The 72,089-nt window shown below is 36.5% G+C and overlaps 3 protein-coding genes across 3 annotated transcripts; 1 reads left to right on the top strand and 2 right to left on the bottom strand.

Annotated features, from left to right (window-relative positions):
• Nucleotides 1–14,133: 14,133 nt before the first annotated feature.
• On the top strand, nucleotides 14,134–15,153 carry LOC122467889 (olfactory receptor 4K15-like). Its single transcript, XM_043554465.1, is given in 1 exon segment — nucleotides 14,134–15,153. A coding segment is annotated over 1 exon segment (975 nt). The 5' UTR covers nucleotides 14,134–14,178.
• A 9,789-nt stretch (nucleotides 15,154–24,942) lies between these two features.
• LOC122468054 (olfactory receptor 11H6-like) lies at nucleotides 24,943–31,098 on the bottom strand. The gene is given in 3 exon segments (XM_043554535.1): nucleotides 24,943–25,079; nucleotides 25,082–25,694; nucleotides 31,045–31,098. Coding segments are annotated over 3 exon segments (804 nt in total).
• A 25,336-nt stretch (nucleotides 31,099–56,434) lies between these two features.
• Nucleotides 56,435–58,628, bottom strand: LOC122468053 (olfactory receptor 11H6-like). The gene is made up of 2 exons (XM_043554534.1): nucleotides 58,580–58,628; nucleotides 56,435–57,414 (listed from the first exon to the last, which is right to left on the bottom strand). The coding sequence occupies exons 1-2, from the start codon at nucleotides 58,626–58,628 to the stop codon at nucleotides 56,435–56,437; spliced, it is 1,029 nt and encodes a 342-aa protein (XP_043410469.1).
• Between the last annotated feature and the right edge of the window lie 13,461 nt (nucleotides 58,629–72,089).

Below are 72,089 nucleotides of genomic sequence, written 5' to 3'. Positions count from 1 at the left end.
GAAAGCTTCCCTAATCTGGGGAAGGAAACAGACATCCAATTCCAGAAGGCACAGAGAACTTTATTAAAAATCAACTAAAGCAGGTCAACACCAAGACATACTGTAATTAAATTTGCAAAATATAGTGATAGCAAAAAAAATTTGAAAAGCAGCAAGAAAAAAGAAGTCCCTAAGTCACAAGGGAAGACCCATAAGGCTAGAGATTTTTCAACAGAAACTTGGCAAGCCAGAGGGAGTGGCATGACATATTCAAAGTAGTGAATGGGAAAAATCTGCAGCCAAGAATAGTCTATCTAACAAGGTTATCATTCAGATAAAACGAGAGATAGTTTCCCAAACAAAAACTAAAGGAGTTCATGACCACTAAACCAGCCCTACAAGAAATATTAAAGGCAACTCTCTGAGTGGAAGGAAGAGACCAAAAGTAGCAAAGACCAGAAAACAAACAAACAAACCCAACAAAACAAAAAACAGAGAACATCTTCAGAAACAATGGCAGAACAGGTAATAAAATGGCACTAAATACATATCTTTCAATAATTTCTCTGAATATAAATGGACTAAATTATTTCAAGAAAATACACAAGGCGTCAGAGTGGATATAAAAACAACACCCATCTATATGCTGCCTATAAAAGCCTCATTTTAGACCTAAAGATACCTGAAGATTGAAAGTGAGGGGATGGAGAAACATTTATCATGCAAAATAAAGCCAGAGAAACAATACTTATATCAGAGAAACTAGACTTCTTTAAAAAGTTTTTTGAATGTTTATTTATTTTTGAAGGAGAGAAAGACAGAACATGAGCAGGGGAGGAGCAGAGAGAAAGAGAGACACAGAATCCAAAGTGGGCTCCAGGTTCAGAGCTCTCAGCACAGAGCCTGAGGCAGGGCTTGAACTCACAAACCATGAAATTATGACCTGAGCCAAAGTTGGACACTTACCCAACTGAACCACCCAGGCACCCCCAGATTTTTTTTAAGTTTATTTATTTATTTTGAGAGAGAGAGAGAGAGAGAGAGAGAGAGAGAGCGAGGGAGCGCACAAGTGTGGGAGGGGCAGAGATGGAGAGAGAGAATGCCAAGCAGGATCTGTGCTGTTAGCACAGTACCCGATGTGGGGTTTGATCCCACAAACCATAATAACATGACTTGAGCTAAGTTCAAGAGTCATACTTTTAACTGACTGAAACACCAAAATATATAAAACAATTAATAACAAACATAAAGGAACTCAGTGATAATAATACAATAATAGTAGGGAATTTTAACATCACAGTTCCATCAATTGAAAGATCATGTAAGCAGATAATCAACAAGGAAACAATGGATTTGAATGACTCACTGGACCAGATGGACTTAATGGACATATTCAGAAGATTCTATCCTAAAGCCACAGAATACACATTCTTTTAAGTGCATATGGGACACTCTCCACCATAGTACAAATACTAGTTCACAAATCAAATCTGAATTAGTACAAAAAGCCTGAGATCATACCATGCATATTTTCAGTCCATAATGCTATGAAACTTGAATTCAACCATAAGAAAAAAATTGGAAAGACCACAAATACATGGGGGTTAAAAAACATGTTACTAAACAGTGAATGGTTCAACAAGGAAATCAAAGAAATTAAAAAAACAAACAAACATGAACACAACTGAAAATGAAAACACAATGGTCCAAAACCTTTAGCATGCAGCAAAAGGGGTCCTAAGAATGAATTATTTAACAACACAAACCTACCTCAGAAAGCAAGAAAATTCCAAAAAACAGCCTAATCTTACACCTAAAAGAGGTAGAAATAGAACAAATGAAGCCTAAAGCTAGCAGAAGGAGGGAAATAATAAAGATTACAGCAGAAATAAATTACATAGAAACTAAAAAAAAACAATCAGACCAATGAAATCAGGAGATGGTTCTTTGAAAAGAAATTATTAAAAGTGATAAACACCTGGTCAGATTTGTCAAAAAAAGAAAGGACCCAAATCAATAAAATCACAAATGAAAGATGAGAAATCACAACCAACACCACAGAAATACAAACAACTATAAGAAAATATGATGGAAAGCTATATGCCAACAAATTGGACAACCTGGAAGAAATGGCATGGCTACTCTGCCTTTCTTTTCTTTTTTAATTTTTTTCAACATTTATTTATTTTTGAGAGAAAGAGACAGAGTAGGAGTAGGAAGGGAGCAGAGAGAGGGAGGCACAGAATCCAAAGTAGGTTCCAGGCTCCAAGCTGTCAACACAGAGCCCGACGTGGGGCTCGAACCCACAAACCATGAGATCATGACCTGAGCCAAAGTCAGACATTTAACCGACTGAGCCACCCAGGCGCCCTTACTCTGCCTTTCTTTTGAGGTCCATTACCATGACAGAGTTTCTCTATCCTGTCACTTTCTATATGTGGATGTATTTAGGTTTAAAGTGAGTCTCCTGTAGGCATCATATAGATGGGTCTTGGGTTTTTTTATCCATTCTGATACCCATTGTCTTTTGATTAGATGTTTAGTCCATTTGCATTCAGGGTGATTACTGGAAAATATATTAGTGCCATTGTGTTACCTGTAGAGTTGGTGTGTCTGGTGATGTTCTCTAGTCCTTTCTAGTCTTTGCTGCTTTGGGTCTTTTTTTTCCCTCACCACTCAAAGGGTCCCCCTTAATATTTCTTGCAGGGCTGGTTTAATAGTCATGAATTCTTTTAGTTTTTGTTTGTCTGGGAAACTCTTTATCTCTCCTTCTATTCTGAATGACAGCCTTGCTGCATAAAGAATTCTTGGCTGCATATTCCTCCCATTCAGCATGTTGAATATATCTTGCCACTACTGGCCTGCCAAGTTTCTGTGGACAGACCTGCTGTGAACCTGATCTGTCTTCCTGTGTATGTTAAGGACTTTTTTCCTTTACTGCTTTCAGGATTTGTTCCTTGTCTGTGTATTTTGTGAATTTGACTATGATATGTGTTGATGATGGCCAGCTTTTGTTGAATTTAATGGGAGTTCTATGTGCTTGTTGGATTTTGATGTCTGTGTCCTTCCTCAGATTAGGGGAATTTTTAGCTATAGTTTGTTCACATAAACCTGCCCCTTCTCTCTCTTCATCTTCTGGTATTCCTATAAGAATGTTATTTTTTTTTCATATGTTGCTGAGTTCCTTAAACCTACCTTAATTTTCAGTTATCTTTATCTTCTTTTCAGCTTATTTTCAATAATTTTATCTTCTAGGTCACTGATTTTTCTCCTCTGCTTCATCATTCCTTTTTTTTTTTTAATGGCATCCATTTGGGTTTGCATCTTGGTTACAACATTTATAATTTCAGCCTGACTAGATTTTAGGTCTTTTATCTCTGCAATAAAGGATTCTCTAGTGTCTTCTTTTTTGTTTTTTTAAAACCCAGATAGAATTCTTATAATTGCTATTTTAAAATCTGGTTCAGACATCTTATTTATAAACGTATTGATTAAAACCCTGGCCATCATTTTTTTTTCTTTCTCTTCCTTCCTTTGGGATGAATTCCTCATTTTTGTCATTTTGGAGGAGAAAATAACAAAATAAAAATTAAAAATAAAAAAAATCAAATAAGGAAGCTGGATCCTAGTTGTGTTTTGGTCTGCTTAAGAGAAATAAAAGAGAAAAGAAATTTAATAAAAAAAAAAAAATAAGGGTGCCTGGGCAGCTTAGCTGATTAAGTATCTGAGTCTTGATCTTGGCTCAGGTCATGATCTCACAGTTCATGGGATCAAGCTCTGTGTCAGCCTCTGCTCCAATAGCATGGAGCCTACTTGGGATTCTCTCTCACTGTATCGCTGCCCCTCCCCCACTTGCACTCTCTTAGTGTCTCAAAATAAATAAACTTTTTAAAAATTTTAAAAATAGAAAAAATTTTGCTCTGTATCCACAAAACCCCAACAAAAGAGCAAAATAGCAGCAACAAACAAACAAATGAAGAAAGAAAGTAAAAACCCAAATGAAGCTAGATTCTATTTCCCCTAGACCTGGAGTTTTGTAGCACTCTATGATCATTTGCCTTAGTGCATGGAGGGAATTTTTGATGGTCTTTTGGGGGAGGAGCATGCAGCTCTGATTCTCAGGCTTACTTGCCCTAGTGGAGATGTGCCTGAAGGGCACAGGGGGCTGGGCTTGTTTTAATGGCTCAGTTCTTCACTTGGTGGTACTGTTTAGCTCACTGGGGTCAACAGTGTTGATCGCCTAATGGTTAAAATGGCTTCACCTTCCTCTCTAGTCTCTAATGCAGGAAGTTCTTGCCCTCACAGATGCACATACACTTCTTGTATCTCTGGCTTATGTCAGCCACCACCCCCTCACCCACCACCTCCCCCTGCCCCGCCCCATATGTGCCTGAGCTGTCTGTCTGCTAGGGTGTTATCTCAGGCATGGCTGTGTTTCAAAACCAAATACTTCAGAGACCTCCCATGGCTCAGATCTATGTTGATCCTCTGGAGGAGGGTCTCCCTGCATTGTGGCCAGTACTGGCTTGTCCCAGTAAATGTTTGCACAATCTCACAGTGGCAGCACCTCAGTTTATGGTAAATTGCAATACATAGCTGGCACCAGCATTTGCTGCCCTCAGTCAGCATCTTTGTTCCTAAACCAGTGACTGGAGCAGCTATATGTTGTCTGCCAGTTTTTGGCTAACTAGAGGCCAAATCACCTCCACTGAATGTACTCTAAGCAGGGGAACTGCTTCTTCTCAGGAGATCCAGGGGATCCTCAGACCACACTGCCCACTCCTAGGGCTCTGCCCTTTTTCCTTCCCAGAGCACTGCCAGGCACTGAGCTTGGAAACTTTAGACTGTGCTCTGTTTATAAAAAACTGTTGATATTGAAACCCTCTACTTTTTTTGCCACCAATGGTTTTGGAGAATAGTTTTCTTGTGCAGTCCCCTGAGTGTGCTTTCACTCTTCCTCTTTTTTTTTTCCTCTTTAGTCATTTTCAGTGGGAATGTTTTTCTTGCATGAACACAAGGCACTGCTCAATGTCCCTGCTCTCTTTCTCCTCTCCATGAAAAGGGCTCCTATCCCTCGCTGGCACCACGGCTCTTCTGTCCCCAATTCACCTCTTTTCACTGTGTGTCTGCCACGTTCTCTCCCTCAAATTATGTAGATTGTTCTGTTAATCCTCACTCAGATCAATTTCTTAGGTGTTCAAAATGGTTTGATATAGATCTAGTTGTGTTTGAGGGATGAAACAAGCCCAGGGTCCCTTACTACTCTGTCATCTTAACTCCAAAAGTAAATTTGGTTAAGAAAATTTATTTTAGTTATTTTCTAAAAAATGATACAACACTTAACAAATATTTTGAATAAAAAGTTTAAATATAAAAAGGAATACTATTAATATTGTCAAATGTTACAATATAGATTAATAAAATGGAAAATAAAGGTTATAGAATAATTTTAAAAAATAAAATAAAATGAAGAATGGAAATGAAATGAGATACTGTGGGAAAAAACCCAACAGAGAGCAGGAAAAGTGGGAAAAGGAGCAAAAATAGGTAAAATAGAAAAAACAATAGCAAGATGGTAGATGTAGAACAATTTAAATTATTAAGTTACCTGTAAGTGATCTAAGGACTCTACTAAAAGTCCGATATTGGCAGAATGAAGCAGGAGGAAGACCCGACTTTTTGCAGTCTACAAGGAATCAACTTTAAAGACATAGACAGCTTCAAAGTAAACAAATGTATGAAAGATAATGCAAACGGTAATTAATAAGTGAACTGAGGCAGTTATTACATCAATATTTGATTCTAAAGACTTTGGGTCAATGAATATTACCAAGACTACAGATATTAGGACAGACAGATATGTCCTAATGTTAAAGAGCTCAATACATCAAGAAGATGTAACAATCCTAATCTATTTGTGCCAATATCCGAGCTTTATTAATTTATGGAGGCAAACATTTCTTGTTACCAAGTTAGATTTCCCAACTGATTGAAAAACTATACACACATAAACCTGCACGTGAATGTTTCCAGAAATGTAAATATTATTCATCATCACCAAAACACACAAAAAATAAAATGCCTTCTAATAGATAAATGGAAAAATGAGCTGAGACACATACATACAATGGAATACTATACCATAATATAAAAGAATGATTTTCTAATGCATTCAACAAAATAGACAAATCTTAAATGCATATCACTAAATGAAAGAAGATAGTTGAAAAGGCTACATACTGTATACACTAAACATATGATGCTCTGGAAAAGGAACATTTATAGACCCAGAGAACATGTTAATGGTTGCTAGGGGTTTTTGGAAGGGGTATGTGATCAAATACCAGGGGACCTTCTTGTGGTGATGAACTGTATAGTTCATCTGGAGTTTTGGGTATTAATTGAGACTCATAAGCATTCAAAGTCTTGATTCCAGTATTTTTACCTTCAAGAACTTGTCCTGAGAGGCAATTAGGATTTTTCAAGATGACTTTTATATAAGTTATATTAAATCACACTTCCATTTGGGTCATCTGGGTGGCTCAGTCGGTTGAGTGTTCAACTCTTGGTTTCAGCTCAAGTCATGATCTTGTAGTTCATGAGTTCAAGTCCTGTGTTGGGCTCTGCACCAGCAGTGTAGAGCCTGCTTGAGATTCTCTCTCATTCCCTCTCTTTCGGCCCCTCTCCTGCCTGCATGTGCTCTTTCTCTCTCTCACAAAATGAATAAACTTTAAATCCATGAATCAATCAATCACACTTATTGTCAACTGGGAAAAAATACTTTATATTTTCTACAATGTAGGAATAATTATTTTATTTATAAATTGGAACATAATGCAACCATTTAAAATCAAGTTTACCAGTTCTATATAACAACGAGCTAAAATGTTCATGATTCATGTTCAGAGAAAATAAGCATTAAAAAAAAACTATATAAACAGTATGATCCCATATACAATAAATTTTGGAATTAAATATAGGAATATGAAAGAAGTAGACATCATCTATCATATTGATGATTTAAGCCTCATATTTCAGAATATAATGATCACATAAGCAGAGTTGGAATTTATTGTGAAAGAAAACAAGTTAATTTTGCAGATATTAAATTTGTGGTACATACTAAATCTTAGAATTAGAGGTGGTTTACTCTTAGGCTTTTTCTTATAAAGATGTAAAGTTATTTCAATGTATTAAATCTCCCAGCAGGACATCCTAAGGAGAAAAGAAAATCCAAAAAACAGATTTTTAGAGGTTATATACATGAAAAGAGTAGTGGAAAGAACAGGTATCCAGGAAGGGTACTGGAAGTACTGGTCAAAGAGACATTTAGGAGTACTCTAAATTCATGTATATGGGAAGAGATGAACCTTCAGCTTGGCTCTAATCATAAATTTAAAATGTTCCAACCTGTGGAAAATGAATCAAGGTAGAGCAGGAGAGGTGTTAGACAAAGTATTAGAAGATATGTCTCCAAACTGGGCAGTACAATCTCAGTCATATAACTAACTCCTCAAGAATTCATTCAACCCATCTAGCTCATTTCTAGTGTTCATGTTAGCATCAAGACTCTATGTGAGAGTAAGAAGAAAACTCTTTCTTTATTCTTTTATATTGTCCTTGAATATAAACTAACTTCATGGAAAGAGAAAATCAGAGCTTAACTCAACAGCATTTTTTTTCTAAAAATTTCAACTAAAAAAATTCAAATTTTTGTGAGATTACTTTAATCTCACAAGGGGATTTAAGTCCCTTCACTTACTTCTTCCTAATCTGTAGGATGTAGTGTTTATACTGTAAAACAGCTCTCGGTGCTCTACCCTAGAATGCTTGCTCTGGAAACCAAGCATGTGGCTCTTCTAGAACTAATAAAATACCAAGACCTTGCACTGCTATGTACCATGCAAAGGCACAAATATCTTTTCATCAATTTTTGAGACTCCTGGAAGCCCTTGTTCTAAAGTTCTCCTGAAGCAGAAAGGAATAACCAATAAAATTATACATTGCTTTTCTTTCCACCATGTTACATTTTCTCCAGCAGGACAAAGTATTTCCAGCAGTCCTGCAACTTTCTCCATTTCTCCATTTGCAGAATTCTCAAGGTGATGCAGTGTAACTCTTGTGTGCAAACAAACTCTCTTATGTAATTAGTCCTAATGAAGGTGATTTCTATTATTACATCTCTCTTCTGGGTCTCTTGATCACTGCAATCCAGTGACATTAAATTGCTAGTTAGCTTCTAACTATTTTGATGGCTTTTCTTATATCTATGTGCTGAGGATACTTCAAAGTATAAATGATAGAGATTAAAGTATGGAAAGACATGGGTTCCTTACATTCACACCCCATCCAGTGGATCCTGAAGAATGTTGTTTTCCCAGTCGGTGCAATATAAGGATAAGAAGAGCACTGTTGTTCGGTAGCCTCCTAATTCCAGTCACAACAGAGAACAGAGAAAACTAGCCCTCACCCTTTCAATTAATCTTTGAATATTCTATGTCCACTTTGTCTATTAACTGGCCACATATCCTAACTCTGAGTAGTGACTGATGGCCATATCACTTTCCTGAAACCAGAATGAGTTTACCCTTTTAATTTAACATACTTTTATTTCAACCAACCGTTTGTAATTTTATCATTGAATTAGCTTTTGGAGGGGTGCCATGCTTTCAAAACCCAGAGAATTAGAGAATATAAGAATTATGAGGGAGATTTTTTCCCTCCTTTTTTGAAGAGAAATGGAGCACCATGAAGGGTGGGTGATTTGCCTCAAGTCGTGAAGTTACTCATTGAGAGTTAAAATTTGAACACTTTCTATAACTCAGGTTAATATTTCTCTTATAGTCTACAGTATCTTTGGACATAATCTATTAATTTGGACTTAGGCTATTTGAAATATTATAATTTAGAATGTTCTTTGTTAATTCATGACTAGAACATACAAATATAAGTAACATGAAAATTAAAATATCCTGCTTGATATATATCCTACTTGTGAAAAAAAAGGAGGAGAGCCCATATGTGATTGCTATCTTTTAAAACATTATTAATACTATGGTAAATCCATTATATTGCTATTATACAAAATGTTTGATTCAATTACTTCATGATCATTTATAACACATCCCTGAGAAACAGGGAAAAAACTTATCTACACTTTGAATGAAGGAGAATTAAGACAAAGGGAAGAAAAAGCCTAAATATTCCCTAAACATGGTTTTGATAAAATGATGCAATATTTCCACTACCTCTGTTTACAGACCCCAAATCATATAATAAATACTGTATCGTAAGTGATATTTTGTAAAAATATTCTTGCTGATATTTAAAAGAAAACTTAAATGAAATGTTGTAGATTAAGTTGTTGAAACTTCCATTCATGAACAATGTTTAAATCTCTGAAGAATTTCATCCATACTTATGGACCTGATGAGCTTAAGTTGAAAAAAAAAAGCATTTTCCTAATATATGTGGGTAAATATTCTATACTTGAGGTGCAATGGAGACTAAGAAATAATACTTTTCATGTGATTTTTAGTTACATATAATTGGTATTGATTTCTACAGGTCTCTATTTGTAATCATCTAGTGTACTGTACTGAAAATATAAGCAAGATAGCTAAAGTTAGGTTAAATTATTTGCAAAACTATGAACCAGAAGATTTTGTTTTAGCCTTTCTTCCTTTTTGTCTACTTCTTTGCCTCTTAGATTCCTGACTGCTCCAAGTACTCTTCCAGCTACTCTGGACATAAATTCAAATACTACTGCATCTAGCCCTCTCTCACTTCTATGAAGACAGTCTATCCTGGCTACGGACATCCTGAGTCTATTTCCTTCTTATTTAAAATGAAACTTTATGATTCATTTCTTCAGAGCCAGGTATACTTTCTTAGGATATGTGGAAGTAACAATTAAATTCTTACCAACCATTACTGACTATAAATTACAGGCTATATCCACACTTCCCATTTCATCTTAGGTAAGTGAAAGCACTTTGTCAGTATCTTTACAAACACCACGCACCAGCATTTGTCTCCACAGTGACTGTTATATCTCTGATCTAGATTTAGAGAGGGAGGGGAAAGGGAGTAGTAATGCTGGAGAGCTTGTGAAAGATGTATTTTTATCCGAGAAAACTTGCTGGCCTCTGTAAACAATACTCCTACTTACTTCACTTAATCCACCAGTCATATTATCCAAGATGGAAGTAGTAGGAAAAGATTTATTTGACAGAATTTCAGAAAGGAGGGACCTGAGTGTCACCCAGTACAACCTAGCACACCTAGTACAACTTTGTATGCATGTATTAATTTACGTTCAAATAGTACAAGAAATGAAAGATTGGTCTTTACAGTAACACATCTACTAATTAGAAACTCAATCTTGGATGAATCAATCTTGGATGAATGCTATCTTTGAGTATGTAAAATTATCAGAAAATACTTAGTCTGATCTGAAACAATACATTATTAAGAATATTTACGTATTTTTAGTCATTACAATTGATTAAAGATTTCTCCATACACTTGTCCAGAGTATTTTTAAATTGAGAAATTGATAAAAACTACTCTTGCAAACATTTGATAGCCACATGAAGTTGTAATTTCTTAAGATTGTTGAACATTCTCAGAAGAGCCATCCAATAAAATGGAAAAGCTCAATTAGATGTTGTCAACTATATCTGCAACTGATAAAAAAAATTTACACACTTACGCTCATATATAATTGGTATTTATGACACAGTCCATTGATTACTTTACTGTGAATATTTATTGAACACAAAGTATATGGCAAGCGTTGTGATAACTTTTGAGGAAGAAATAGGCACCTTTCTCAAAAAATTGAGTTTGATGTTAATTCTTGCTCATAAGTTTCTATTTCAGTAGGAAAAAGTCCTACTTCGTATTTTAAGCAACTATTTGAAAGTTAAAAAACTTTTCACATAATGCCCTTGGTTGTCACCTTGTGCACTTAAACCAAGTCGATCCATTTTTAAGAGCATATTTATTGCTTTACAAAATACCTTTGCTGGTGTAAGGTGTACCTACCTGCTTTTTTACCAGCTGGATTTTCTGCTCCCTTCCACTACAATATCAATTCTATGAAATCAGAAATGTTTGTTGTGCATGTCAATATATTTTAATGCTTAAACACTGCATGGTGCATACACGATGTGGGGCCATGTAGCAAATGCTCAAGAAAGAATTCTTTAGACTTTTTTGGTGCAAAAGGTGTTTTTATTAAAGGACAGACAGGACCAGTGGGCAGAAAGAGCTTCACGGTGATTGTGAGGAGCAATTAATTATATATTTTTAAGTTGGGGGAAAGAGAAAAAAAAGAAAAAAAAGATTTATCATTTGTGTAATTAAGAAACATTTTCAGTGTCTCTTTAGAATAATAATGTTCCCATATTTAATATTTGAGGATAATGAGCCCTGAAAGGCTAAATAATCTGCTCAGTTATACAGCTTTAAATTTAAGTTTTTTTTAAATAGCTTTACATTTTCACCACATGACAGCCATTTTATTTGGTGGAAAAGACAGTCCATTTCATCTAAAAAGAAATGTGTAGTGAGTGAAGGAAAATGAGGACTCACCAACTTCTCTAAATAAACAAGGGATAAATATTGGTAAATGATCTCAGAAGAGGCACCTTACAAACCTAACTGCTCTATCACTAGTGCAAAGCACAGTGCCCTGAGCAAAGGGGCATTTACATACTTACATAGCAAATGAACTAAAAAAGAATTCACTTTCTTTGTATTTTGTTAAAGTTTATTTTGAGACAGAGAGAGACAGCAGGGGAGGGGCAGAGAGGAGGGAGAGAGAGAGAATCCCAAGCAGGCTGTGCACTGTCAGCACAGAGCCCAAAGTAGGGCTGGAACTTACAAAATCATGAGATCAAGACCTGAGCTGAAACCAAGAGTCAGACACTTCACTGAGCACCCAGGTGCCCCTAGAATGCATTTATAACAGAAGAATTTATGTTGAAAGTACATTTATTCAGAGTTTTTGCTGCTCATCATTTTGTTTTTTTTTATATTAAGAAACCCAGTTCTTGACTGAATCAATTTGCCTAGTATTTTCCTCCATGGAAAACAGGGTCTTTTCTTTTTCTGGGCCCCTAAGAAGCCATTGCTGATGAAACAACAGTGCTTTGCTGAAGATTTATCGGTATGATTCCTGTGATTTTCTCACATAAATGGATTATGTGTTTTATTCCTAAGGAACTAGAAAGTCTTCTCTGCTACCTGTTTCTGCTGTATCTCTAGAAGGTCTCCCTGGGAGAATCATTTCCTGTGCTTAATTTGAGGCTTTGTTGCTCCTGACAGGACACATATGAACCCCTAATTAGTTGGTCTTGTTGGATATCATTTCCTGTCCTTCTTCTAGGCATTCAATACAGTATTTGGGTCAAGAAATCTGTGGGTCAGGGTGTTTCCCAGGGACAACAAGCCATGGTGTGTGCCTGAAGTTAAGTTAAAAACAGGCTACCAAGAAATGATGAGGAAGGGAGAAATGTACTGAGGAGAATGTAGTGGCTTCTCAAAGACAAACTTATTCCATTGTATAATTTTACTTAAAGCTTGCTCTGACTTCAGACTGCTGTTAATCTCTTCTGAAATTCTTAAAGTTGTAGTCTTATATAATCAGTGATGATACGTGACTTAATTACTTGGGGGAATTTTCTAGAAAACTGGAGATTTGAAATATAGCAGTGAGTCCCTGAATGTGGTTTTTGGGAGTTAAAATTATTCATCACAGTCTCTGTCCTTAAGTGTAAATCCTCCATGAAACTCAAGGAAACACTAGGCAATTTGCAAATTAGGTCTAAGAAGATATTAATATCAAAAATGCAGATAATTAGAAATCAATAAAATAAAAGACACTTTCTTCCAAAGGCCTGATTTAGGTGTAGAGGGAGATACTTCTTTAAATTTCACCTTTTATTTTTCTTATTCACTATATAATGTTTCCAAGTTCTAGGTAGTTTGCTTTCAGGTAGGTAGTTCGCTTTCAGGTAGGTAGTTCCAAGTTTGCTTTTCTTATAAAAGCAAAAATAAAAAGTAAAAAAAGAGCAATAGGGAAAAGTGCTGATAAAACAAAGTAGATTAACTGAGTGGAAAAGAAGAAACTTTTTTTTCATGGTCTAAATTTCTTACTATGAATACTATTATGCAATATAACTGTAATCTTTAAAAGCCTCACCAAATCAAATGAAATGTCAACCATAATTCAAAAATATGCCTATAGTCATTAACAGCAATATCTGAGCTTAGTGAAATAATATCAGGGAATAATTGAGAACAAATGTACTAGTTTCCTTCATATAAGAGAACTCCAGGAAGAGCTAAGTCACAGCTCTAGACCTTTGGATTTTAACTAGGTTTTGTACTGTCATGTAATTTGTAAATGAATAGAGGAGGGAGTAAGATCTAGTCACTCAAGGCAATGGGTCTGCCTATTGAGCTCTTACACAAATGTAATGGTGTCTCTTTATCTCCTGGTTTATTTTTTATTAATAAAATAAGCACAAAAGTACACCAAAGAGAATTTTATATCTTGTAAGTTTTCACAAAGCAAACATTTTCACCTCAAGACAGAACATTACCAGCACTTCAGAAGCCCTTCCCGTCATCTTCCTGTCCCTATTCCCTTCCAGGATAATGACCACAGGAGCTTTTTTAATACCATAGATAAGTTTAGCCTATTTTTTAACTTTATTTAAATAGGTTCATACAGTACACGGGCTTTGTGTCTAACTTTTGGGGTCAACATTGTGAAATTATCTCCCTCTGTGTCAGTCATTTAAAAAATGGTTATATCATTTATTGTAGGAAAAAAAAGATTCAGATTTTGTTTCTGTAGTTTCCTAGATTGGATTTCTATAATATCAAGAAAAACATTTCAGATTTCCAATTTCATTTGTAAAGTAAACTACATTCCTCAAATTCATGTAACTGAATATACCAATGTCAAACATCCCCTCAATGACTCTCTCCTCCATCCCTCTTTAGTATTGCTGTTATGCTATCTATATAATTTTTAATTATGAAATGATACATGAAAATTCAGATATATAAACATAAGTAGAAATTTGAATCCCTAAGGAAGGGAGCAGAACTGGGAAATGCAACCCACTGATTGATCTCTGTCTCTCTTCTATTCAGGTAGCAAGATAAGTTCCTGCCAAGTCAATGAATGAGACAAATCATTCCCGGGTGACAGAGTTTGTGTTGCTGGGACTCTCTAATTCCCAGGAGCTCCAACCTTTCTTGTTTGTCATATTTTCACTACTTTACCTAGCAATACTGCTGGGAAACTTTCTTATCATCCTCACTGTAACCTCAGATTCTCACCTTCACACCCCCATGTACTTCCTGCTTGCAAACCTCTCTTTTGTAGATATATGTGTTGCCTCTTTTGCTACACCCAAAATGATTGCAGACTTTCTGGTTGAGCAGAAGACCATTTCTTTTGATGCCTGTTTGGCCCAGATTTTCTTTGTTCACCTTTTCACTGGCAGTGAAATGGTGCTCCTTGTATCCATGGCTTATGACCGTTATGTTGCTATATGCAAACCTCTCCACTACATGACAATCATGAGTCGCCGTGTGTGTATTATTCTTGTTCTCATCTCCTGGCTTGTGGGTTTTATCCATACTACTAGCCAGTTGGCATTTACAATTAACTTGCCTTTTTGTGGCCCTAATCAGGTAGATAGTTTTTTCTGTGACCTCCCTTAGGTGACCAAGCTGGCATGCATTGACACTTATGTTGTCAGCCTACTTATAGTTGCAGACAGTGGCTTTCTTTCTATGAGTTCCTTTCTCCTCTTGGTTGTCTCCTACACTGTGATACTTATCACAGTCAGGAAACGCTCCTCTGCTAGCATGGCAAAGGCCCGTTCCACGTTGACTGCCCATATCACTGTGGTCACCCTATTCTTTGGACCATGCATCTTCATCTATGTGTGGCCCTTCAGCAGTTATTCTGTTGACAAAGTCCTTGCTGTGTTCTACACAATCTTTACTCCTATTTTAAACCCAATTATCTACACTCTAAGGAACAAAGAAGTGAAGGCAGCCATGTTAAAACTGAAGAGTCGGTATCTGAAGTCTGGCTAGGTTTCTGCAGCCATAAGAAATGTTCTTATTCTGGAAACAGAGTAAACTTCACAACTGTATCTACTGTAGCCTCCTCTCTCGACAATTACAAACGGAATCCCTATGATGTTCAAGCAGATCATTTTGACCAGGGGAAGGGTTAACTTGAATGAAAGAATAATGATAAGAACAAAAAGCCAGATAATGGACCTTAGTGATACTTAAATTCTCTTCCTTTATTGTGTGATTTTTTGTTTCTATTTCCTAGTTTTTAATCAAAACTTTTTAATTTAATATATAGCCTTCGAATACATTGAGAAATGGCATTTACTCATATAGGATAAATAAGCTGTACTCCCTCTCAAAACAGTACTGCTCAGATGCCAATTTTGGAGTTATACTAGATATATACCTCTGTACAACAGAGATAATAGATTTATTTATTTATTTATTTATTTATTTATTTATTTATTTATGAATAAACCTAGATAAGGATGCATTTCACACAGTACTATGTAAGTAACAGCACAGGAAGACAATTCTATGATTGGTGTTAATGGAACAGTAACATGTAAAACAGCAAGGCTATCCAGCAAAGGCATTTATAGTCAACACTTTCACAAATCTTTCTTCAATGGTGCTGTTTAATATATATTAGTCATAGAAAGCAACTCACTGAATAAATTTATTCATGAGAGTGTTTTGTATTGTGTTAATTTCTGTTTAATAGTGATAAAATATCAGAGATGAGTTAAAATTCTCTACCACTTGTCATCATGATGATAGGAGCCTGAAACTTCATGATTCTTTTTTTCTCAGATAAAGTAGTTTTATATATTAAGAGGTAGGAATAATCATTTTTCTATGTGGACTTAATTAAAATTTTATTTTTATATTGTGTAATTCAGGTCTAGAACATGACAGAACCCTATTTCAAGAACTTCAGGGTAGCCATGAACTTATTCTTCCATGACCACTTATGAAAATAAGATTTTCTATGATTGCTCACTATAGGTTATTTTAGGCTTTTACTCTTATTGCATTGAGGTTTTTCCTATTTTTTCTACTGTGTTCTCACAATCTGTTATAATGTTACCTGTTTTCTAGATTCCAATCCTTAGAATCTCCTAAAGGGATTTTATAATTGCTATTACTGAGAGAAAACCATAAGTTCTAACTTTTGAGTCAGAGGTTATTAATTTATTGTGGACATAAAGGCTTAAAAGCAATTCGAAAAGGGATATTTACAGAGATACAGGGCTATATCTAGAAATAAGAAAAATGACAAATAATCTAACTTTACACCTAAGAGAAGAGAAAAACAACAAACAAAAACCAAAGTTAGGAATGCCTGGGTGGCTCAGTCAGTTAAGCGTCTGACTTCAGCTCAGGTCATGATTTCACAGTTTGCAGATTCGAGCCCCGCATTGGGCTCTGTGCTGGCAGCTAAGAGCCTGGAGCTTGCTTCAAATTCTGTGTCTCCCTCTCTCTCTGCCCCTCCCCCACTCACACTCTGTCTGTCTCAAAAATAAACAAACATTAAAAAAATTTTAAAAAAAGACAAAAGTTAGCAGAATAAAGGAAATAAGAAAGATTAGAATGGAAATAAATGAAAGAGACTAAAAAAATTAGAAAATTTCAATGAAACTAAGAGTTAGTTCTTTGAAAAGAAAAACAAAATTGCTACCTGTATAGCCAGACTCATCAGGAAAAAACACAGGACACATATAAATAAAATCAGAAATAAAGAGTAGTATCAACTGATACTATACAAATCAAAGGATTATATGAGAATACTATCAAAAATCATATGCCAATGAATTGGACAAACTAGAATGAATGGATACATTCCTTTTTTTTTTTATAATTTTTTTTTCAACGTTTATTTATTTTTGGGACAGAGAGAGACAGAGCATGAACGGGGGAGGGGCAGAGAGAGAGGGAGACACAGAATCGGAAACAGGCTCCAGGCTCTGAGCCATCAGCCCTGAGCCTGAGGCGGGGCTCGAACTCACGGACCGCGAGATCGTGACCTGGCTGAAGTCGGACGCTTAACCGACTGCGCCACCCAGGCGCCCCTGGATACATTCCTAAAAACATAATCCAACATCTTAAAAGTATCTTCCAAAACCGAGTCAGGAAGAAATTGAAAACCTGAACATACCAATTACTACTACAAAATGAAATCCACAATCAAAAGATTACCAACAAATAAAAGCCCAGGACTGCATGGATTCACAGGTAAATTCTATCAAATATTCAAAGAATAGTTAATACATAATACGTCATATCAACAAGAAAAAGAATTAAAACCATATGATCATTTCAAGAGATGCAGAAAAAGCACTGGAGAAGTACAACATCCATTCATGATAGAAAAAAACCCTCAACAAAGTAGGTTTAGTGGGAACATACTTCAACATAATAAAGACCATATATGAAAAACCCACAGACCATATATGAAAAACATCATACTCAATGGTGAAAAACTGAGAGCCCTTCCTCTAAGATCAGGAACAAGACAAGAATGCTTGCTTTCACCACTTTTATTCAACACATTACTGAAAGTCCTGGCCACAGCAATCAGACAAGAAAAAGAAAGAAAAGGCACCCAAAGAGGCAAGGAAGAAGGTAAACTGTCACTACTTGACACGACATGACACTATAACAAACCTAAAGACTCCACCAGAATTCTACTAGAACTGATAAATGAACTCAGTAAGGTTGCAGGATACAAAATCAATATGCAGAAATCCATTGCATTTCTATACACTAATAATGAAGTAGCAGAAAAAGGTACCCTCATGTACTGTTGCTGGGAATGCAAATTGGTGCAGGCACTGTAAACAATAATATGCAGGTTTCTCAAAAAATTAAAAATAGAATTACCATATGATCCAATACTACTGGGTATTTATCCAAAGAAAATAAAAACACTAATTCAAAAGAACATATGCACCCCCACCTTTATTGCAGCATTATTTACAATAGACAAATTATAGAACCAACCCAAGTGTCCATCTATCGATAAATGGATAAAGAAGAAGTGGTACGTATATATACACAATGGAATATTATTCAGCTATAAAAAATGAAATCTTGTCATTTGCAGCAACATAGATGGATCTACAGTGTATATATTAAGTGAAATAAGTCAGCCAAAGAAAGACAAATACCATATGATTTCACTCATATGTGGAATTTAGGAAACAAATGATCAAAGAAAAAAAAAAGAGACAAAAAACCCCCCAGACTCTTAAATATAGAAAACGAACCAATGATTACCAGAGGATAGGTGGGGGGAGGGGGCAGTAATTGGTGAAACAGGTGAAGAAGATTAAGAGTACACTAATCACAGAAATGTATAGAACGTTGAATCACTATATTGTAGACCTGAAACGAATATAACACTGTTAATTATACCGGAATTAAAAAATAATAATAAAAAAATAAGAGTTAATACCTATTCTCCTCAAACTATTCCAAAAAAAAACATAAGGAGGAGAGCTTTCAATTACAACACATCCTACAAGGACAAACTACACATAGACACCACAAAAAAAATGAAAACTACAAGCCAAAACCCTCATTAATACAGATACAAAAATCCTCAACAAAATATTAGCAAACCAAATCCAACAATACATTAAAAAAATAATTCACCATTATCAGGCAGGATTTATTCTGGGGATGCAAGAAGAATTTGGATTGTATTATAAATAAATGTAATACACTGTATCATAAAAGGAAGGATATGAATCATATGATCATCTCAATAGAGGCAGAAAAAACATATGACTAAGTAGAACATCCATTCATGATAAAAACACTCAATAAAGTGGATTTAGAGGGAATATACCTCAACATAATAAAGGCCATAATGAAAAACCCATAGCTATTATCATACTCAATACTGAACTGAGAGTTTTCCTCTAAGATCAGGAACAAGACAAGGACATTTTCTTTCACCACTTTTATTCATCATAGTACTGGAAGCCCTATTTCACAGCAAACAGACAAGAAAAAAAAAGAGGCAACCATATTGGTAAGAAAGCTAAACTGTCACTACCTGCAAATGAAAGGATGTTATACATAGAAAACACTAAAGACTACACCAAAAAACTATTAAAAGTATTTAATTCAATAAAGTTTCAGGATACAAAATTATACACAAAATTGGTTGCATTTCTATACAGTAGTAACAAAGTAGCAGAAAATTAAGAAAACAATTCCATTTACAACTGCATTAAAAAGAATAAAATACCTAGAAATAAACTTAACCAAGGAAGTGAAATACCTGTACTCCAAAAACTATAAAACACTGATGAAATAAATGGAAGATGACACAAACAAATGGAAAGACATTCTATGTTCATGGATTTAGAGAATACTGTTAAAATGTCCATACTACCCAAAGCAATCTACAGATTCAATGCAATCCCTATAAGCATTTTTCATAGAAATAGAAAAATACTAAAGTTTTCATGGAACTAAAAAAGACCTTGAATAACCAAAGCAATTTCAAGAAAGAAGATAAAAGCTGGAGGTATCACAACTCCAGATTTCAAGATATACTATAAAGCTTTATTAATCAAACCAGTATGGTATTGGCACATGCACGCACGCGTGCGCACACACACACACACACACACACACACACAAACACACACGACACGTAGATCAAAGAAACAGGGTAGAGAGCTCAGAAATAAATCCATGCTTGTATAGTAAATTAATCTATGACCAAGGAGGCAAGAATATACTGGGGAGAAACAGTCTCTTCAATAAATGGTTCTGGGAAAACTGGACAGCTGCTTGCAAAAGAATGAAATTAGATGCCTTTCTTATACACAAAAATAAACTTCAAATGGATTTAAGACCTACATATGAGACCTAAAACCATAAAAATCCTAGAAGAAAACACTGGCACTAATCTCTCTCCTATTTGCCATAGCAGTATTTTTCTAGATAGATACCCTCAGGCAAAGGAAACGAAAGAAAAAATACACCTAAATAAAAAAGCTTTTCTCAGCAAAGGAAACAATCAACAATGCAAAAATGCAACCTACTAAATGGGAGAAGACATTTGCAAATGATAGAGCTGATAAGGAGTTAATATCCAAAGTATATGAAAATTTATACAACGGACCACCCAAAAAACCCCCAAATAATCCCACTAAAAATGGAGGGCCAGAATACATATTTTTCCAAAGAATATGTACAGATGGTCAACAGAAACATGAAAAGATTCCCACATCACCAATCATCAGGGAAATGCAAATCAAAGCCACAACGAGATATCACCTCAGATCACATTACTGCCAGAACTGCTAGAATCAGAAAGAAAGTAACAAGTGTTGGTGAGGTTGTAGAGAAAAAGGAACCCTTGGGCACTGCTGGTAGGGATGTACGTTGGTGTAGTCAATGTGGAAAAAGTATGGAGTATCCTCAGAAATTAACAAAATAAATACCATAGGATCATAGGATCCAGTAATTGCATTACTGGATATTCACACCCCCTTACTGCCACACCAAAAAACCCTGAAAACACTAATTGAAAAAGATACATGCAACCCTATGTTTATTGCAGCATTATTTATAATAGCCAAGATATGGAAGCAACCTAAGTGTTCATGGCTAGATGGATAAAAAAGGGTGATATACACATGTACAAACACATACATACAGTGGTAATATATATAAAACAGTATAATGGAATATTAAACAGCCATAAAAAATAATGGGATCTTACCATTTGCGGCAACTGAATGGACTAGAGGGTGTTATGCTGAATGACATAAGTTAGATGGAGAAAGTCAAGTACCTATTGTACAGCTGAAACTAATGTAATACTGTGTATCAATTATATGTCAGGAAAAATAAAGATTCTATGAAGTAATGTAGAATAAGAAATTAGCATAATGTCACAGCCTAAAAATGTTAGACATACCCTTTTCAGGATGCTATGTGTGCACAATCTTATTTTCCTTTGTCTTCTTTTTTCAAAAACAGGTTTATTGAGGTATGGCTGTCATACAAAAGTTGATGGGGGGAGCACCCGGGTGGCTCAGTTGGTTGAGTGTCTGACTCTTGATTATGGCTCAAGCCATGATTTGAGGGGCATGAGCTGAAGTTCTGCGTTGGACTCCATGCTGAGTGTGGGCCCTGCTTAAGATTCTCTCTCCCACTCTACCCCTCTCCCCCACTCACGAACTATCTCTAAAATTAAAGAAAAAAAAAGTCTAAGTCTATGCAGTCATTATCTCTTTATCCCAAGGAATGGTGTCTGAGTGAATAGCTGCTTTATTTCCTTCTCTTCAAACAGTAATAAGCATGTGATATTCTGCAAGATGGCCACCATCAAATGCTCCTATTACAACATTTAATTATACCAATATATCACAATTTTAAAAAATCTTTCTAATTCTAATGCTAAAAAATAAAGGATGACAAATTGTATCAAATCATTAGAACATGGTTTTCAAACAGTTATATCTGAAAGTGTGAAAATTACTCATCATATAGCAATGGAAGCAAAAAAATGAAAACTTTTAAAACATCACCAATAGTTTAAACACAATAAGCCTTTTTAAAACCCATCTCTTGTTTTCTTTATATTTAAAGAACAAAATTATTAGTATATCTCACTATAATTATTATAATAATTCTATCAATTCCATCTTTCCTATCATGCTGTATTCCACAATTGGCCTATTTTTCCATTTCTTTTTTTCAGCAATTTATTTCTCATCCTTTACTCTTATCCTGAATCAATGCTTCATATGTCTCTGAGAAGTATTGACAATAAATTATGAAAATAATTTAGTTTTAAAAGATATCAAGATTTTACAAACTGAAAGATATAATCAAATAGGTTTCACTTGAAAATGTGTGATATGACATTATCTATTCAAGAATACCAAGAATGCAAAACAAGGAATAAATGATTATGCAGTGACTTCTATGGCCGTGTAAACTGTGAAACACACCTGAACATGCCAAGAAGTGTCTGGGGAGCTTTTACTTCAAAGTAGTTATTTAGGACTCACATGTGATTTCAGTCTTAACACTTTCCTATTAAAATGTCCAAATAAATTCAAAAGTCATAAAAATAATCTGCACTGAAAAATAATACTATAAATATCCAGAGGAGTAATTTTTGTGACCATAGATTAGACAAAGGTTTCTTATGTTTGAAACCAAAAGCACAAGTGACAGATGAAAAAAGTAGATAAACGGGACTTACTTAAAAGTCAAAACGTCAAAAGACACATTCAAAAAAGTAAAAAAAGACAGCCTACAGATTGGGAGAAATTAATTTTAAATTATATATCTGAATAGGGACTTATATCCAAAATATATTAATACCTTCTACAAATCAAGAATAAAAAGAAAACCCAATTTAAAAATGTTCAGAGGATTTGAATATATATTTCTCTAAAGACAAACAGATGGCCAAAATAAGCACATAAAAAATGACCAATATCAATATCATTAGGGAAAACACTAATTAAAACAAAAAGGTACATACCACTTCACACCTACCAGAATCACTAAAGTCAAAAAGGTAAAAATAACAAATACTGGTGAGAATACATAGAAGGCTAAAATCTACATTACACACATTGCTAGTGTCATATAAAACTGTTGTAGCTGTGGGAGGCCGGACCCCCGTGCCAGGCTGAGACCGGGTGGAGCAACAGCTCCCTGTTGACTCAGCCAATCCGGTGGTTCCCCCTCCCATTCCCCCACTTGCAAAGGCATACGAAAGCCTTGTCAAGGCTGAGAAAGCTAATTCCTGAAGCCTGTGGTCTGTGGGTGTTGGCAGTAATGTTACCCCCCTTTTTCTACCCCGGGTCAAATAGAAACAAACATGGGAACTGTGTTTTGCTAGCCATTTATCAACAAGGTCTTGTTGTGACCCATTTAGAAAGTTCACAAGGTACACAGAACTAAATGTTTTGGCTGGCAGTGATCATGTGAAACCTGTTTATTCTTAGAATGGCCTGATCCATAAGAGTCTTGATATAAAAGATTGTGTATAGCAACAATAAAGCCGTCACTTGGGCCATCAGCCCAGGGGACCCTCCTGTTCCCAAACTGGCTTCTCTTCTTTTTTTCTTACATTCCCCTACCCTCAGGACCCTGATCTCGGTGTTTGTTGCGCCGGTCGCAACATGTAGCCTCTTTGGAAAATAGTCTGACAGTTCCTCAAAATGTTAAATTTAGAGTTAACTTATGACCCCGCAATTCAACCTATGGGGATATACCCTAGGGAAGTGAAAACAGGTTCACATAAAGATCATGACTGTTGGGGCACCTGGGTGGCTCACTCAGTTAAACCTCTGACTTCGGCTCAGGTCATGATCTCACAATTTGTGGGTTTGAGCCCCACGTCAACGCTCTGTGCTGACAGCTCAGAGCCTGGAGCCCGCTTCTGATTCTGTGTCTCCCTCTCTCTCTGCCCTTCCCCCACTCGCACTCTGTCTCTCTCTCAAAAAAGATGACTGTTACAGCAGCATTACTAACAATACCACAAACCAGAAACAATTTAAATGTCCAACTGTTGAATGGACAAAGCAAATATTTTACATCCAAATGATGGAATGCTATTCAGCCCTAAAAAGGAATGAAGTACTGATATTCTCTATAACATAAATGAACCTTGTAAACATCATCCTAAGTGAAAGGAGCCAGACGTATTGTATGATTTTTTAAATTAAATTAATTAATTTATTTTTTGAGAGACAAAGAAAGAAGTGGGGGCTTACCTGAAGCAGGGCTCATGCTCACCCAAAGCAGGACTCATGCTCACTAGATGCAGTGCTGGAACTCACGTGATGTGGGGCTCGAGCTCACCTGATGTGGGACTTGAACTCACTAACCGTGAGATCATGACGTAAGCCAAAGTCAGATGCTTAACCCACTGAGCCACCCATTTATATGATGTCCAGAATAGGTAAATACATAGAAATGGTGTTGCCAGAACTTGAGAGAAGGAAAAGTAGGATACTGGGAGAGTTACTCAGTATAGGCTTTGTGGGATAATGAAAATTCTAGTTGAGAATATGAGATACAGTATTTTTGAGACAGTGAGTAGAGGCAAATCTAAGCACTCCAGCAACTGTATCAGTACCTGACAGTTCCTAGCCATTACACCCTAACCTAGAGAGGGCAAAAATGGCAAATCAAGAAAAGGCAAAGCATGGTTCATCCCAAATAGAGATCTTTTCAAAAACAATTCTTAGAATATATAATGGAAAAAATTAATGGCAGCCATATGGATCTAAATATTAAGAGTATTTTCACTAAAATTTGGTGAGGAAGTAGGAGGAAATACAAATATGATAAATAATGAATCACCTTTCCTAAGAATGTATCTTGCCCTGTTTTTAATATTGACACAAGAATTAACACCTAAATGTTGTCTTCTAAACTTAGCATACATAACTTTAGACTGAGAAAATTTTAGTAATAACTGTAAACTATAGGACCGATTATGAGTATGCATGTGTATATGATATTAGCAGCAAAATTTTAACTAGTATTAAATCAAAATGTCTGAAATATTAGTGATTATTTTTCCCTTATTTTAATTTGAATTTGAAATATTTCACTATTATTAATTTTCCCTAATGAAAATGAAGAGATGGATACAGTTAGCTTTAGAAAAATCTATTACGATGGCTGCTCCTCCTCCCCCCAAAATATTTTTCTAATCCAGTTAATACAATTGAATATCAAACTTTTAACTATTTATTTCACATACATTTCAATTGTGAAAAAAATTCTTCAAAGATTTCTTCCACACCTCTGACTAAATCTCACAATCCTCTAATTTTCTCAGAGCTGCCTTCATCTCCTTACTTCAGAGATGATAGAGCAAGGAATTACTTCAGCTAGATTGTCTGCTGTTGGACTTACATATACAACCATGATAGAGCCATAAAACAGGGATACCACAGCCAGATGGGAGCCACATGTGGAGAAGGGACCCTGAGCACAGTTCTACTCACCAGGACGTAGGAGCTGGCAATAAAAAGAAAGGTGGGGAAAATGAAGACTGAGTTAAAGATGGCACAGATGATCTCAGTGGCAGGAAATGGCATACGGGACAGATTTATGAGGATATCTAGGTCACACAGGAAGTGATCAATCTTACTGGAACAACAAAATGGGAGCTGAGAGATCAGGTAAATAGGCAACAGGAAATACAGGAAGCCACATACCCAGCACTCAGCTCCTGTTCTGATGCAGTGCTGAACTGACATGACAGTGGGGTAATGCAGGGGCCTGAAGATAGCAAGGTACTTGTCAAAGGCCATGGCAGACAAGAAGAAGGTCTCAGTGGTGCCCAGGGAGAAGAAGAAGTAGGATTGGAGGAAGCAGCCAGAGACAGAAATGGTGTTGGCCTCAGAGAGAAAGTTGGCTAGCATATTAGGGACAGTGGAGGTGATAAACCAGATCTCCAGGAAGGAAAAATTAGCCAGCAGGATGTACATTGGAGTTTGTAGTTGATGGTCCCACATCACAGCACAGATAACAGATTTCCAGTTAGTGTCAACATATATATTCCAGAGAAGACTGAAAAGATTTTCCTCTTTCCTCTGAATTTCCCAGGTATAAGGGAAACTCAAAGGATGAATTTACTCCTAGAACTAGAGCAATTACTTATGTTGGAATATTCATTTGTCTGTAATGCTGCAAAAATAACAAATTTCCATATGAGAAATGGCCTTTTAGCATTGCACATTAAGGAAAATACCTTGATTAGGGTTACATCACTCTGCATGTCAGTAAATAAAATATCTCTCATGCAGAAATATTTTCATCGTTTTTAGATCTTCAGAGTCCTATTCTATATATAACAAATACAAAGTGAACAGATACTTGCCTGTCATCCTGAGGTTTACTGTCAGAGTCAGTTGGTATTGACAGTAAACAATTCTATACAAAAATCTACAATGCTAGGTCAAGCAGTGGATGAATACAGACTGAATGAATATAGCCAAGAGATAACTCAGTGTTTTTGACATATAAAATATATTAAAGAGAATAATAGTTAATAATCTTTGCTCTATTTGTGAGAGTAATATGTCAAGCTGATTTGAAGACAATATCCAATAGTTTTAAGTACTGTATGCAAGATAATTAATTGCTGTTTTATTGTTATGGGAAATACTCCTATATCTATTTTAGAATAGATTATAAGTCAAATGTAAAATGAGAAATTATTATAAGATTTCAAATTTCAACTCCTCCCTTCAGTAAAAATACACTCTTAAAAATACTACATGTAGGGGTGGCCAACTCTTGACTTCGGCTCAGGTCATGGTCTCATGGTTTGTAAGTTCAAGCCCTGCATAGGGCTCTGTGCTTACAGCATGGAACCTGTTTTGGATCCTCTGTCTCCCTCTCTCTGCCCCTCCTCACTCTCTCTCAGTTCCTCCCTCAAAAATAAATAAATGTTAAAAAATGCTACATGTATGTAATTTTTTAAATGTTCAGTATTTGGCATGTTGCACAGAGTCAGAGATCTTGATCATTGCATTTGTATCAACAAAGACAGCCCAGGAAAATGGGTATGTTTCCTATTCATAATCCTACAGGGAGGAAATTCCCCTTTTAAAATTTCAGATGTAATGACAAATATTACCTTATGATAGTTTCTCTAAGTTGGTTTTCTAACACTTAGTTATCATCATCATTAATTTAAATATAAGACAGAAAGGACAGTATTTAATGAGGCTCTTCAATACCATAAGATTAGTATGGAGGGCGAGTCTTCAACTCCCAGGTATTTTATGTGGAAAAGGACACAGACTCAAAGGTGGTGTTCTAAAAAACGGTGGTTCTCAAAGTGTTGTTGGGGACCCCTGAAGGTCTCTGAAGATTTATCAGGCATTTAGGCCAAAATTGTTTTCATACCAATACTATTATTTGCTTTATAGACTCTAATTGTTTCTTGATTACTGAATGGAGTTTGCCAGGCTGCATGATCTCATACCAAATTGTTTGATCTCAAAATAAATGTTTGGTTATCTCACACTAAAGAACATCTTACTGACCTCTCTTAAAGTAAGCATTAAAGAGATTTATTAAAAATATTAAAAACACAAATCTTCATTAAGTTTTATTATTTTGACAAAGCAAAAAAAAGTTTGTTTTTTAAATTGGCATTTATGGTATTTTGATTTGTTTATTATCTCTACTAATGAATTTATGTATAAACATTATTTTTTTTAATTTCTAAATGGTAAATACAAATAGCTGTAACTCATACAAACAAAACTACTCTGGGGTCCTTGATGAGTTTTAAGATTATGAAAGGGTCCTGAAATCAACAAGTTTGAAAGCCACATGTTCTAGATAAACCTTGGCCTCTGCAGAAGAATTAAATCCTTTTCAACACTCACACATTACAGAATGATGAAGCCTTAGTTTGCAAAAATTACATCAATCTATAAATAAAATGGAGAGATTATAGTTTTGGTTTGGTTTTGGCTTGATATTGCAGAGCATAGATATTTGCATGCTAAACTGTAAATAAAATGTGAGAACACAGCATATTTCAAGTATACAAATTTTTATTATTAACTATTGCCACCAAGCTGTACATTAGATCTCCAGAGTTTATTCACCTTATAACTGAAACAAAATTAAAGTATGGGAAGTTATGAATATATTAATCAGTTTGATGGTAGCCATCATTTTACAATGTATATCAAATCATGTAATTGTATACTTAAATACGTAAAATATTTATTTGTCTATTATACTTCAATAAAGTTGGAAAAAAACTATAAAATTGGATGGTTTGGAAATTAAGAGCAAATAAAGAAAGAAGAAAAAGAATCCATAGCGCTAAGGTCTGAATCATGAATTCACATATATTTATACCTTTAAATTAATAGAATTATGTACCTTTTTTTAAGGTTATTTTTAAAAATAAGCTTTGAAATTTGAAAAGTAATGGATTCATACTTAGGAAGAACTTTTCCAAGCCAGTAATTTCAATGCAATTCCAAAGTAATCACAGATAATAACCCAGACTAATGCCTTAGATTTAGTGTGTGGCAAAGTGTTACACAATTGCAGCCCACATAAGCCCTCCATAATCTCCTACTGTTTTTGCCAGTGACTTTGGGTTTTTCTTCATTTATTCCATTATTTCTATATGTATGGAAATGTTTCTAAATAGCTTTGTGTCCATATATCTCTCCCTGTTTCTTTTGGGTTCTTTCTGTTAAGAGTACATGAGTGAGAGAGAGAGAGAGAGAGAGAGAGAGAGAGAGAGAGAGAGAGAGAAGATTTTGTTAGATTTTGTTAATTCTTTCAATCTCTATAATTCACTCACATGTGATTAGGTCTTTTCCAGATATCATATAATACATGCCTGGAGTCTAGCCTTCTATCCAATCAAGTTCATTCTTTTGCTTCCTCCCCCAACTTTATATTTACCATTTAATTTCTTACTCTGTTTCCCAACTGTAACTGAATACATATGAAAGTAAAACTCACATTTTATAATACACACACACACAACAAATATACACATATATATGGAAAAAGAATGTGTTTTTTTAATATTTTCAATTTGAAAAACTAATGTGTGAAATACTGTCTTTCTTCAAAAGAAAATAAATTTTAAAAAGCTACTCATAAATAATGGACCCACAAACATATGGCCAACTCATCTCTGACAAAGCAGGAAAGAGTATCCAATGGAAAAAAGACTCTTTTTAGCAAATGCTGCTGGGAGAACTGGACAGCAATATGCAGAAGAATGAAACTGAACTACTTTCTTACACCATACACAAAAATAAATTCAAAATGGGTAAAATACCTAAATGTGAGACAGGAAATCATCAAAATCCCATAGGAGAAAACAGGCAGCCACCTCTTCAACCTCTGGAGGCAAGGGAAATAAAAGCACAAATGAACCACTAGGACTTAATCAATATAAAAACAAAACAAAACTTCTACACGGCAAAGGAAGCAATCAACAAAACTAAAAGGCAACTGATGGAATGGTAAAAGCTTTTTGTTACTGACATATCAGACAAAGGATTGGTATCCAAAATCTATAAAGAATTTACCAAACTCAACACCTAAAAAAAAAAATCCGGTGAATAAATGGGCAGAAGACATGATAGACACTTTTCCAAAGAAGACATCCAGATAGCTAACAGACACATGAAAATATGCTCAATGTCACTCATCATCATGGAAATACAAATCAAAACCACAATGAGATACCACCTCATACCTGTCAAAATGGCTAAAATGAACAACTCAGGCAACAAGAGATGTTGGTGAGGATGAGAAGAAAGGGGAACCCTTTTGCAGTGTTGGTGGGAATGCAAACTGGTGCAGCCACTCTGCAAAACAGAATGGAGGTTCCTCAAAAAATTAAAAATAGAACTACCCTACCACACAGCAATTGCACTACTAGGAATTTATCCAAAGGATACAAAAATGCTGATTTGAATGGGCACATGCACCCCAATGGTTATAGCAGTGCTAAGGACAATAGCCAAATTATGGAAAGAGTCCAAATGTCCATCAACTGATGAATGGATAAAGAAGATGTGGTATGTGTAATACTACCTGGCAATGAAAAAGAATGAAATCTTGCCATTTGCAACAATATGGAACTAGAGGGTATCATGCTAAGTGAGATAAGTTAGTCAGAGAAACATAGATAATCATATGATTTCACTCACATGTGGAATTTGAGAAACTCAACAAATAAACATAGGGGAAGGAAAGGAAAAGTAAAAACAGAGAGGGAGGCAAGCCATAAGGGATGCTTAAATACAGAGAACAAACTGAGCATTGCTGGAAGGGTGGTGGTGGGGGATGAGTTCAATGGGTGATGGGTATTAAGGAGGGCACTTGTCAGGATGAGCACTGAGTGTTATATGTAAGAGATGAATCACTGGGTTCTACTCCTGAAGTCAAGACTACACTATATGTTATCTAACTTGAATTTAAATTAAAATAAAAAGCTACTCATAAACAATCTTCATCTTTGAAATATAAAAAATATTTTCCAGAATGAATTAAAGACTGGAATGTGAATGCCAGTACTTAAAAATACAGAAAGAATATAGAAATGTTTAATAGAATATTGTGCTACCATTTAGAAAACTTCATTAAACCAAGCTAGAAAAAACAGATCTTGAAGGGTTTAACATAATTTTAATGGTATTTTTAAAAAGTTCTGAAAAGCAAAGGATGCCATGAATAATGAAAAAAGAAATGCCAAAATAATTTCAAATAAATAAATAACATCCACTATACAAAGAAATGCTACAAATCAATAAAAGACAAGTAGCATGTTAGAAAAGGGGGTAACGTTAATGTTGTCTCTGAATACAAAAGAGTCATTGACAATGTGCCATATTTTCCCAAGAAAATTAAGGAACCAAGTTCCTTAATAATATTGCCCTTCAAATCAATCTAATATTGACCTTTATAACACACTCAGTGCTTGTGTGATATTGTTCTTCATTAAGATTACAGTTGATACCTTAATAGACATTGAAGTCAAGTATGTATCATTTATAAACACATGTCAAATGGCTGTGCTCACAAAGGCTGTTTCTCAAATTTTGCAAAGTATGAATAAAATTTCCTCATTTCCTATCCTCTAAAAATAACATAAATTAACAGGTGATAGGCAATATATCAATTGAAGTTTCACTGACGAAACACGTATTCACATTCACTTACTGGAATTTTCCCTGACATAGGCCCAGCTCCTACATAGAGCTATGCAAAGGGAGACTGGCAAACTACTTTACAACTTCTAATGCATTTTTGAAGTAACATTTGTTTATAAGCTCTAAAAGAATGCTTGGCTTTGATTCTGGAGAAGGACTATGTTCATAATTCATATATTAAGGGGTATAATATAAAGCTAGAGAATATTGGAGCCATAATGAGCTTTACCTTACCTGAAGACACATGATGGGTATCATAGAAACCCGTATGGATGAACATCATCTTCTATATCAGAGTGAAATCTCTAATCTCAGATCTTGGAAAAGCCAAATATAGCAGTGTTCCATGCATCATTGTGGTGATTCATATGAACTGCTGACCGTTTTAGGAGCAAGAACATTATGAAATCAGTCATGGACCTCTCTGGACTTGCTCTCTTACAGTTCTCTTGGTTATTTATATAAACTAATAAAGCAACAGGAAACCTGACAGTTGAAAAGAGAATCATAGTCTCATGATCTACACAGAACTAAATGAACATCCAAAATATTAATCCTTTTTACTTTCTGCAAAGATCATCTATGGGGAGTGGCTCTCTAGAGAGGGAATTTATAACACAATAGTCCCATTGAACATATTTCCTATTCTCCTCCTTACTTAGCACGCTGGAATTTGTTTCAAATTCTAATACATTTCCTACTTTAATTCAAGGATTTTTATTTGGAATAACAGGAGAAATAGAAACAAAATTATTTGGGCAGGTATATATTTGCTATTTAACTGTAATCAGAAGCAATATTCTCTCTGACGATAAAGGAAAATTGTGACAGTAAATGAGCCCTGGTTCCAAGCTTAGAGAAAAGTCTGAGGAATATAGGCCAATACAGAGGTTAGGAGCCTAGGTATTTAAACATATTAAAGACTCCATATTAAAGACTCCCTTCTTTTGTTTCAGACTCTTCATCATCTTAACTCTAACTTGTTTGCCCCAGTCCAAGCTCACCACTACACTGAGATATGCATTCTTTAGCTATGAGTAAATTTCTTTAAATAAGAAAGACATTTACAGAAATTCCTCATGCAGTTAACTACTTTGATAATATTCTTTAATGGCTCCATATGATAGCATTAACATTTTATGAACAAACAAAAATGTAAATAATGATCCCCAGGTTTTGAGACCCAGGTACAATAACCTGAGTGACAAGATTTTTATTTTGTTAATTTTTTAAAATTTTTATTTATTTTTAAGGCAGGGGGAGAGGGCAGAGAAAGAGAGAGAATACCAAGCAGGCTCCACACCATAAGTGCAGAGCCCAATACATGGCTTGAACCCACGAACCAGGAGATAATGACCTGAACTAAAATCAAGGGTCAGATGCTTAACCAAATGAACCACCCAGGCACCTGCAAAGATTTTTATTTATTTCCCCCCCAAAGATTTTAAATCTAATATTAAGTCATATCTCAAGCAGAATATTTCCAAATAATAGAATATGATCAAGTAGGGTTTATTTCCTTAAGAGGTATCCAATACTGTATCATATGTGAATATATAACTTTTTATATTCATTAATTGATAGAAAAATACAGGAATATATAACTAAATACAGAAATAATAATAGATAAAATTGAGCGTCCATGCTTGATAAAATTTATAATAAGCCAGAAATAGAAGGAAATTTCTCTACTTGGCAAAGAATCTCCACCAGAAGTAATTGGCTAAAAAATTATACAATAGTAAAATGAAAAGCACTCTAATTAAAATCAAGTACAAACAAGAATGGCCACCATGGTAAACAGAGTTACTGTTCCATGTGATTCAATGGCCTTCCTCTAAAAGATTATATATCCACGTCTTCAGATGTTACACTAGGCAATGTGACTTGATTTGCCCAATGTAGTGTAAGGCAAATTTAAATGTGCCATTTCTAAAGAAAACCTTTAACAATAATTATGAAAATACACCAAAACTCTTTTTCCTGTGCAATGAAGAAAGTTATTTTCTTTTGTCCTAGATCCAAGAATGAAAGTAACATATAGAACCAGTCATGGGTCAACAAGTAATATGATTAAGGAAGAAAAAGGAAGTTGTTATAAATCATTGATATTTACAGGTAATTTTTATGACAACATAATTTGGGAAAAGCAATTGATACAATAATCATAACTTCCAATCCACAAAAATGAAATGAGACAAAAACAATTTATGGTATGAATATTACAAGAGAGAAAGTTTAATTGCTGGCTGGATAAATGATGTATACCATGAACAAGAGAATTAACTAAAATATAAGACAATTCAATAAATTGGCTAGTTATAAAATATGTAGAAAATACAGTCTATCTTTTATGGATGCAATAATTTGTAAACTAATGTGGAGAAATTATTTCATTTGCAATAGCAACACAGATTCAAAATAACTTAGAAATAAACTTTGCAAGATAACTGAGAATCATGAAAAAAATAACAAATCTTTACATTAGTATATAAAAGAAAACCTGATTAATAGGAGAGACATACCATGTTCCTCAATGGACTGACTACTTAGTGCTAAGGGTAAATATTTAACTACAAGTCAATATACAAATTCAGTGCAATTTAGACAAATCCCAGTCAGACTGTGGGAGGATTGTTATAGGTGTTACAGGTGTTTGAAACTTGACAGATATTTTAAAATCTTGTTTGAAATAAATTCTCAAGATTTGACATGTATTTTGAAAAAGAATAATGAGATAAAATTTGGTCTATCATATACTAAAACTATATTTAAACTAAATTAATTAAAACTGTCATAGGAACTGCTGCAATTAATTGACCAAGTAGACAGCATATAGTACTATCTATAAATACTCAATTTCAGAGAGTTCAGATTCTGATAAAGGTTATATTCAATTAAAATGTGGAGAAAAGATAAATGATTAAATACAAAGTGTTGAAAAATTAAATTCTGACTCCGTATCTTACTATAGATAGATAAAACCTAGATCAATGAATGTGATTGACTTCAAAAGTAGATCAAAACACCAGAAAACATACATACTTTTATAATGTAGTATATGAGAAAGACATTGTATAGGGGCACCTGGGCAGCTCAGTTGGTTGGTTAAGTGTCTGACTTCAGCTCTGGGCATGATCTCAAGGTATGTGGGTTTGAGGCCCACCTTGTGCTCTGTGCTGACAGCTGGTGCTGACAGCTAAAGCTTGGAGCCTGCTTTGGATTCTGTGTCTCCCTCTCTCTCTGCCCCTCCCCTGCTTGTGAGCTCTTTCTCTCTCAAAAATAAAAAACAAAAACATTAAAAATTAAAAAAAGAAAGAGCTTTTGTATAAAAAACTTATATTTATAATAGAACAAATTAACTTTCATTGACTTCATAAAAGTTAAATGTTTGAATGTAAAACAGTGCCACTAAGTGTTAAGTGGCAAAGATGGAATTTTTGAGTAGTACACACGGAACAGAAACCACTATCAGATTTTCACTGCCACCATAAATTACTATAAAATTTTAACAAGTATATACGAATTTGCTTGAGTTAGATAGTTTTCAAGGAAAGTCTATAATATTTGACAAAAGGGAAGGTTACAAGTTCCAAATTGACTCCCAGCATATTCTTTGAGGGCATTTTCTTAACAAAAGTCACAGGAAAAGAAATCCATGGAAACAGTGAAGGTCTCTGGGCAAGGAGCCAGCTAGAGTTTGAAGTTGTCAAAGTAGCATATTTTGGGGAAAATGGTTCTGAAAAGAAGGAAACTGAAAAACAGAAGCTCAAAAATCTATGGAAAATTTACATCAAGTCCTTGATTGATTTATAAACCATGGATACATAGGGCAATATTCTAGAATGTCTAGTAGAAAATAAATGCTAGCAAGCTCAAGAATAGGCAGACATATCAAAGGGAGCACCATATTTCCAGCCTGAATGGAGACACACTGTCTTTCATTTCAGTGATCAGAAAGACGATTTTTAAGAATAAGGCCTGAGTGCTTAGGTGGTTTAAGCAACTGACTTTGGCTCAAGTAATGATCTCGTGGTTTGTGAGTTTGAGCTTCAGACTCTGGGCTGACAGCTCACAGCCTGGAGTGTGCTTTTAGGATTCTGTTTCCCTCCCTGTCTGTGCCTGCCTCTCTCTCTCTCTCTCTATGCTACAGAAACTATTCAATAGGAATAACTGAGTCCAGTAATAGATATTTAAAAAGTGAAGAAAGAAAAGAAAAATTAACCAACCTAAACCTTTGTATACAATAAAAGGTCCTCATAAGTGGAGACAAAAATAAAGATTTTTCAGGAAAAAAAGCTGAAAGAATTTGTTGCCATAAGAATTCTCACACTACAAATAATAACAGTAGTTAATTATGCTGAAGAAAATGATCCCAGAAGGAAACACAGGACATCAGGAAGAATTGAAGGGAAAAGAAAATATAAATATTGGGTGAAAATTGCTCAAAATCATAAAACAATTGTATGACTTATAATAAATGTAAAAGTAAACTATTAGAAAATAAAAGCATGTGTGAGTAAATAAAATCAAAATGTTCTTGTTTTTTCCATTGTTTAGGAAGTCTTAAGTAATATTTTAGGTGAAGTATAATATATTCAATATATATATTAAGAAAAGAAGTCACTGCTTAATGCAAAAGCAAAAAAAAAAAAGAAAGGAATAAAGAACAGATGGAAATATAAAATCAGCAAAATGATAAACTGAATTACATTGGTAATTACATTAAATATAAAAAGATTAAATAGTCCAATTAAAAGTAAACATTTTGAGACTCCATTTTTAAAAAGACAAGACAAATTCTGTTTAAGTTACACACTTTAAACATAAGGACACATCCTTGAACACAAGAATTTCACCCTTGAAATAAAAGGATGGAAAAGAAATAAAATATAAGACTTAGCAAAAATAAATAGATATTTCTTAATGATACAAGGGTCAATTAATCAGCAAGAAATAATCTCAAATTTGTATACAGCCTATAATTTCAAAATACATAAAAGTTAGCAGGATAGACAAGTTATAATCACTTCAGATTTTAACACACAACTCTAGGTAACCAAGAAGACAGATAAAAAAAATATCAGTAATATTTTAGAGATCTTAGCATGAGTAACTAACTTTAATTGGGATACATAAAAAGTAAAATCATACTTGGGCAATAACCCCAGAATGCACATTCTTTTGCAAGGACACATAGCCTATTTACCAAAATAGGCACTATTCTGGTCCAAAATACAAGTCTTAACAAGGATTAAAACCATAGATTGTATGTTCTTAGACCACTGTGAAAATAAGTTGGAAATCAATAACATAAAGTTAACCAGAATATATCCAAACGTTTGTAGAATATATATTTGACACTTAAAAATCTTATAGACTAAGGGAAGAATCCTAATAGAAGAAAATACTGTCATCTGAATGCTAATAAAAAGCATGGTATAGCATACCTTCTGGAATGCAACTGAAGTAGTGCTTTAAGGGGAATTTTACTGTAAATTCGTATAATAAAAAAGGTTAGGTCAAAAGTCAATCATCTAAACTTTAAAGTCAGACTATTAAATCCTAAGAAACTAAAGAATAAAAATTAGGATGAAAGCACAAATACACAAATTAGCAGACAGACATGCAAAACAGTTTGGTTCTTTGGGAAAAAAAATCAAAATGGATAAACTCTAACAGTACTAAAAAAGAAAAGGAAACCCCAAATATTAAGGATAATAGACAAATTTAAAGTGTATAACTACAAATCCTACACAAATTAAATGATTAATAAGAGAATATTATGAACCACTTGATTACATTTTAACTTTCAATGAATAAAAAAAAATTGAAATGCAGAGTACACCCAAACTACAACCATTAAATACAGTAAATTTTAACAATGTCAAGCATATTAATGCTATTGAATCTTTAACTTAAAGCCATCTAAAAAATTCCAGGCCCAAGTGGTTCCACTGATGAATACTTTCAAATATCATGGAAAATATTTACAAGATTATTCCACCCAACACTAGCAGAATACAATTCTTCTCAAGCACACACAGAACATTCTCCAGAGCACGTTAAATCGCAAAACAAGCCTTAAAACATGTAAGAAAATTGAAATAATAGCATCTTCTCAAACCATAATGAATGAAACTAGAAATGAATAACAGGAAGAAAACTGGCAAATTCATAAATGTCTGGAAATTAAATAACACACTCCTGAAAAACTAATGGATCAAACCAAATGGGTCAAAAACCAATGGGAAATAAAAATATCTTAAAACATGTGAAAAATGTTAATGCAACATATTAAAACTTATGGGAAGCAGCAAAAGCACTTCTAAGAGGTAAGTTTATAGTGATAAAGGCATTCATTCATTAAGAAGGAAGAAAGGGCTCTTGGCGGCAAGATGGCGGCTTAGGAGGACGCTGGGCTCACCGCACTTCCTACTGATCACTTAGATTCCATCTACACCTGCCTAAAAAACCCAGAAAACCGCCAGAGGATTAGCAGAACGGAGTCGCCGGAGCGAAGCGCAGACGAGAGGCCCACGGAAGAGGGTAGGAAGGGCGGCGAGGCGGTGCGCGCTCCACGGACTGGCGGGAGGGAGCCGGGGCGGAGGGGCGGCTCGCCTGCCAAGCAGAGCCCCCGAGTCTGGCTTGCAAAAGCGGAGGGGCCGGGCGGACTGTGTTCCAACAGCAAGCGCGACTTAGTGTCTGGGAGGTCATAAGTTAACAGCTCTGCTCGGAAAGCGGGATGGCTGGAGGACAACCAGAGGGAGAGCTGCTGAGCCCCCTGACAACAGAGCTCAGTTTGGTGGGGAACAAAGGCGCTCGCCAGCACCATCTCCCCCGCCCATCCCCCAGCCGAAATCCCAAAGGGAACCGGTTCCTGCCAGGGAACTTGCTCGCTCCGAGCAAACACCCAAGTCTGCGCTTCTGCGGAGCCAAACCTCCGGCAGCGGATCTGACTCCCTCCCGCTGCCACAGGGCCCCTCCTGAAGTGGATCACCTAAGGAGAAGCGATCTAAGCCTGCCCCTCCTGCCCCCGAGCACCTTGCCTACCCACCCCAGCTAATACGCCAGATCCCCAGCATCACAAGCCTGGCAGGGTGCAAGTAGCCCAGACGAGCCACACCACCCCACAGTGAATCCCACCCCTAGGAGAGGGGAAGAGAAGGCACACACCAGTCTGACTGTGGCCCCAGCGGTGGGCTGGGGGCAGACATCAGGTCCGATTGCGGCCCCGCCCACCATTCCAGTTATACACCACAGCACAGGGGAAGTGCCCTGCAGGTCCTCACCACGCCAGGGACTATCCAAAATGACCAAGCGGAAGAATTTCTCTCAGAAGAATCTCCAGGAAATAACAACAGCTAATGAGCTGATCAAAAAGGACTTAAATAACATAACAGAAAGTGAATTTAGAATAATAGTCATAAAATTAATCGCTGGGCTTGAAAACAGTATACAGGACAGCAGAGAATCTCTTGCTACAGAGATCAAGGGACTAAGGAACAGTCACGAGGAGCTGAAAAACGCTTTAAACGAAATGCATAATAAAATGGAAACCACCACAGCTCGGCTTGAAGAGGCAGAGGAGAGAATAGGTGAACTAGAAGATAAAGTTATGGAAAAAGAGGAAGCTGAGAAAAAGAGAGATAAAAAAATCCAGGAGTATGAGGGGAAAATTAGAGAACTAAGTGATACACTAAAAAGAAATAATATACGCATAATTGGTATCCCAGAGGAGGAAGAGAGAGGGAAAGGTGCTGAAGGGGTACTTGAAGAAATAATAGCTGAGAACTTCCCTGAACTGGGGAAGGAAAAAGGCATTGAAATCCAAGAGGCACAGAGAACTCCCTTCAGACGTAACTTGAATCGATCTTCTGCACGACATATCATAGTGAAACTGGCAAAATACAAGGATAAAGAGAAAATTCTGAAAGCAGCGAGGGGTAAACGTGCCCTCACATATAAAGGGAGACCTATAAGACTCGTGACTGATCTCTCTTTTGAAACTTGGCAGGCCAGAAAGAATTGGCACGAGATTTTCAGGGTGCTAGACAGAAAAAATATGCAGCCGAGAATCCTTTATCCAGCAAGTCTGTCATTTAGAATAGAAGGAGAGATAAAGGTCTTCCCAAACAAACAAAAACTGAAGGAATTTGTCACCACTAAACCAGCCCTACAAGAGATCCTAAGGGGGACCCTGTGAGACAAAGTCCCAGAGACATCACTACAAGCATAAAACATACAGACATCACAATGACTCTAAACCCGTATCTTTCTATAATAACACTGAATGTAAATGGATTAAATGCGCCAACCAAAAGACATAGGGTATCAGAATGGATAAAAAAACAAGACCCATCTATTTGCTGTCTACAAGAGACTCATTTTAGACCTGAGGACACCTTTAGATTGAGAGTGAGGGGATGGAAAACTATTTATCATGCGACTGGAAGCCAAAAGAAAGCTGGAGTAGCCATACTTATATCAGACAAACTAGACTTTAAATTAAAGGCTGTAACAAGAGATGAAGAAGGACATTATATAATAGTTACAGGGTCTATCCATCAGGAAGAGCTAACAATTATAAATGTCTATGCACCGAATACCGGAGCCCCCAAATATATAAAACAATTACTCATAAACATAAGCAACCTTATTGATAAGAATGTGGTAATTGCAGGGGACTTTAATACACCACTTACAGAAATGGATAGATCATCTAGACACACGGTCAATAAAGAAACAAGGGCCCTGAATGAGACATTGGATCAGATGGACTTGACAGATATATTTAGAACTCTGCATCCCAAAGCAACAGAATATACTTTCTTCTCGAGTGCACATGGAACATTCTCCAAGATAGATCATATACTGGGTCACAAAACAGCCCTTCATAAGTTTACAAGAATTGAAATTATACCATGCTTACTTTCAGACCACAATGCTATGAAGCTTGAAATCAACCACAGAAAAAAGTCTGGAAAACCTCCAAAAGCATGGAGGTTAAAGAACACCCTACTAACGAATGAGTGGGTCAACCAGGCAATTAGAGAAGAAATTAAAAAATATATGGAAACAAACGAAAATGAAAATACAACAATCCAAACGCTTTGGGACGCAGCAAAGGCAGTCCTGAGAGGAAAATACATTGCAATCCAGGCCTATCTCAAGAAACAAGAAAAATCCCAAATACAAAATCTAACAGCACACCTAAAGGAACTAGAAGCAGAACAGCAAAGGCAGCCTAAGCCCAGCAGAAGAAGAGAAATAATAAAGATCAGAGCAGAAATAAACAATATAGAAACTAAAAAAACTGTAGAGCAGATCAACGAAACCAAGAGTTGGTTTTTTGAAAAAATAAACAAAATTGACAAACCTCTAGCCAGGCTTCTCAAAAAGAAAAGGGAGATGACCCAAATAGATAAAATCATGAATGAAAATGGAATTATTACAACCAATCCCTCAGAGATACAAACAATTATCAGGGAATACTATGAAAACTTATATGCCAACAAATTGGACAACCTGGAAGAAATGGACAAATTCCTGAACACCCACACTCTTCCAAAACTCAATCAGGAGGAAATAGAAAGCTTGAACAGACCCATAACCAGCGAAGAAATTGAATCGGTTATCAAAAATCTCCCAACAAATAAGAGTCCAGGACCAGATGGCTTCCCAGGGGAGTTCTACCAGACGTTTAAAGCAGAGATAATACCTATCCTTCTCAAGCTATTCCAAGAAATAGAAAGGGAAGGAAAACTTCCAGACTCATTCTATGAAGCCAGTATTACTTTGATTCCTAAACCAGACAGAGACCCAGTAAAAAAAGAGAACTACAGGCCAATATCCCTGATGAATATGGATGCAAAAATTCTCAATAAGATACTAGCAAATCGAATTCAACAGCATATAAAAAGAATTATTCACCATGATCAAGTGGGATTCATTCCTGGGATGCAGGGCTGGTTCAACATTCGCAAATCAATCAACGTGATACATCACATTAACAAAAAAAAAGAGAAGAACCATATGATCCTGTCAATCGATGCAGAAAAGGCCTTCGACAAAATCCAGCACCCTTTCTTAATAAAAACCCTTGAGAAAGTTGGGATAGAAGGAACATACTTAAAGATCATAAAAGCCATTTATGAAAAGCCCACAGCTAACATCATCCTCAACGGGGAAAAACTGAGAGCTTTTTCCCTGAGATCAGGAACACGACAAGGATGCCCACTCTCACCGCTGCTGTTTAACATAGTGCTGGAAGTTCTAGCATCAGCAATCAGACAACAAAAGGAAATCAAAGGCATCAAAATTGGCAAAGATGAAGTCAAGCTTTCGCTTTTTGCAGATGACATGATATTATACATGGAAAATCCGATAGACTCCACCAAAAGTCTGCTAGAACTGATACAGGAATTCAGCAAAGTTGCAGGATACAAAATCAATGTACAGAAATCAGTTGCATTCTTATACACTAACAATGAAGCAACAGAAAGACAAATAAAGAAACTGATCCCATTCACAATTGCACCAAGAAGCATAAAATACCTAGGAATAAATCTAACCAAAGATGTAAAGGATCTGTATGCTGAAAACTATAGAAAGCTTCTGAAGGAAATTGAAGAAGATTTAAAGAAATGGAAAGACATTCCCTGCTCATGGATTGGAAAAATAAATATTGTCAAAATGTCAATACTACCCAAAGCTATCTACACATTCAATGCAATCCCAATCAAAATTGCACCAGCATTCTTCTCGAAACTAGAACAAGCAATCCTAAAATTCATATGGAACCACAAAAGGCCCCGAATAGCCAAAGGAATTTTGAAGAAGAAGACCAAAGCAGGAGGCATCACAATCCCAGACTTTAGCCTCTACTACAAAGCTGTCATCATCAAGACAGCATGGTATTGGCACCAAAACAGACACATAGACCAATGGAATAGAATAGAAACCCCAGAACTAGACCCACAAACGTATGGCCAACTCATCTTTGACAAAGCAGGAAAGAACATCCAATGGAAAAAAGACAGCCTCTTTAACAAATGGTGCTGGGAGAACTGGACAGCAACATGCAGAAGGTTGAAACTAGACCACTTTCTCACACCATTCACAAAAATAAACTCAAAATGGATAAAGGACCTAAATGTGAGACAGGAAACCATCAAAACCTTAGAGGAGAAAGCAGGAAAAGACCTCTCTGACCTCAGCCGTAGCAATCTCTTACTCGACACGTCCCCAAAGGCAAGGGAATTAAAAGCAAAAGTGAATTACTGGGACCTTATGAAGATAAAAAGCTTCTGCACAGCAAAGGAAACAACCAACAAAACTAAAAGGCAACCAACGGAATGGGAAAAGATATTTGCAAATGACATATCGGACAAAGGGCTAGTATCCAAAATCTATAAAGAGCTCACCAAACTCCACACCCGAAAAACAAATAACCCAGTGAAGAAATGGGCAGAAAACATGAATAGACACTTCTCTAAAGAAGACATCCGGATGGCCAACAGGCACATGAAAAGATGTTCAGCGTCGCTCCTTATCAGGGAAATACAAATCAAAACCACACTCAGGTATCACCTCACGCCAGTCAGAGTGGCCAAAATGAACAAATCAGGAGACTATAGATGCTGGAGAGGATGTGGAGAAACGGGAACCCTCTTGCACTGTTGGTGGGAATGCAAATTGGTGCAGCCGCTCTGGAAAGCAGTGTGGAGGTTCCTCAAAAATTAAAAATAGACCTACCCTATGACCCAGCAATAGCACTGCTAGGAATTTATCCAAGGGATACAGGAGCACTGATGCATAGGGCCACTTGTACCCCAATGTTCATAGCAGCACTCTCAACAATAGCCAAATTATGGAAAGAGCCTAAATGTCCATCAACTGATGAATGGATAAAGAAATTGTGGTTTATATACACAATGGAATATTACGTGGCAATGAGAAAAAATGAAATATGGCCTTTTGTAGCAACGTGGATGGAACTGGAGAGTGTGATGCTAAGTGAAATAAGCCATACAGAGAAAGACAGATACCATATGGTTTCACTCTTATGTGGATCCTGAGAAACTGAACAGGAACCCATGGGGGAGGGGAAGGAAAAAAAAAAAAAAAGAGGTTAGAATGGGAGAGAGCCAAAGCATAAGAGACTGTTAAAAACTGAGAACAAAGTGAGGGTTGATGGGGGGTGGGAGGGAGGAGAGGGTGGGTGATGGGTATTGAGGAGGGCACCTTTTGGGATGAGCACTGGGTGTTATATGGAAACCAATTTGTCAATAAATTTCATAAAAAATAAATAAATAAATAAATAAATAAATAAATAAATAAATAAAAAGAAGGAAGAAAGGGGCACCTGGGTGGCTTAATTGGTTAAGCGTCTGACTTCAGCTCAGGTCATGATCTTGCAGTTCATGAGTTTGAGGCCTGCGTCAGGCTCTGTGCTGACAGCTCAGAGTCTGGAGCCTGCTTCAGATTCTGTGTCTCCCTCTCTCTCTGCCCCTCCCCTGCTCACACCATGTCTCTCTCTCTCTCTCTTTTAAAAATAAACATTAGACAATCTTAATAAAAAAAGGAAGATCTCAAATAAACATAATTTTATACTTCAAGGAACTAGAAAAAAGAATAATCTAAGCTCGACAGGAGGAAATAACAACAATCAAAGCAGATACAAGTGTAATGGACAACAGAAACACAATAGAAATGATCAACAAAACTAAAAGGTATTTTTTAAAAAGATAAAGAAAATTGATAAAACTTTAGCTAGACTAAGAAAAAGAGAGAGAAGACTCGAATAAGTAAAGTCTAAAATAAAAGGGGAGAAATTATAAATGATACAACAGGAATATAAAAGAATCATAAGAGATTACTATGATTAATTATATGCCAACAAATTGGGTAACTTAGAAGAAATGGATAAATTCCTGGAAAAACTACAACTTATCAACACTGAATCATGAAGAAATGGCAAACCTGAATATACCAATAACAAATGAAGAGACTACATCAGCAACCAAACAAGTTCCAACAAAGAAAAGCCCGAGATGAGATGGTTTCAATGGTAAATACTGCCAAATATTAAAGAGGAATTGATAGACTTCTAGGGAAGATGGTGGAGTAGAAAGATATTAAGCTCACCTCATCCTATGGATGCAACTAGATAACACTCACATCAGGGTAAAAATAACCAAGGGTAAAATGACCTGAAGACTGGCAGAATAGACTCTCCACAGCTAAATGTGAAAAAGAGGCCTCACAGAAGAGGGTAGAAAGGGCAGCGGTAAGTCTGGGCACCAAAATGACCCATTGGACTGTCTGTAGGAGGGATCATCTGGCAGGCGTGGAGAGTGGGGAAAGGACCAGACTCCCATACTGGGAACCCCAGGCAAAGAGGACCCACACAGGGAAGATGAATCCCCAGAACATCTGACTTTGAAAACCAGAGAGTCCAGGTTTTCTTGGACCCTCTTGCTCTAGGACAGCCAGGAGGATGGGGTCCCATGCTTAAAGAGACAGCACAACAAACAGACCCACAGAGATACCGCACAGAAGCAGTGGTTTGAAAAACACCTGGGGTATATAGAAATATTTATTTACTAATCTCAGAGCATGAATTGGAGGGGCAAGGATCTTTGCGAGACTTCAAGAACCAGAGTGGGCTGGCACCATTTACTTCCCCTACCCCCTAGCCTAGATACATGGACACCTGCAGAAACCAGCACAGTGCCAACACTCTCCACCTAGCTTGCTAACAGCATGCCCCTCCCTGCCCAGCTCTCTTCTGCAGATCTGCCCCCTCCAACCCTGTTGGCCTTGGTAGGAGTTTTCCCAAGCCTGCATGTCTCCTCACACAGCCAATCAGTATGGACCTTGCTCGCATCATGTGTCCCACCTCTGCATTCTCCTGTGGACCTGCCCCTTCCAATATGCCTTTGCTGAGACCCCATTCAAAGCAGTGTCACAAACCCAGCAATTTGCAAGTACCCTTGACAGGCACCAGGACCACTCCAAACTGACTCCTGCCCCATGGACAGGAAGATGGGGAGGGAGGGAGGGAGAGAGGGAGGGAGAGAAAGAGAGAGAGATAACCACACACCAGTCTAACTGTGGCCCCAGCACTGGACTCGAGGCAGATATAGGGTCTGACATTAGGCCTCATGCATTAATGAAAGCTTCTCGGGGGACAACACAAGGGAAGTGCACTGCAGTTCTAAGTTACTGCATCTCTGGCAAATGCCTAGTCTGACTCAGTTGAATCCCAAGGCAGCCCACTAACAGCACAGGGACCAAACCCTGCCCACAACAGGCAAAAACAATCACAGTAGACAATTGGACTGAAGGCAAAAGTGACACAATCACAATAGCAGGTCACATGCAATTCACATAGGAACACTCCAGAAGCACCAGGTTCTGGTGAATAGGGGACAATGCATTGCAGGCCACAACAGGAACTCTTATTCATAAGGCCACTACTTTCAATAGCAGGAGATGAAACTGTCTTTGCTAACATATAGAAACAGATACAGAGAGTTAGACAAAATGAGGAGGCAGATGAATATTTCCCAAATGAAAGAACAAGACAAAATCACAGAAAGAGTCCTAAGTGAAATGGATATAAGTAATATGTCTGATAGACAATTTAAAGTAATGGTCATAAAGATACTCACTGCACTTAAGAAAGAGAGAAGGACCTCTGTGAGACTCTCAACAAACAGAGAGAAAACATAAAAAATAAATCAGAGATGGATAACTCAATAAGTGAAATTAAAAATATACTAGGGGGAATAAGTAGTAGACTAGAAGAAGCAGAAGAATGGATCAGTTACCTGGAGGACAGGTAATGGAAAGCAATCAAGCTGAAGAGGAGAGAGAGAAAATAATAATAATAAACGAAAACAGACTAAAGGAATTCAATGACACAACCAAGCATAATAACGTTCACAACGTAGAGATCCTAAAAAAAGAGAGAGAAAGGGGCAGAAAACTTATTTGAAGAAATAGCTGAAAATTTTCCAAATTTGGTGAAGGAAACAGACATCCAGATCCAGCAACCACAGTCCCCAACAAAATCAACCCAAGGAGGTCCATGCCAAACCACACAGTAATTAACTGGCAAGATATGATGATAAAGAGATAATTTTAAAAGCAACAAGAGAAAACAGCTACATACAGGGAACTTCCATAAAGCTATTAGTTGATTTTGGCAGAAATTTTGCAGGTCAGAAAGGAGTCTCATGGCATTTTCAAAGTTCTGAAAGAAAAAAAAAATGCAACCAAGAATATACTTTGTCCAGCAAAGCTATCATTTAGAATAGAAAGAGAAATAAAGAGTTTCCCAGACAAACAAAAATTAAAGGGAATTAATCACAACTGGACCAACCCTACAAGAAATATCAAAGAGGACTCTTTGAGTGCAAAGACCATAAGTAAGAGTAGGAAAAGTAGAAAGTACAAAAGCAGTAAAAATAAGTATATCTGTAAAAATAAGCCAAGGGATTCACAAAATCAAAGGATGTAAAGTACAACACCAAATACTTCAAATGTGGGAGAGAAGGAGTAAAGAAGTGTACAAAGTTAAGCAATTATCAACTTAATATAGACTGCTATACTCATAAGATGTTATATATGAATCTAATGGTAACCACACATCAAAAACCAATAATAGATACGCAAAAAATAAAGAGAAAGGAATCCAAGTATATCACTAAAGAAAGCCAGTGAAGTGTAAGAGAGCAAGAGAATAAAGGAACAGAGAATAATTGCAAAAACAATCATAAAATGAGTAACAAAATAGCAATAAGTACATATCTATCAATAACCATGTTAAATGTAAATGGACTAACTGATCTAATTAAAAGACACAGGGTGGTGGAATGGATAAAAAAAACAACCCCATCTACATGCTGCCTAAGAGACTCATTTCAAACCTAAGGATACATGCAGATTGAAAGTGAAGGGATGGAAAACCATTTGTCAAACAAATGGAAGTGACTAGCTGGTATAGCAATGCTTATACCAGACAAAATAGACTTTAAAACAAAGACTGTAACAAGAGGCATAGAGGGACACTAAATGATCATAAGGGGAACAATCCAACAAGAAGATATAACAATTGTAAATATTCATGCACCCAACATGAAAGCATGCAAATACTTAAGGCTAGAAACACACATAAATGAAGTAGTGGATAGTAACACAATAATAGTAGGGGATTTTAATAGCCCACTTACATCAATGGATAAATCATCCAGGCAGAAAATCAACAAGGAAACATTAGCTTTTAATGACACATTGGACCAAATGGATCTAAGAAATATATTCAGAGCATCCCAGCCTAAAACAGCAGAGTATATATTCTCTTCAAATGCACATGGAACATTCTCCAGAATAGAATACAAATTAGGCTACAAAACAATTCTTAAAAAACTAAAAAAGACTGAATTTATGCCATGTATCTTTTCTGAACACAACATTATGAAACTAGAAAGAAAAGATCTGGGAAGGAAAACCTATTGAATGGGAGAAGATATTTGCAAATGACATATCTGATAAAGGGTTAGTATCAAAATATATAAAGAACTCCTACTCAGTACCTAAACCCCCACAAATAGCCCAGTTAAAAAAATGGGCACAAGATATGAAAAGACATTTCTGCAAAGAAGACATACAGATGGGCAACAGACGAATGAAAAGATGTTCAAAATCACTCATCAGGAAAATGCAAATCAGCATTGCAATGAGATATCCTCTCACACTTAAGAATGGCTTAAAAAAAACAAGAACAACAAATGTGGGTAAGGATGTGGAGAAAAAACAACCATCTTGCACTACGGGTGGGAATGAAAACTGGTGCAACCACTGTGGAAAACAGTATAAAGTTTCCTCAAAAACTAAAAATAGAACTACAATGAATTTCATTAATTCCACTAATGAGTATTTACACAAAGAATACAAAAACATTAATTCAAAAAGATATATGCACCATTATGGTTATTGCAGCATTATTTATAATATACAAGATATGGTAGTAATCTGTGTCCATAGTTGGGTGGATAAAGAAGATGTGGTATATATATTTAATGCAATATTATTCAGTCATAAAAAATAATGAAATCTTGCCATTGCAACAACATTAATGGACCTAGAGGGTATAACACTAAGTGAAAAAAGTCAGAGAAATACAAATACCATATGATTCCATTCATATGTGGAATTTAGGAAACAAAACAAATGAACAAAAAAAAGTGAAAAAAAAAGACTCTTAACTATATGGAACAAACTAATGGTTACCAGATGGGAGATGAGTGGGGGATGGATGAAATAAATGAAGGGAATTAAGAATATACTTATCATGATGAGCACTGAGTAATCAAATGGACAGAACTGTTGAATCACTATACTGTACACCTGAAACTAATATAACATGATATGTTAACTATACTGGAATTCAAATAGATAAAAAAGAATTGACATCAATTCTTCTCAAACTCTTCTAAAAATCTCAAGAGGAAGGTACATTCCAAATCCATTTTACAAAACCAGCATTACCCTGATATCATATAAGTACACCACAAGAACACACACAAAAAAAACAAAACAAAAAACTACAGGCCAATGTCTCTGATGAATATAGGTACAAATATTCTAACAAAACACCAGCCCACCAAATACAACAGTACAAAAAAGCAATTGTACACCAAGATCAAGGATTTATCACTGAGATGAAAGGGTGATTCAACATACACGTTCAATAAATATGATACACATTAATAAAATGACTGATAAGTCATATGACCATCTCAAAAACCATTTGACAAAAGATAACATCCTTTCAAGCTAAAATCTCAGCAATTTGTCTATTGAAGGAATGAATATACCACAATCTAATAAAGGTCATAAATGACAAACCCACAGCAAACATCATACTCAATGGTGAAAGATTGAAAGCTTCTCTAAGATCAAGAACAAGACAAGAATGCCTACTATCATCACTACTGTTCAATACAGTACTGGAAATCCTATCCAGAGCAACTTGAAAGGAAAAAGAAATAAAGGCATCCAAATAGGAAAGGAACAAGTATATGTCGTGTGTGTGTGTGTGTGTGTGTGTGTGTGTGTGTGTGTATAAAGTTTCAGGATACAAGATCAACAAACAAAACTCAGCTGTGTTTCTATACGCTAATAATGAACTCTTTGAAAGAGATAAAAGAAATCTATCCCAATTACAACAACATTGAAAAATAGAAAATAGCAATAAATTTAATAAAGGAGGTGAAAAACATATATATTTAAATCTAAGACATTGAGTAAAAAGACTGAAGAAGATACATAAATGAAAAGATATAGTGCCATAAGACTGAAAGAATATTGTGAAATACTGTCAATTAATACTGTGAAAACAATACTGAAACTATACACATTAAATGAAATCTATACATTCAATGCAATCTAGATCAAAATTCTAACATTTTTCAAAAAAACAGAAAAAAAATATCCTAAAATTTGTATGGAATCACAAAAGACTCTGAATGATCAAAGCATTCGTGAGAAAGAAACCAACATAGAGCTGTCACAGTACTTGATTTCAAGTTATGTTACAAAGCTATACTAATCAAAACAATATGGTACTAACATTAAAACAGGCACATAGATCAGTGGAATAGAATGACATGAATGAATCCAGAGGACACTATGCTAAAAAATAAGGCATAAATGGAAGGACAGATTGTGTATGGTATCATTAATACATGAAATTTTATTAAGCTAATTTTATAGAATGAGAATAGAATGTTGGTTACTAGGGGATGGTGGGGGGAGTGGATATGAGGTGATTAGATCAAAGGAACAAATTTCCAGTTATAAGAACAGTAAGTTCTAAGGATATAATGTATAGCATGGTGACTACAGTTAATAAATATGTTGAGAGTAGGTCTTAAGCATTCTTCATACATACACAAAAATAGTTAACTTTGTTAACTATGACAAGTAATGGATGCGCTAATTATCTTCATCTTGGTAGTCATTCTGCAATGTGTAAGCACAACAAAACATTCCACATTGTACACTTCAAACACATAAGACACACACCCAAAATTTCTTAAGTCCAAGGAATTAGGGAGAGGGGAAATATCATGTTATGTTTAAGCATATGGTTCCAGGTTGAAATCCTTGCATGTCATCTCTATTCAGCCAGATAGTATCTGTATTGCCTTGAGGTTACTGGGTATCTCTAACCTCACTAAAACCACAAAGGGGTGTAAAGATTCAAAGAAGTAATGTGAAACAAGCAATTGCATATTGCTTGCTCAGAGTCACAACCTAAAACATTGGACATACTCTTTTCAATATGCTATGTACACCCAATCCCTTTTTCTTTTTCCTTTAAACAAAACACAATTTATTGAGGTATGACTGGCAAACAAAAGCTGTGCATGTTTAATGTATACAACTTGATGTTTGGAGATAAGTCCACATCCATGAAATCATCACCACAGTCTATTGCCTAATCATATTCATTACCTTTCAAAATTTCCTCCCACTCTATTATTTTTTTTTCTTGGTGCGGTGTGTGTGTGATAAGTTAACATGAGATCTACTCTTAGCAATTTTTAAGTATTCACAGTACTATTAAGTACAGACACCATGATGTACAGTAGTTCTCTAGGAAATATTCACCTTATATAACTGAAACTTTGTGCCCATTAATACCTGTTTCCCCCTTGCTCTAACCCCTGGAAACAGATGTTATACTGTCTGTTTCTATGAGTTTGACTATTTTTAAATTCCTCATCTAAGTGGTATCACATAGCATTAGTCCTTCTGTATCTGGATTATTTCATTTAGCATTATTTATTCCACATACCACACACACATACCATATTTTATGTATCCATTCATCCATTGATGGAGATGTAGCTTGTTTCCATGTCTTGGCTTTTACGACTAATGCTGCAATAAACAATGATGCTCAGATAGCTTTTTGAGATCTCTTTGGTATCCTGATTTCAACTCTTGGATACATACCCAGAAGCTGGATTGTTGGATTATATGGTAGTTCTCTTTTAAATTTTTTGAAGACCCTCAGTACTGTTTTCCATAGTGGCTATACCAATTTACATTCCAATCAGTGGTGTACAAGGGATGACTTTTCCTCACCAATACTTGTTATATTTTGGTTTTTTGGATAGTAGCCATCCCAGCAGGTATGCAGTGATATCTCACTGTGGCTGTGATGTTCATTTCCCAGATGATTAGTGATGTTGAGCATCTCATCACATACTCACTCACCACTTGTATAACTTTTTGGGGAAATGTCTATTCAATCCCTTGCTCTTTTAAAAAAAAAGTTTGCTTATTTATTTATTTTATTTATTTATTTATTTATTTATTTATTTATTTATTAGAGAGAGAGAGAGAGAGAGAGAGAGAGAGAGAGAGAGAGAGAGAGAGAACACAAGCATAAGCAGTGTATGGGTAGAAACAGAGGGACAGAGAGACTCCCAACCAGGTTCCACACACCCTGGGAGCTCAAACTCATCAACCATGAGATCACGACCTAGGCTGAAATGAAGAGTTGAACACTTAACCAACTGAGACACCTAGGTGCCCCTAATCCTTTGCTCATTTCTTAAAAATGTTTATGTTTTTGAGAGAGAGAGAAAGAGACAGAGAGAGAGCAGGGAAGGGGCAGAGAGATGGGGAGACACAGAATCCAAAACAGGCTCCAGGCTCTGAGCTGTCAGCACAGAGCCTGACAGAGGGCTTGAACCCATGAACCATGAGATCATGACCTGAGCTGAAGTTGGAGGCTTAACTGACTGAGCCATTCAGGCGCCGTTCCTTTGCTCATTTTTTAATGGATTGTTTCATGTTACTGAGTTATAAGAGTTACTTATATATTTCAGACATTAACCCTTATCACATACATGGTTTGTAAATCTTTTCTTCCATTCTGCAGGTTGATTTTTCATGTTGTTGATTGTTTCCTTTGCTATGTAGAAGCTTTTTAGTTTGATGTAGTCCTTTTCTATTTTTTTCTTTTGTTGCCTGTGCTTTTGGTGTCATATCCAAGACATTACTGCCAAGAACAATCTAAAGAAGATTTTCTCCAATGTTTTCTTCCAGGAGTCCTACAGTTTCGGTTTCAGGTATTATATCCAAGTCATTAATCCATTTTGAGTTGATTTTTCTGTGTGATGTTAGATAAGGGTCCAGTTCCATTCTTTTGCATGTGGATATCCAAATTGCCAACACCATTGTTGGAGATACAATATTTTCCCATTGTGTACTCTTGGACCCTTGTCAAAGGTTAGTTGACTATAGCATGTATTTATTTCTATGCTCTCTATTCTGTTCCATTGGTGTTTAAGTCTGTCTTTATTTCAAGAAAAATAGAGGGGTATTGAAATATGATTAAAAATGAGGGTTGGCGTATTTCTCCTTATACTTCCCCAAACTTTGTTTTATGAATTTGAAACTGTACTTTTCAGGATAGTAATGTTTAAGGTTTTTAATCTTCCCTGATTGAATTTATATTTTACTCTAAATGTTAGTATATTGATAATTTTTTAAGACTATGTATTCCATCTCATAATCTATATCACATCTACCTTGTTGACCAAGTTTTTCTCTTATTTTTGAGTCTTATTTTCCTGCCTATACACGTATATAGTAATTTGTATTGGATGCTTCACATTATTATACATAGATTATCAATATTTTGTTGTCTCTCTCTGAGTAGTGTTTAAGATGTTTTTCAAAGTTTTTAAGATATTTTAAGTTTTCTTATTCAAATAGCTAAAGTGCAATGAAATTATTTCACAAAAGTCTGCACAGTATTTGGATACTTTCTTAAATGTATCACAGTATTTCCTATTTTACCTCTACTCTTTTTTTTCTAAATTGTTTTTAACATTTATTTATTTTTTGAGATACAGAGTATGAGTGGTAGAGGGGCAGACAGAGAGGGAGTCACAGATTTGGAAGCAAGCTCCAGGCTCTGAGCTGTCAGCACACAGCCTGAAGCGGGTCTCAAACTCACAAATGTGAAATCATGACCTGAGCCGAAGTCGGATGCTTAACCAACTGAGCCACCCAGGAGCCCCAATTTCATCTCTACTCTTAATGTCATTCATTCTTTGTCTTTCATAGTGAGCTAAAATTCAGGATTGTATTGTCAAATCATACTTACATGAATCAGTCATCTTACCCATTATAAATTTATTAAATAATTTTGGGTTATAGATGATTAAGGGGCTCACAAAAAAAAAACAGTTAAGTTTCTGGTATATTGTGGCCAGTTCCCCAGGTCCTTCATTAGTGGAAAACTAATTCCTCTGGCCCAAACTCAGACAACCTCATCCAGATTGGTACAGATTATATTTCTAAGTGAATTTCACAGAGGTCTTCATATAACTAGAAGCATTTCCATTCTACATTACCATTCTACGTTATGCAACTTACATGACATTTCCTAGAGAGCCATGACTCATGAATTCTGGATTCTATTTATAATGGGCAATCCTTTATCAGCAAAATTCTGATAAAGGAATTTAAGAAATAAAGGCTCTTTCTTTTAGTAAATAGCTTTGGTTGATTTTCCTGGAGTCCAGTCAACAAGCAATTCAGTGTGGTTCCCCTGTCTTCTTTCCTTTACCCCAAGGGATTTCTTCGTCATGAAGAGAATGAATGGATAGCACATAAGCTGCTTTAATTCCATTCTCTCACACACTGATAAGTACGTTACTTGCATCAATGTGCCCTCATCTAAGTTACCTCTATTGTAACATTTTAATTGTACCATTATATCACAAATTTTGATGTGAAAAAATAAAAACAATGGCCAATTAAATCAATTCACTAAAATGGTGTTCACACAGTTATATAAAAATTTTCCATTATGTAGAAACAGAAGCAAAGAAAAACTTTGAACATTTTTTAAAGTTTATTTGCTATTTTCAAAGAGAGAGAGAGAATGGGGGAGGAGCAGAGAGAGAGGGAGAGAGAATCCCAAGCAGGCACCCCTGAACATAATTTTTGAAGATACCAATAGCTTAAGTGTACTCAGTCTTTTTCTACAGACCTCTTGTTTTCCTTATAATGTATTTAAAGAAAAATAACTTCATTATGTATTGTTATAATAATTTCATTAATTCCATCCTTGCTTTTACTTCATCTATTTACCTATTTCTTGTTTCCTGTAATCAACAATTTATTTCTCATTCTTTACTCCTACTCTGTATCAATGCTTTATTAAAATGACTCTAAGAGATATCATTTGGTCATAAATTATGTCGATAATTTATTTTAAAAAGATTAGATCAAGATTTGACAGTCAAGGACATAAACACATTTCCTCTTAAAAAAATGTGTGATAAGTTGGGTCACCTTAGTGGCTCAGTCGGCTAAGGTCTGGCTTCGGCTCAGGTCATGATCTCACGGTTTGTGAGTTCAAGCCCTGCATCGGGCTCTGTGCTGACAGGTCAGAGCCTGGAGCTGTTTCAGATTCTGTGTCTCCTTCTCTCTCTGCCCCTCCCCCGCTCACAGTCTGTCTCTGTCTCTCAAAAGTGAATAAACGTTAAAAACATTTTTTTAAATGTGTTATATAACATAATATATTCAGGGATATCAAACTATTCAATAAAAAAAAGATTATGCTTTGACTCATATGACCCTATAAGTTTGTGACACATCTGACTATGCCATCAAATGCTTGAAGAGCTTTTATTTCAAAGTAGTCATTTGGAGCTTGCACTTGATTCCTCTCTTAATGAATTCCTATAAAATAACCAAGTGAATACAAAAGTTGGAAAAATCATTTACAAGAAAACATTAAAATATAAATAAATAGAACAGTAATTTTTGTGACCATGGATTATGCAACAACATAGCATCATATGTATGTAACATCAATATCACAAGTAACAAAACCAAAGGGGATAAACTGGACTACATCAAGTGGAAATTCAAAAGGAGACAATTAATAAAGTAAAAAGACAGCTCATAGATTGAAAGAAATATTTGCAAATTATACATCTGATAAGGGACCTGTATCCAGAATATATAAAGATCTTCTAAAACTGTAAAAACAGAGCCATGCCTCATAGCAACTAAAAAATGATCATGAATCAGAATATACATATTTTTTAAGACATACAAATGGCCAATAAGTACATGGAAACATACTCATATCATTAGAAAAATGCAAATGAAAACCACAATAAGATACAACTTCTTACCTAAAAGGATGGCTAAAATGAAAGAAAGAAAGAAAGAAAGACAAAGAAAGAAAAGAAAAGAAAAGAAAAGAAACAAAAGAAAGAAAAGAAAAGAAAAGAAAAAGAAGAAAAAAAAGAAAAGTGTTGTTGAGGATACAGAGAAATTGAAATCCCCATACATTTCATCCTGGGCTCATATGATAGTAAGATGGTGTAACCACTTTGGGAAATAGTCAGCAGTTCCTCAAAATATTAAATACAGAGTCTACATAAGAGCCAGAAATTCGACTTCCAGGGATGTACCCTAGGAAAGTGAAAACATATGTTCACACAAAAACTTGTTAATTCATAACTCATAATAAGCAAAAAATGGAAACAACTCATGTATTCAACAACTACTGAATGGATAAATATAAGGGTATATCCATAAAAGGAATGTTATTCAGCCATAAAAATAAATGAAATACTGTTACATATTACAACATAAATGACCCTTGTACACATGCTAAGTGAAAGAAGCCAGTTATAAAAGGCTACATATCCTGTGATTCCATTTATATGAAATGTCCAGAATAGGTCAGTCTGCAGAAACAAAAAGTAGATTAATAGTTTCCAGGGTCTAGAAACTGAGAGGTGACAATGGAGAGTGATGGGTCCAGCATCTCTTTGTGGGATAAAGAGAATTCTGTTTGAAAGTATGAGATACTAGTGTCCTTAAGATAACTGGAAGAAGAAAATCTAACAATTTCTTTAATTGTAACAGTACTGGGGAGTCACTGGTGATTGTCTCCTAAACTGTGTAACGCACAAGTGGTGTATAAGAAAACACAATGCATGGTTCATTCAAAATAGAGTTATTAAAAATAATTCTTGAAAGTGTATATATAATGGAAAAATTGGCAGCCACTGGATCTACATATTAGGAGAATTTTGACTGGATCTTGGTGAGAAAGTGGGAAGAAATATATTTATGATAAGTTAACATTCAAAAGTCAGTGCATCTTATGTTTTTTTAATATTGACACAAGAATTAAAAAATGTTTTGGAAATGTAGCATGTTACTTCGACTTATAAATGTAAAATATAATACAGATTGATATTTATGTATATGACTATAATATGGACAGAAAAATTTTAACTAGTGTTAAGTCTAAATGTCAAAAAGATGCATGATAGTTTTTTCTCTGCTTTGAAACATTTTAAGTTCAATGTACATTTTTCTCTAATAATAACAAAATGGATAGATGGCCAGTTAACTTAGTAACATTTAATTATACTTGACTGTTCTTCTCTCCCCCAAAAACATGCATTCCTAATTTAGTTAATACAACTGAATGCCAATTTTTAATTACTTATTTCTCATACATTATTTCAGTTGTAAACAAAAGTCCTTCAAAGATTTCTTCCATGCCTACGACTAAATCTCACCATTCTAAATAACTTTCTCAGAGCCACCTTCATCTCTTTATTTCGAAGACTATAGATCAAGGGGTTGAAGAGTGGAGTTAACACAGAATAGGACAAAGTCACATATTTCTGAATCCCTGCTGGATTGCCTGCTGTTGGGCTCACATATACAACCATGATAGAGCCATAGAACAGGGACACCACAGCCAAATGGGAGCCACATGTGGAGAAAGCCTTCTGCCGACCTTCTGCCGAGGGGACCTTCAGCACAGCTCTGATCACCAAGGTATAGGAGCTGATAATGAAGACTAAGGTGGTGAAAATGAGGACTGAGTTATAGATAGCACAGATGATCTCAGTGGCAGGAGCTGGCACACAGGACAGCTTTATAAGAGGTCCTGGGTCGCACAGGAAATGATCAATTGTATTGGGACAACAAAATGGGAGCTGAGAGATGAGGTAAATAGGCAAGAGGAAGTACAGGAAGCCACACACCCAACACCCAGCTCCTGTTCTGATGCAGCGTTGAACTGTCATGACAGTGGGGTAATGCAGGGGCCTGCAGATAGCAAGGTACCTGTCAAAGGCCATGACAGACAAGAAGAAGGTCTCCGTGGTGCCCAGGGAGAAGAAGAAGTAGAACTGGAGGAAGCATCCAGAGACAGAAATGGTGTTGGTCTCAGAGAGAAAGTTGGCTAGCATATTAGGGACAGTGGAGGTGATAAACCAGATCTCCAGGAAGGAAAAATTAGCCAGCAGGATGTACATTGGAGTTTGTAGTTGATGGTCCCACATCACAGCACAGATAATACAAAGATTTCCAGTTAGTGTCAGAATATATGTCCCAGAGAAGACTGAAAAGAGGAAAATCTGAATTTCCCAGGTATAAGAAAAGCCTAAAAGGATGAATTTACTCACAGAGCTAGAGCAGTTATTTATGTTGGAATATTCATTTGTTTGTAATGCTGCAAAAATAACAGATTTCCAAATTACAAGTATAGAAATTAGGGCAGATCCCTTGCTTAGGGTAAAATCATTCTGTGTGTCAATAAATAACAAAATGCCATAATCCATGCAGTGATAGTTCCATGATTTTCATATATTCATGACTCTATTCTGTATACAGTAAATAAAAGTGACAACTCTTCTGTCATCCTAAGGTTTACCATCAAAGTTACTTGGTATTATCAAGAGTCAAGTGTGCCCAAGGATCTACAATTTTAGAATAAGCAGTGAATTAGAGGAATTAATAAACACAGCTAAATAATTAAGTGGTTGCAAACTACAAAGATATCGATGACACTGATATTTAATATTCTTTGATCTATTTGGGAGAGAAATAGGTCAAGCTGATGAGGACAATATAAATAGATTTAAATAACATTTGAAACTTAACTGATTTTAGTTTTACTGTGTTAGATTATGTGAAATATTCCTATGTAATTTTAGAATATATCATAAACTAATGTTAAAATAAAAATCTATCAGAAGTTTTCACATTTCAATTCCTCTCTTTACTAAAATTACACTCAAAAAGAGTTACTGGCAATCTTCCTTATTTTACAAAGAAAGTTAAGGAACAAAGCTCTGTAATATAGTCCTACATTGCCCTATACATCACAATCAATACTTGATATATATGATGTTTTTCATTACTATTGCAGTTGATATCAGATACTTTAGTAGATATTAAAGTCAAATATGTATCATTTATAAAGATATGCCAAAGTTGGCTGTGCCCACAAAAGCTGTTGCTCAAAGTTTGCAATCTCAAACAGGAATAAAATTTTGTCTTCTATGCTGTAAATGTAACAGAAAGTAACATAGAAGGTAGTCACTTGAAACTTCCTTGAAGGAAGGTCTATTCCCATTCACTTACTGGAATTCTCCCTGACCTAGGGCCCTAACTCCCACAGAGAGCAATATAAATGAGAAACTGGCAAACCACTATAAAAGTTCTAGTAAGTTTTGAAGTAACATTTTTTTATAAGCTCTTAGAAAAAAACTTAGCTTTGATTCTGGAGAAGGAATACTTTCATAATTCACATATTAAGTGCTATTTAATACAAAACTAGAGAGGCGTGGAAGGAGAAAATAGAGAAGATTTGAGTTCTGTGAGCTTTACCTTACCTGAAGATACAAGATGGGTATCATAGAAATCTGTATGGCTTAACACCATCTTCTATATCAGAGTGAAAACTCTAATCTCAGATCTCAGAGAAGCCAAATATAATAGTTCCATGCATTACTGTGGGGATTATATGAAGTGCTGACCCTTTTAAGAGCAAGAACAATATGAAATCTGTCATGGACCTCTTTAGGCTTGCCCTCTTACAGTTCTCTGGTTTATATAAACTGACAAAGCAACAGGAAACCTGACAGTTGAAAAGAGAATCATAGTCTCATGATCTACACAGAACCAAATGAACAACTGAATATTAAGCCCTTTTACTTTCTGCAAAGATCATCTTTAGGGAGTGGCTCTCTAGAGAGGGAATTTATAACACACTAGTCACATTGAACCTGATTTCCTATTCTGTTCCTTACTCAGCATACTGGAATTTGTTTCAAATTCTAACACATTTCCCAGTTTAGTTCAATGAGTTTTATTTGCAATAACAAGAGAAATAGAAACACAAAATGATTTGGGCAGGTATAAGTTTGCTACTTAACTGTAATCGGAAGTAATTTTCTCTCTGATGATAAAGGTAAAATTGTGACTCTGGCCATTTGCCTTGGCTCTAAGCTTACAGAAAAGTCTAAGGAATATAGATTAACACAAAGATTAGGAGCCTGTGCATTTAAACATATTAAATATTCCCTCCTTTTGTTTCAGACTTTTCATCATCTTAACTCCAACTTGTTTGCCCCAGCCCAAGCTCACCACCACACTGAGATATGCATTCTTTAGCTATGAGTAAAATTTTTAAAATAAGGAAGACAGGAAAATATCCTATTCAGTTAATTAACACTTTGGTAATATCTTTTAACTGTACCATACTACAACATTAGCACTAAGTGGATATACAATATTTTACATAATTAGTCCCTAATTATTGAACCTTTAGGTATGATAAACAGAGTTACAAAGATTCTTACTACAAATTAAACCATACCCTATAATAAAAAATTCCAAGATAGAGAGGAGAGGCAAGATGGCGGCTTAGGAGGACGCTGGGCTCACCACACGTCCTGCTGATCACTTAGATTCCATCTACACCTGCCTAAATAATCCAGAAAACCGCCAGAGGATTAGCAGAATGGAGTTGCCGGAGCCAAACGCAGACGAGAGGCCCACGGAAGAGGGTAGGAAGGGCGGCGAGGCGGTGCGCGCTCCACGGACTGGCGGGAGGGAGCCGGGGTGGAGGGGCAGCTCGCCGGCCAAGCAGAGCCCCAGAGTCTGGCTGGCAAAAGCGGAGGGGCCTGACGGACTGTGTTCCCACAACAAGCACGACTTAGTGTCTGGGAGGTCATAAGTTAACAGCTCTGCTCAGAAAGCGGGAAGGCTGGAGGACAAAGGGAGGGAGAGCTGCTGAGCCCCCTGACAACAGAGATCAGTTTGGTGGGGAACAAAGGCGCTCGCCAGCACCATCTCCCCCGCTCATCCCCCAGCCAAAATCCCAAAGAGAACCGGTTCCTGCCAGGGAACTTGCTCGCTCCGCGCAAACACCCAACACTGCGCTTCTGCGGAGCCAAAACTCCGGCAGCGGATCTGACTCCCTCCCGCTGCCACAGGGCCCCTCCTGAAGTGGATCACCTAAGGAGAAGCAATCTAAGCCTGCCCCTCCTGCCCCCGAGCACCTTGCCTACCCACCCCAGCTAATACGCCAGATCCCCAGCATCACAAGCCTGGCAGGGTGCAAGTAGCCCAGACGAGCCACACTACCCCACAGTGAATCCCGCCCCTAGGAGAGGGGAAGAGAAGGCACACACCAGTCTGACTGTGGCCCCAGCGGTGGGCTGGGGGCAGACATCAGGTCTGACTGCGACCCCGCCCACCAACTCCAGTTATACACCACAGCACAGGGGAAGTGCCCTGCAGGTCCTCACCATGCCAGGGACTATCCAAAATGACCAAGCAGAAGAATTCCCCTCAGAAGAATCTCCAGGAAATAACAACAGCTAATGAGCTGATCAAAAAGGATTTAAATACTATAACAGAAAGTGAATTTAGAATAATAGTCATAAAAGTAATCGCTGGGCTTGAAAACAGTATACAGGACAGCAGAGAATCTCTTGCTACAGAGATCAAGGGACTAAGGAACAGTCACAAGGAGCTGAAAAACGCTTTAAACGAAATGCATAACAAAATGGAAACCACCACGGCTTGGCTGAAGAGGCAGAGGAGAGAATAGGTGAACTAGAAGATAAAGTTATGGAAAAAGAGGAAGCTGAGAAAAAGAGAGATAAAAAAATCCAAGAGTATGAGGCGAAAATTAGAGAACTAAGTGATACACTAAAAAGAAATAATATACGCATAATTGGTATCCCAGAGGAGGAAGAGAGAGGGAAAGGTGATGAAGGGGTACTTGAAGAAATAATAGCTGAGAACTTCCCTGAACTGGGGAAGGGAAAAAAGGATTGAAATCCAAGAGGCACAGAGAACTCCCTTCAGACGTAACTTGAATCGATCTTCTGCACGACATATCATAGTGAAACTGGCAAAATACAAGGATAAAGAGAAAATTCTGAAAGCAGCAAGGGGTAAACGTGCCCTCACATATAAAGGGAGACCTATAAGACTCGTGACTGATCTCTCTTTTGAAACTTGGCAGGCCAGAAAGGATTGGCACGAGATTTTCAGGGTGCTAGACAGAAAAAAATATGCAGCCGAGAATCCTTTATCCAGCAAGTCTGTCATTTAGAATAGAAGGAGAGATAAAGGTCTTCCCAACAAACAAAAACTGAAGGAATTTGTCACCACTAAACCAGCCCTACAAGAGATCCTAAGGGGGACCCTGTGAGACAAAGTCCCAGAGAGGTCACTACAAGCATAAAACATACAGACATCACAATGACTCTAAACCCGTATCTTTCTATAATAACACTGAATGTAAATGGATTAAATGTGCCAACCAAAAGACATAGGGTATCAGAATGGATAAAAAAACAAGACCCATCTATTTGCTGTCTACAAGAGACTCATTTTAGACCTGAGGACACCTTTAGATTGAGAGTGAGGGGATGGAGAACTATTTATCATGCGACTGGAAGCCAAAAGAAAGCTGCAGTAGCCATACTTATATCAGACAAACTAGACTTTAAATTAAAGGCTGTAACAAGAGATGAAGAAGGACATTATATAATAGCTACAGGGTCTATCCATCAGGAAGAGCTAACAATTATAAATGTCTATGCACTGAATACCGGGGCCCCCAAATATATAAAACAATTACTCATAAACATAAGCAACCTTATCGATAAGAATGTGGTAATTGCAGGGGACTTTAACACCCCACTTACAGAAATGGATAGATCATCTAGACACACGGTCAATAAAGAAACAAGGGCCCTGAATGAGACATTGGATCAGATGGACTTGACAGATATATTTAGAACTCTGCATCCCAAAGCAACAGAATATACTTTCTTCTTGAGTGCACATGGAACATTCTCCAAGATAGATCATATACTGGGTCACAAAACAGCCCTTCATAAGTTTACAAGAATTGAAATTATACCATGCTTACTTTCAGACCACAATGCTATGAAGCTTGAAATCAACCATAGAAAAAAGTCTGGAAAACCTCCAAAAGCATGGAGGTTAAAGAACACCCTACTAACGAATGAGTGGGTTATCCAGGCATTTAGAGAAGAAATTAAAAAATATATGGAAACAAACGAAAATGAAAATACAACAATCCAAACGCTTTGGGACGCAGCAAAGGCAGTCCTGAGAGGAAAATACATTGCAATCCAGGCCTATCTCAAGAAACAAGAAAAATCCCAAATACAAAATCTAACAGCACACCTAAAGGAACTAGAAGCAGAACAGCAAAGGCAGCCTAAACCCAGCAGAAGAAGAGAAATAATAAAGATCAGAGCAGAAATAAACAATATAGAATCTAAAAAAACTGTAGAGCAGATCAACAAAACCAAGAGTTGGTTTTTTGAAAAAATAAACAAAATTGACAAACCTCTAGCCAGGCTTCTCAAAAAGAAAAGGGAGAGGACCCAAATAGATAAAATCATGACTGAAAATGGAATTATTACAACCAATACCTCAGAGATACAAACAATTATCAGGGAATACTATGAAAACTTATATGCCAACAAATTGGACAACCTGGAAGAAATGGACAAATTCCTGAACACCCACACTCTTCCAAAACTCAATCAGGAGGAAATAGAAAGCTTGAACAGACCCATAACCAGCGAAGAAATTGAATCGGTTATCAAAAATCTCCCAACAAATAAGAGTCCAGGACCAGATGGCTTCCCAGGGGAGTTCTACCAGACGTTTAAAGCAGAGATAATACCTATCCTTCTCAAGCTATTCCAAGAAATAGAAAGGGAAGGAAAACTCCCAGACTCATTCTATGAAGCCAGTATTACTTTGATTCCTAAACCAGACAGAGACCCAGTAAAAAAAGAGAACTACAGGCCAATATCCCTGATGAATATGGATGCAAAAATTCTCAATAAGATACTAGCAAATCGAATTCAACGGCATATAAAAAGAATTATTCACCATGACCAAGTGGGATTCATTCCTGGGATGCAGGGCTGGTTCAACATTCGCAAATCAATCAACGTGATACATCACATTAACAAAAAAAAAGAGAAGAACCATATGATCCTGTCAATCGATGCAGAAAAGGCCTTTGACAAAATCCAGCACCCTTTCTTAATAAAAACCCTTGAGAAAGTCGGGATAGAAGGAACATACTTAAACATCATAAAAGCCATTTATGAAAAGCCCACAACTAACATCATCCTCAACGGGGAAAAACTGAGAGCTTTTTCCCTGAGATCAGGAACACGACAAGGATGCCCACTCTCACCACTGCTGTTTAACATAGTGCTGGAAGTTCTAGCATCAGCAATCAGACAACAAAAGGAAATCAAAGGCATCAAAATTGGCAAAGATGAAGTCAAGCTTTCGCTTTTTGCAGATGACATGATATTATACATGGAAAATCCGATAGACTCCACCAAAAGTCTGCTAGAACTGATACAGGAATTCAGCAAAGTTGCAGGATACAAAATCAATGTACAGAAATCAGTTGCATTCTTATACACTAACAATGAAGCAACAGAAAGACAAATAAAGAAACTGATCCCATTCACAATTGCACCAAGAAGCATAAAATACCTAGGAATAAATCTAACCAAAGATGTAAAGGATCTGTATGCTGAAAACTATAGAAAGCTTATGAAGGAAAAGAAGAAGATTTAAAGAAATGGAAAGACATTCCCTGCTCATGGATTGGAAAAATAAATATTATCAAAATGTCAATACTACCCAAAGCTGTCTACACATTCAATGCAATCCCAATCAAAATTGCACCAGCATTCTTCGCGAAACTAGAACAAGCAATCCTAAAATTCATATGGAACCACAAAAGGCCCCGAATAGCCAAAGTAATTTTGAAGAAGAAGACCAAAGCAGGAGGCATCACAATCCCAGACTTTAGCCTCTACTACAAAGCTGTAATCATTGAGACAGCATGGTATTGGCACAAAAACAGACACATAGACCAATGGAAGAGAATAGAAACCCCAGAACTAGACCCACAAACGTATGGCCAACTCATCTTTGACAAAGCAGGAAAGAACATCCAATGGAAAAAAGACAGCCTCTTTAACAAATGGTGCTGGGAGAACTGGACAGCAACATGCAGAAGGTTGAAACTAGACCACTTTCTCACACCATTCACAAAAATAAACTCAAAATGGATAAAAGACCTGAATGTGAGACAGGAAACCATCAAAACCTTAGAGGAGAAAGCAGGAAAAGACCTCTCTGACCTCAGGCATAGCAATCTCTTACTCGACACGTCCCCAAAGGCAAGGGAATTAAAAGCAAAAGTGAATTACTGGGACCTTATGAAGATAAAAAGCTTCTGCACAGCAAAGGAAACAACCAACAAAACTAAAAGGCAACCAACGGAATGAGAAAAGATATTTGCAAATGACATATCGGACAAAGGGCTAGTATCCAAAATCTATAAAGAGCTCACCAAACTCCACACCCGAAAAACAAATAATCCAGTGAAGAAATGGGCAGAAAACATGAATAGACACTTCTCTAAAGAAGACATCCGGATGGCCAACAGGCACATGAAAAGATGTTCAGCGTCGCTCCTTATCAGGGAAATACAAATCAAAACCACACTCAGATATCACCTCGTGCCAGTCAGAGTGGCCAAAATGAACAAATCAGGAGACTATAAATGCTGGAGAGGATGTGGAGAAACGGGAACCCTCTTGCACTGTTGGTGGGAATGCAAATTGGTGCAGCCACTCTGGAAAGCAGTGTGGAGGTTCCTCAGAAAATTAAAAATAGACCTACCCTATGACCCAGCAATAGCACTGCTAGGAATTTATCCAAGGGATACAGGAGTACTGATGCATAGGGACACTTGTACCCCAATGTTCATAGCAGCACTCTCAACAATAGCCAAATTATGGAAAGAGCCTAAATGTCCATCAACTGATGAATGGATAAAGAAATTGTGGTTTATATACACAATGGAATATTACGTGGCAATGAGAAAAAATGAAATATGGCCTTTTGTAGCAACGTGGATGGAACTGGAGAGTGTGATGCTAAGTGAAATAAGCCATACAGAGAAAGACAGATACATATGGTTTCACTCTTATGTGGATCCTGAGAAACTTAACAGGAACCCATGGGGGAGGGGAAAGAAAAAACAAAAAAGAGGTTAGAATGGGAGAGAGCCAAAGCATAAGAGACTGTTAAAAACTAAGAACAAACTGAGGGTTGATGGGGGGTGGAAGGGAGGAGACGGTGGGTGATGGGTATTGAGGAGGGCACCTTTTGGGATGAGCACTGGGTGTTGTACGGAAACCAATCTGTCAATAAATTTCATAAAAAAAAATTTAAAAAAATTCCAAATAATAGAATATGATCGAGTAAAAGTTATTTAAAAGTGGTCCAACATTATGTGTATGTGAAAGCATATATTAAAATAAATATTCACTAATTAATAGAGAAAAATATAGGAACATGTTATAAATCCAGTGATGGCAGTAGATAAAACTGAACTTCATTCTTGACAAAAGTAACCAGAAATAAAAGGAATTCCTTAACTTGGTGAAGAATCTCTTTACCAGAAATGATTGGTGAAATCATTGTCTAATAGTAAAACACAAAAAGCATTATAATTAATCACAGACAAAAAGGAAATGAAAGTCTCTGAGCAAGGAGACACCTAACAGTTTGATGCTAAGTGGAAGCTATTTGAGGAGAATGGTACTAAATGAGAGGAAACTGAAAAGAAAAAGCCCAAAATCTATGTAAAAGTTTAAAAAAAAAACCAGGAAACAAAAATAATGGATAAAAATTTTTCAAAAGCAAAATAAATCATAGGACTTATATAATACCAAATATTAAAATATTTGATAAAGTTAGTGCAACTTGGAAATAGAATCAAAAGATCTTTTTTTTTCAATTGTTTAGGAAGATTTAAAAAATTTTTAAGTAATCTGATTAAATTAAATATGTGGAATGCATTAAAATAAAATTCAGAAAAACCAAATATAGGGAAAATTACATTTAAACTGATAAAGGAGCCCCAATGAGAAAAATGCCAGTTTTGAAATAATCAAAACCAGAGGCAAGTGGCACAATAAAGGTGCAGTTCCACATACCAATACCAGGGGATGGAAGACAACAGAAAAGGTTTGAGAAGACCTAGAACCCCTCATCATGTTGATTGGTGGAGATCTCCTTTTGAAAAAAGAATCAACCTCAAAACTTAGAACACTAAAAAAAGGCATATCTATGAACTGCCTGACAGAGAATTTTTCAAATAATTTTTATAAAGATGCCCAATGAACTAAAAGACAGATACACAAATAAAATCAGGAAAAGGATGCATGAACAAAATGAGAATATCAACAAAGAGAAAGAATTTTTAAAAACAAACAAAAATCCTGGAGTTGAAAACTGTAAAAACTAAAGTGAAAAATTTCATTAGAGGGGTTGAACATCAGATTTGACAGGTAGGAGAAAGAGTCTGGAACTGGAAGATGGGTCATCTGAAATCATGGAACCAAAGGTACAAAAGGCCTTATTAAACACCAGCAAGAGGATGAATATATGTCTATGGGGTCATGGAAGAAGAAGAGAGAGACAAAGGGGCTTAGCTTATTTGATGAAATAATGGCCAAAATTTTCCAAAACTCTGAGGAAAGTGATGGACATACAGAAGTTTAAATAACTTTAACTGAAGTAAATCTGAAGAGAACCACATTGAGACACATTATAACCAAACTGTCTAAAGTCAAAAATAAAGAAATCTTCAAAGAAGAAAGAGAAAAGCAATTCATCACATACATGGGAGCTTCCATAAGAATATCAGCAGACTTCTCATCATTTACTTTTCAGAACCCAGGAAAGTGATGGGATATATTCAAAGTGCTTAAAAAAAAGAAGCAATAAAACCCCCACTATCAAATTATCAACCACGAATACTGTATCAGTCAAAACTGTCATTCAAAACTGAAGGAGAGAGAGAGAAAGGCATTAAAAATGGTGGAATGGGAATATCCTTTATACACCTCATCCCACAGGCACAACAAATTTACAACTACACATAGAGAATAATTTTCCTTTGAAAAAGGCCTGAGAATTAGATGAATAGTGCCTTCACAACAAAAAACAAAAGAGAGGCATCCAGAAGAGTAGGAGAGGAGAGTCACAGCCTTTTCAGGACCACACCCCAGATACAGTAATCCCACAATTAAGAAAAATTAAAAAATTAGGAAACTCTCCCTCAAGGAGTAAAGGGATTGTGCCCCATATCAGGCATTCCAGTGGATGGGTCCAAAAGTGGAAATGTAAGATGACTAAATGTCCAGTTTTGGAAATCTATGGTGATGAAAACCAGGAGAATTATAGAACCATAAAGAATGGATACCCAATATTAAAGAGCTTGCATGCAAATTCATCCACTCTCCAATCCAGTTCAAAAGCACCAAAGTGAAAAGCACCTAGTCCATAAGCAAGGGAGACCCACTTTCTAACTTTAAACAGCTACTGGAGAGGCAAGAACCTGAAGGGATTTATCCAGGATGCAAGCACTGGTTGACACCATTTTTGCAACCTCATTGTAACTTACTATGGTAGGAGCCCCAACAGGTGGCAGTTTTGGTGCCTTCTCTCTAGCCTACTAGTTAGCAATGGATATCCTTTGTCCACCCTACACAGAGAGCTAGCTGTAACCAGTATAGGTAAGCATTTGGTATGTTCAATCCTTGTTCAGCATTTGATATGATATGTAAAGCAAGGCAGGGAGAGTGCCCTGAGCCCTGCCCATTATATTCAGCAGCCAGGCTGCAATTGGGAAAAGCAAATGACATAAATTCTACTTCCCATCTGCAGTGGCACATCTGAAAATTGCCAGGTGGGTGCCCCAAGCCCTGACTTCCCTGTGCAGTATTGTGTCTCAATGTGGTTCTATCATAGCTGGCAGGAACACATAGCCCACACAGAGTACCTGGCTCTGGTGATCAAGGGAGACTGCACTTCTGGCACATGTGGCTCATGCATAAGTTAAGTCCCCAAAGGGGTTCTTGGGTGGCTCAGTCAGTTAAGCATCTGACTCGGTTTCAGCTCAGGTCATGATCTCATGGTTTTGTGGGTTTGAGCCATGCATCAGATTCTGTGCTGGTAGCACAAAGCCTAGTTGGGATTCTTTCCCTCTCCCTCTTTCACTCTGTCCCTCCCCCATTTGTGCTGCCTCTGTCTCTCTCAAAACAAATAAATAAACTTAAAAAAGATAATTCTTTCAAGACTAAGAGAGGTAGCCACTTCACCTAATACATATAGACCAGCAGAGTGACAAGCAAAATGAGGAGACAGAGGAATATGTTCCAAAATAAAAAATAAGGCAAATCCCAGAAAAATACCTTAAGAAAACAGAGTTAACCTACTTGATAATGAGTTCAAAGTAATGGCTATAAAGATGTTCACCAATCTCAGAAGAATTAAAGAACACAGGGAGAACTTCAATAAGATACAAGATACAATAAAGTACCAAATGGAAGTTATAACTGAACTGAAAAATACACTAGAAGGTTTCAACAGCAGAATGGATGAAAGAGAAGAAAAAAATCAGTGAGCTGGAAGACAAAGCAATGGAAAACACCTAGACAGCATCCAAAAAAAAAAAAAAAAGAATTCAAAGAAATGAGAATAACTTAATGGACCTCTGGAATAACATCAAGCAGAATAACATTAACGTCGTTGTAGTCCCAGTGGGAGAAGGGAAATAATGGATTAAAATTTCCCTAATCTGAAGAAAACAGACATCCAACTCCAGGAAGCCCAGAGAGTTCAACACAAGATGAACCCAAAGAGAAAAACACTGAGCCACATTATAATTAAAATGATAAAATTTAAGGGTAAAGAAAGAATTTTAAAAGCAGCAAGACAAAAGCGAAATACTACATACAAGGAAAACTACATAAGGCCATGAGCAGATTTTTCAGCAGAAGCTTTACATGCCCAAGGGGAAACCCATGACACATTCAAAGTGCTGAAAGGAAAAAATTGCTGACCAAGAATTCTCTAACCATCAAGATTATCATTTAGAATTAAGAGATTAACAGTTTTCCAGATATCCAAAAGCTAAAGGAGTCCATTACCAATAAACCAGCCTCACAAGAAATGTTAAAGAGACTTCTCTAAGCTAAAAATACAAAACACTAATTAATAATGAGAAAACATGAAAGTAAAAATCTGACTGGAAAAGGTAAATAACAAATGTGTGGATCAACCACTTACAAAGCTAGTATGAAGGGTAAAAAACAGAAGTAGGAGAATTTATTAAAAACACAATTAGTTAAAATACATATAAAACAAAGTGATAAATGCATCATCAACAAAATAAAATGTGCGAAGGGAGTAAAATATAAACCTTTGAGATGTGTTCAAAATTAATTTACAAGAGACTTATATACATAGATATCATATATGAACCTTACAGCAACTACAAAGAAAAACATATAGTTAATACAGAAAATAAAAAGGATTAAATACTAAAAGCAATAATCAAAATATAAGGGAAGAGAGAAAGAGAAGAAAAAAGGACCAGAGAAGAACTACAAAAACAGCCAGAACACAATTAACAAAATGGCAATAAATAGATACCTATCAATAATTACATGGAAATGTACTAAATTCTCCAATCAAAAGACATGGATTACTAAGTGGATACAAAAGCAAGACCCCTGTATATCCTGCCTACAAGAGACTCACTTTAAGCCTTAAGGTCATTCATAGATGGAAAGTGAAGAGATAAAAAAGATTACCATGCAAATGGGAATAAGAAGAAAGTAGGATAGCAAAATTATATCAGATAAAACAGACTTTAAAACAAAGAGTATAAAAAGAGACAAAGAAAGACATTGCATAATGACAAAAGAATCTATCTAACAGGAGGATGTAACAGCTAGCTGTAAACCAACACAGTAGGACCTAAATATATAAAGCAAATATCAACAGCCATAACGGAGAAATAGATAGAAAACAACTATAGAGGGCTTTACTCTACTCATGTGAGTGGATAGATTATCCAGACGTAATATCAATAAGAAACAATGGACTTAAAGGACACATTAGGCTAGATGGACTTAACAGATACATATATAGATCATTCCACCCCAAAACAGAAGAATGCAGATTCTTTTCAAATGCACATGACACATTCTAAAGAACTGATTATACATTAGACCACAAAACAAGTCTCAATTTAAGAAAACTGAAATTCTATCAAGCCTCTTTTCTGACCACAAAAGTATGCAAATAAAAATTAATTACAAGAAAACTGGAAAACAAAACGAAATAAAACATGGAGATTAAACATGTTACATAACAACCAATAGAACAATGAGAAATCAAAAAGGAAATTAAATAAAAATGGAAATACAACAAACAATCCAAAATGTTTGCGACACAGCAAAAGCTGTTTTAAGAGGGAAGTTCATAGTGATACAGACCTACTTCAAGAAATGAGAGGGGACAAACAGGAAGATGGCAGTGTAGGAGGACGCTGGGCTCACTGCGCGTCCTGCTGATCACTTACATTTCACCTACACCTGCCTAACTAACCCAGAAAACCACCAGAAAACTAGCAGAACGGAGTCTCCGGAGCCAAGTGCAGACGAGAGGCCCACGGAAGAGGGTAGGAAGGGCAGAGAGGCAGTGCGCGCTCCAGGGACTGGAGGGAGGGAGCCCGGGCGGAGGGGCAGCCCGCCGGCCAAGCAGAGCCCCAAGTCTGGCTTCCAAAAGCCGAGGGGCCAGACCGAGTGTGTTCCGACAGCAAGCACGACTTAGCATCTGGGAGGTCATAAATTAACAGCTCTGCTCGGAAAGCGGGAAGGCTGGAGGACAACGGGAGGGAGAGTTGCTAAACCCCGGGAAGACAGAGCTCAGTTTGGCAGGGAACAAAGGCGCTCCCCAGTGCCATCTCCCTCGCCCATCCCCCAGCCAAAATCCCAAAGGGAACCAGTTCCTGCCAGGGAACTTGCTTGCTCCGTGCAAACACCCAGCGCTGTGCTTCTGCGGAGCCACTCCTCCGGCAGCAGGTCTGACAACCTTCCGCTGCCACAGGGCCCCTCCTGAAGTGGATCACCTAAGGAGAAGCGAGCTAAGCCTGCCCCTCCTGCCCCCCTGCACCTTGCCTACCCACCCCAGCTAATACGCCAGATCCCCAGCACCACAAGCCTGGCTGGGTGCAAGTAGCCCATATGGGCCACGTCACCCCACAGTGAATCCCTCCCCTAGGAGAGGGGAAGAGTAGGCACACACCAGTCTGACTGTGGCCCCAGCGGTGGGCTGGGGGCAGACATCAGGTCTGACTGTGCTCCGCCCACCAGCTCCAGTTATACACCACAGCACAGGGGAAGTGCCCTGCAGGTCCTCACCACTCCAGGGACTATCCAAAATGACCAAGCGGAAGAATTCCCCTCAGAAGAATCTCCAGGAAGTAACAACAGCTAATGAACTGATCAAAAAGGATTTAAATAATATAACAGAAAGTGAATTTAGAATAATAGTCATAAAAGTAATCGCTGGGCTTGAAAACAGTATACAGGACAGCAGAGAATCTCTTGCTACAGAGATCAAGGGACTAAGGAACAGTCAGGAGGAGCTGAAAAACGCTTTAAACAAAATGCAAAACGAAATGCAAAACAAAATGGAAACGACGACGGCTCAGATTGAAGAGGCAGAGGAGAGAATAGGTGAATTAGAAGATAAAGTTATGGAAAAAGAGGAAGCTGAGAAAAAGAGAGAGAAAAAAAATCCAGGAGTATGAGGGGAAAATTAGAGAACTAAGTGATATACTAAAAAGAAATAATATACACATAATTGGTATCCCAGAGAAGAAGAGAGAGGGAAAGGTAATGAAGGGGTACTTGAAGAAATAATAGCTGAGAACTTCCCTGA

This window comes from Prionailurus bengalensis, chromosome B3, assembly GCF_016509475.1.
Source record: "Prionailurus bengalensis isolate Pbe53 chromosome B3, Fcat_Pben_1.1_paternal_pri, whole genome shotgun sequence".
NCBI classification, from domain to species: Eukaryota; Metazoa; Chordata; class Mammalia; order Carnivora; family Felidae; genus Prionailurus; species Prionailurus bengalensis.
The sequence above is the reverse complement of the archived record's forward strand: the minus strand, read 5'-3'. Positions and strand labels throughout refer to the sequence as shown.

Coding starts and splice junctions, on each gene's coding strand:
- LOC122468053 (XM_043554534.1), bottom strand. CDS start 58,628: ATGGTGTTAAGCCATACAGATTTCTATGATACCCATCTTGTATCTTCA. Junction 57,415..58,579: donor TACCCATCTTGTATCTTCAG/GTAAGGTAAAGC, acceptor TTATTTTTGCAG/CATTACAAACAAATGAATAT.